At 38.1% G+C, this 72,089-nt stretch overlaps 1 protein-coding gene across 1 annotated transcript; it reads left to right on the plus strand.

Annotated features, from left to right (window-relative positions):
• Window positions 1-12,192: 12,192 nt before the first annotated feature.
• On the plus strand, window positions 12,193-59,538 carry PAPSS1 (3'-phosphoadenosine 5'-phosphosulfate synthase 1). Its single transcript, XM_086747420.1, has 12 exons — window positions 12,193-12,464; window positions 19,421-19,535; window positions 24,472-24,707; window positions 26,019-26,157; window positions 28,265-28,383; window positions 36,207-36,320; window positions 38,306-38,417; window positions 40,941-41,146; window positions 43,324-43,459; window positions 44,929-45,197; window positions 48,827-49,056; window positions 58,712-59,538. The coding sequence occupies exons 1-12, from the start codon at window positions 12,405-12,407 to the stop codon at window positions 58,848-58,850; spliced, it is 1,875 nt and encodes a 624-aa protein (XP_086603546.1). The 5' UTR covers window positions 12,193-12,404; the 3' UTR covers window positions 58,851-59,538.
• Window positions 59,539-72,089: the final 12,551 nt, after the last annotated feature.

The raw sequence follows: 72,089 nt of genomic DNA on the forward strand, positions 1-72,089 counted from the left end.
TTTATCTCTACCAAACCAAAACAGAAAAAAAAAATCAGAAGAGAAGAGCCAGTAGCTAAAATCAGACTCAGAAACAAGAACTTCTGCTGATAAATCCTGTCTCTGCACACTGGGGACTGGTCATTATAACTCTGCAGAAAAGCTCTATGTATTGACAAATATTTAGAATGCAAGTAGATGGAGATGGTTCCAGGCACATGAGGCAAGGTGAATGTGAGTGGCAGAAAGAAATGAAGTAATTTTATGGTACAGGTCAGTTTAACCAGATCAAAGGGACTAAGCACAAAGGCTCAGGATCACATGAAGCTACCCCCACAGCAGGTAGGCAGCTGTTCCTCTGCAGCTTTGCAACCAAGTTCTGGATGAAGTCAAGTAACAACTTTACCAAGCTAAGGGACTGAAACCAATATGAGTTGAAACAAAGTCTAATGAGTTTGCTGGGAAGATACTATCCCTAAATAAAATAATTTTAATAAAGCAGTAAAGATGCCCTAAATGATAAAGAAAAACTTAATAAGCAAAATTAAAATTATTCAGTTAGAGGGAATTAATTTCCATCTCTATCTGAGCTATATTTTCAGTTAATTGGAGGAGTTTTAAATCATAAATAGTAACATAAACAAGAAATAACTGTATTTTCTGTCCCGACCCTTCCACTGATCATTGCAGGTTACCTTTCTATGACAAAATTCTACCTTCCCTCCCCTTTCCCCCTGCAAAAAAAGAGATTGTTGAAATATGGATAAAATAGTCCTTTGGCAGTATTCCATCTTGTTCTAGTAACAAGACCATGTTCTTCACTCTGATCCACTGCCCAGCTCCTACATAGAAGGAGTTTAAAGCTGCCTTACCTCAAGGTAGTCAATGTAATTATTTAGGTAAATTATTAAAGTCAGAGCTCTATGCAGAAGCATTTTGGCTGAAAACCCAGTTAACTAATTCTCATGCTTCTTCCCCTCTGTAATGTAGACTGAATTTAGGTAGCACTCTGTTGATTGACTGCCGATTGAAGTATATAGATTGTGTTTACATGTGGTAAGCTAAACCTAGATGTAACCATTTTACTAGTCAAAACAACCATGGTGTTTATTACCCTAAATCATCAGTGAATATGTAAACACTGGAAATGATGCAATGATGTTTATGGAGCACTGATGTTTGTCTCCAAAATCTACTTGGGAGGAACAATTCTCTTGAAAGGATGACTCTATATATAAATGCCTGCATTTCAAATAGTTTCATCTTGATCATCTGCTTTGATTTCCAGACTAACAGAAGATTGAAATGGAAGGCTTTGTATAAAGGAAAATTTGGATATGAATACGGTGATGATTCTGCCAGAGATACAACTCGCTTTACAAACTCAAAGCTTTCTTTGTTTCATACCTTATTTAACTTCTTCCTTTCTGCTTCTTTGTCTTTCCTATTCAGATGTTCTCTTTTTTTCAAATTACTGTGAGCTTTATTTTTCACTCTCTCATAACATCTTGAAAGACGATTCTGCAGCACTATTTTCTAGAGAACAAAAGCACACTGTTGAAACATTATTTTTCCTGCATGGCTGTATTTTATATCATTAGAATCCAACTCTGAGTAATAACATTAATACAAAAAATTATTCATCACAATAATACATCTCCTAAACTTTCTCTAATTACTATTAGGCATTCTGTTGAACATTACCGGAGTCCTTTGTGTGAATTATCGTGTAAGTGAATACATATTAAACCATGGATTTTAAAGACCATATACAGATGTAACCTGTATAAGGATTTAGAAATGCCAGACAAACTGCAACCATATCTGTTATGACCAAATGAAACACCATGTGATACATGAGTTAATGCTGTCACAAACCAGGTCAGTCTGCCCTTGGACACTTACCAGGTTCTGCTGTTTGCTCCCAGTCCACTGGGACCAAACAGCTCAGTGTTGTTTGCTGTGTATGTGTTAAGCTTCTGGAATCTGAAGAGACTCCAGGTGCTTCATTTGTGTTTGTATTGTGAGGTGCAAACCTTAATGCTCCTTTCTGAAACCAAACGTACAGTTTAACAAACTGACTTCTGTGCCTGTTGGCTCTTCAGGCTCCTTTCTTGTTTAAGTATGCTTTCAAGAAGAATTTGATTTGCATGGACATTTTGGGCTATGTTTTATTTCTTTGGGCATATATAGATGTGAAAGTGAAGACTTAGTGAGTTGCAAAAGAACTAAAATATAGTCTGTGTTTACTTATAAGGCAGCAGATTTGTTGGTTAGAAAACAGTACCTAAATTCAATGTGCTTTTTTCTTTCAGATCACTAGAAGTCTATCTGTTCAGTGTGACAGGACTCCTTGCATTTGCTCTACCTGCTTTGCATGAAAATGCCCAAGTAGATTAGTTCTTATTATTTTTTATGTTCTCAGCCCCACCTCCGTAAGACTTCTTTACCTTTATCATCACTTTCTGCAACCAGGTGATACGTAGTTTAAATGCCCCATTCTTTTCTCCCGCTGCAGACTAGAAAAGGGCATGTTGTAATACAAACATCTCCTTGTCAAAAAGATACTAGCCAAAGTGTTACGATCATATGCCAACTTCTCTTGGAATTCTGCTTCAAAATGTAGGTAAAGAAATGACATATGGGCTTACAATCAATATTTTAAGTCTGAAGTAAATGCAGATCATAATCAGACAGATTACCCAAATCCTTGGAATAGGTACGAGTACAAATGTGTTCTGCATAGACATAGTATATTCATAACAATGTTTAATCACAATCCTATTTATCTGATTGGGTTCTATATTAAATGAACCATTTGATATTAGGGAGAAAGCCTAATATCATTAGAACTGTTTATGGCAGAAAGATGTTACAACAAAGAAAGAGTCATGATAAGGACACATGCCTACAGTGCTTATGAAGTAATGATTCATTTTTACTTGAGACATCTTACAGGGTGTAATTTCAGGAAAACTTTCCCACCAAATATATAGTTTCTCTCCTAGTTTCTTTACCTCCTTTTCTCTCTCCAGTCTTCACGTGATGATGAAAGTAGCTCTTTTTATTCTTCTCCCACATCAATATGTCCTGTTCTGAAGGCTTCCAAGGCCTCAGTTTTGGGACTATGTTTTTCAGGATTTCTTCCCCCAATTCAAAATTGAAACTTTGCTGAACACACAGGTACCGACCTGGAAACATTATCTGCTGTCACTGAATGTAAAGTCAGATTCTGGATGCAATCCTGTATGGTCTGCTTACTGAAGAGTTTGCCCAGCAGATTGCACAGTCTTTTTCAGATAGTAACAACAATTCCACACCTTTTTCTTTTTTCACCCTTGTGATCTTGTTTAGCTCTATGGTTAGGGACCTCTAGTGACTCAAAAGATTACTGCAATGAGATTGCAAAGTTGAAAAGGTTTGAAAGGTCTGTGTTTCAGAGACTGTTATAAAACTATCCCTCCCTTTTTTTTTTTTTTAACATTGTTTATAGTCTTGAGACCTTTTCAGGAGACAGAGGAGAGTCAAGGTGACTAGACAAATGGATCTGACCAAAACTAACTGTGCCCTCAGGAAAGAACAGTTAAACTGCTGGCATATTTTGTTGTTTCCCCGTTTCAATTTTGCTAGTGTGTTTGTCAGCATAGCAAAGAGTTTTGTTGTCAGATATCAAAAGGAATAAAAGGAAATAAATGATTGCCATAGCATTTAGAGATTGTTACTGTTAGCTCCAGGGCTGAAAGCCTCTTAAAAAGGTCTAAAACCTTCAGCTCTTTTTGATTTGATTAAGTGCACTAATCATCTGTTCTAACTTAGGTCAAAGATCCAGGTACAAACACATCACAGGCTGTTCTCTGTATCACTCTGACCAAAGACACAGTAAAGGCAGGCCGAGACGAGCATCTGTCTGAGCCACTGAAGTGAGAGATTGCTACTTGGGAACCAAGTTATCTGCTAGCTAACTAACCAACCAACCGTTGCTGCTGCCACCTTTAACCAGAAGAGGGGCCACAGAGAGTGACCAATTCTGGGTGTGAAGTATCACCAAGACAGCTTGCGACAACAGCTCTGCTCATAACTCTGGTTGGCAATGCATCCCATTGCAGATTAAAACCATTATTATGGGAAAATATGAATTCTAAGTTCCTTAAAGATGTCTTGAAGAAAGTTTTTCAGTTATAGCTGCTTCAGACTTGCACATCTGGCAAATAATTCTGTATTTTGTTAGGAAAATGTCTGTAGATTGAATAAATATTTTAGATTAGAGAAGAGTTTTCCCTGTTCTTGAGTTGCTCGACTTAAGCACCTTACAAACTGAACTAGAAAAATGTTTTGAGTCTTTGTTAGCTTTGGCCCTCGGGTATTCTCCACCAAAATACATTTTATAATTCTATACTACTAAATGCCTCTATGGTAGAAAAACATTATTTAATGTATATGACAGTAATATTTAGGGTATACAAAAAATCTTCAGTTTCAAAGCATTTTCCTTAAATTAGGTAGCTACAGTGAAAAGAATGATTATTCTTATGTTACAGAATGGGAAATCGAAAGGCAGAATGACAAGCCAAAAATCTTTAGAGTCAAGTAGTAATTTTGCAGACCTATTTAAAGTACTGTTTTTTCAAGGATGGTTAGCATCTACGTGGCTTTAGTAGTTCTGGGTATTCCTCCAAAATTTATGTCAAAAGGTCTGATACTGAACAAGAAATAAGGGAGGTATAACGCATAAATGACTTTTTCCCTTCCAGTATCTCATGGTCCTTGTCCTGTTTTCTAACCAGCAGACCGTACTCTTCTGGAAGCCTTTAATGTACTTTTTGAGTGGTGATTCCTGTGAAGCTACCTTTCAAAGTTTAGTGATTCTGTGATAACTCATCAATATATTAGTATCCATGTGTTCAACACTTGTAGCTTGTAACACTTTCATATAGAATGTTTTTTTTCAATCTTTTAAAGTTGTTGTGGGCAACATTCTATTTATGAATTACCTTGGAACTTGCTATTTCCATTTAGGAAAAAACAGAGCTTGAAATTCTGTGTATTTGCCAAAACTACTACAGAAAACTAAAATAACTTTTCTTAAAATTTATTTTAAATAAATAATTCCTGGAGTAAACATCAGTTACATTCTCAAAATGTGCCACGGTTTTATTGGCAAATAGATAGTCAGGCTGCTACAGTTGTTTGCAACAAGTGAGTATGCTTATGATACAGCCCTCTATTTAGCAGTCCAAAAATCTTCTCAAGATGAGATAGATATTTTCATTCTAAATGTGTTATTCTTAGGATTTGCATGTTGAGAACAATAAATTATTGAAAAGCACTCTAAAGTCTCACTTTCCATTTGCAACAAATCAAATGACTGAAGAAGAAATTGCATGACAAATATTTCTGAGAAAGAGCTTTCCTCATTGAAGAAAATTTGTTTGTATTCTCATGACAAAAACTGTTATTAATCTAAATGATGTATGTAGTGAGTAGCAAACAACATGGTAGCTGGTGAGAAAGCAACTCAATAGCGCAGTGACGTTAGAAATTACTTTGCAAATCTTTATGTACGATATATTTACTTAGGCTGGAACCCATCTACTCTTGGAAGGAACTTCCCTTTCAACAGTTATGATTTGGCAAAAACAGTCCTAGGCATGTTATGTCCTGGGATTGTTGACAAGTGTGAAAGTCCTCTGTATGTCCTCATCCCTAAGAAAACAAAGTGTTAGTTCACATTCACTTTGTTCTCAGCTTGTCTGTCCTACTGGGATCAGAGCTAAGAAGTGCTGGTCATTGTTTGGCTTTAGGGTAAGAACTGTTGCATATCTCTTATTCATCTTTTGCTCAGCTAACCGGAGCTGTAACTGCTCATCCTTCTCCCAGTTTTCTTCTCTAAGAACCTTCCTGCCTTCCTGCCTGATAATCACTGGCTATTCCATTTCTAATCCCAGAGATCCCACCAAGTTTAGTTTATTTACAGGATTGCCACAAGATTTTTTTCCACATAATATCACATCCAGAGATGTGGAAAAAGAAATTTTTAAAAAAGTATTTTCTTCAAATGTTGAACAAAGACTTTAATAGGAATAGAGAAAACACCTTTAAAGTTTTGCTTCATTAGAGATCCCTCTCTCTAGATCTCAGTCTTGCTCCTGATGTTTAAATAAAATATACACCTGTCCTTGTGTCTGCCAAGGACTGATACAACAAGGTGAAATTATATAGTACCTAAATTTTTAAAATACAAAGTTATGTGGAAAATAAACATCTGTCATATAGATAAATATTTTTGAAGTTCTGAACATTGGAATTTGGGCCAGATTTTAAAGGGTGTTAATTACCTAAGGACACAATGAAGCGCACAGCAAAGTATTCAGGTTTCTAGGTGTATGTCTAGTTCCCAATCAAATTACCTACCACTCCTGAAAATGTCAACAGTCACCTAGGGTCCTCTTACAGTCACTGGGTATCTACAGAGTACACAGATGGTCAATTATATTCAGAAATCCAGCTCACTTGTAAAATTAACTTTTTATGTTGTTAATGACAAAGAATAAAATAGAACAAATAAAGCCCAAACCAGATTGTCATCAAACTGAAAGGCAATAGTCTGAATTATTTCTTATTCATTGCATGACCTCTAGTGGTCATCACAGCTTTTACAGCAGTTGAAATGCCAGCACACGCATTCTGGAGGAGACAGGCATTTTTTTGCAAAATACGGAGCATGAAGATCAACGTTTTCAAAACTACGCACTGTGCGCTTTTGCTTTACATGTGGAAGGCCTCCTTGTTTCACTATTAAAATAATGTTTTATTTTACTTTACAAAATGAGCACCCTGTGAACTCCAGTTTTAAGCCAGAGTTCCAGTAAATGCACTGTCCCTTGCTCTCTCTTTTTGCTGGCCAGTACCTCTCTCAGTCTAATTCTCTTGCACTTTGTCAGAGGCAGCCTTCCATTGGACAACACAGCGTTGCTGTGCATCCTGTTACCTTTTATGACATCTGTCCAGCTTCTCATAACATCATTGTATGACCTGGAACTGGCCACCAACCATCATCTCTCACTGCTGGCCAAAATAGATCACTTCATTGTGAACCCTGATGGTAAATGGAGTGAGTTTATCTGTCTGAAGAGCAAACTCAGCAGATGGCATCCTGGCAACATAATTGGGAAGAGAGCTCTAATCCTCAGTATTGTGGAACATGAAAAGAAATTTGAGTTGAACATTCAGCAGTATGTCAGAAAACAAATGGTATTCTCATCACCCAGGGTTTTTATTAGCATTTCTGCTGATCTTTCTGTGTCTTCTTTAAACAGCTGGGCCAGATTATTCTTCTGCTGAACATACATATCAGTCCAAATAGTAAATAATTTATTCAAAGTTTTTGCTAAAGACAGAGAATACATTCCCAGAAATACCTCCTCTATTACCATCTTTCTCAAATATAGCAGTCATGCAGGACTTCCTTGCATTTGTGTATTTTGTGTGTAAATGAGCATATCTTGTCTGCAGACCCAAGCTGCATCACAGATGGAGTATTCACACGTTAATTTCATTAATCTCAGGTAGGAATTTAAAATTGCTTTTGGCGGTCATTTTTTCCACTACACAAACCTGGTGAGAGAAGCAAAATAGCACCTCCAACAGGAGACTGACAGATAAGGAATTTATGCTTAAGAGCCATTAGAGTTTGCTCCTACTTCCAGAGAACAAAAGCTTGAACAAAACACTTAGTCTGTTTAAACAGTATTCTGGAGTTCTCACTTACCAGAATAGTGTCAAAAAAAGAATGATTTATGTGAGAAAAAAAGTTTGGAAACAATCCTGACAGAACTGTGATGAGCCTTTTCTATGTAGGCAGCATCCTCTACATTGAAGATGATCTCTTTCTTAAAGAAAAAAAAGGCAAAACTGCAGACAGCCTGCATGACTACCTGAGTTACACTGCTGTGGGTATTTTTCAAGGAAAAAAAAATTTAATAGATGCATCTTTACATGACCATGACATGTCATCTGACTTTGTTCAGAATGCTTACTAGAGGAGCAATTCCAGTATTAAAGGAATTTCTACCCTACTGTCTCATTTTATTGAAAGTGACTACAGTAGGTGGAATCTAGTGAATGCTTCATTAATTCGTTTTTCTTCCTAGAAATAAGAGAACATGCATCTTAAAGATAATATTTATAGGTAAGGCATTTCTATATCAGTTTCTAGTTTGTGTATCAGTCATATACAAGTAGATGGTCAGTCTTTAACAACAGAATGCTTTGACTTTAGTCTGTAGTGAAGTCTAATTCAGACACTCCCTTTATGCTATAGCTGATGTCTGGAAGCTATTCAAAATAATCTTGTCTATTTTTGAACATCCTAAAGCTTGATCTAGCTCTGTTGTTTCAATTGACATCTTGGGACAGATTGCTTGGTGAAACACTATATTAAAAAGTAAATTATCAAACATCATATTTTTTAATATTATGATTAAGTAACTTTTCTTTAAAAAGTTAATTTGTCCCCTGCAAATTTGTCAATTTATTTGGAGTATAACCTAAGATGAAATCTTCTCATCTTTTTATTAAGGTGGTCAGTAGCTCAGTTTTTACTGGAGATCAATACTGTATGGTACCATGCATCTGTCTGTTTGATAATGTTAAATAATGCACACTGAGAATCTTACTACATATTTGGGATTGATTGGTATTAGATAGTATAACTGGCTATGCAGAAGTTAGCCCAGTAGAGAATTATTTTCTATGGCATTGTCCCTATGTAGAATTGAAAGGATTTCCCTATGAGTTGGTTTGGTCAGCATTTCCATATGTAGAATTTGCTCTGGGCTGTCAATCTTTCTTCAGTGGTATTATGCAGTTGGAGGCTGCTTTGTCTAAACTTCATCTGTGCTCAAAGCCTGTTTTTCTCAACCTTCACATCAGAATCCAGCACAGTTTCTTTAACTAGTCCCCGTGCTGCCTATAAAGATTCTAGTAATTTCTTTTTAACAAGTACCTCACTTTTAATGTAATTTCCCTTTTTGAAATTAAGCACAACAGTAGTAGATGTTTTGTTTTTATTGCTCCTGCAAGACTGTTAAATCCAAATTTATTATGGTCATTTTACAGAGTAGCTCTTCAACAGAGCATCAGCATCATTCAGCACGACAATCAGCTCCAGAATACTAAATCCTGGTGGTTCCTACAGAGGTAGAGCGGGTCTTCTTTTTGGAGGCTCAGACTAGCCAAATATGTAGCTCAAAATATAATTTCTGCTGTCACTCTCTTACCAGACTTTAACATTTAGTAATACCACAGGCATACAGCACATTAGCTCCATAGAGAAGGGCTGCAAGAGCACCTGCTGTCATGAGAACAGTTTTTGATCTCAGGTTGGAAGCAGATTAAGAAATAACAGCAATTAATCAGAGATTGTTTATTGATTTGAATTTCACTAGGGGCTGCCACAGAAATTTGCTTTTGAAGTTCAGAAAACACCTGGATTGGATATCTAAATCAATCCATCATGAAAGATTTCAGCAAACTGGAACTGGAACTTACCCCTTAATAGTCATGCAGAACTCACACATAAGCTTACAAAGAATTCATAGGCTGTTCATTTTCCCTAAATCTTTGTATAAATTAACCTATCTTTGCTTCCAACATTTCAAGAATGCTCTTGTCATCTCCCTCTTTAATACTTGAAGGAGATTAAGGTGTTAGAGAGGCAAATGCATGGGCAGAACTGGATGAACTTGTATGTCCAACTTCTGTACACCAGAAATATATTTACATTTTCACTGAAACAGCACTGACAAGAACTGATGAAATATGACCTATGCTTGTGATATTAGCCTCTGTAAAATACGTAAATGCTGGTTATTGCCTGATATACCTCATCTACACATGTGGCTTTATATATAGTATTTTACTACACTATATACACATATGTATGTATACATTATTTCAGAATGTTAGTGTAATCACAAAAAGTGATCTGTTTTAGGAATTGCTGTTCAGAAATGTTTTTTTCATATGTCTAAGATTACATCTGTCTGACCACCAGTCATATTAGCAGATTTCACTAGTACATATTCAGATTTCACTAGTATATATAAAACCACTCATCGGGTTTTTTGCAGTATTTTGTGGAAGTAATCATGCAGCTCCCTGCCTTCAGCCCGTTTGGGCATTATTATGCATACATCTTGATTAATACAACTGCCTTTTCTTCTCTTGTGATTTTCCATACTGCAAATACCATTGCCTAAAACTTCCCCTGTGCGCACAGCCTCATTTTCTCAACCTTCAAATCAGAGTCTAATATAGTTTCTTTAGAAACTAGGTGGCAAAAAAAAACCTCGCGATAGGGTGGAACTCCTTGCTGGTAAACCACTGACCAAGGCAAAACTCCTGTGCAGACCATTTAAAAAAATCCCATGTGTCTTGCTCCCAGTCAATGTGTGAGTATTACAGGAGAGCCAAATGTACCTGTTAAGAAGTCACTTGCATAGGTACGTGGACTGCCTGTGGTTTTTGACTCAATTTACAGCTCTTGGAAACTACCATCTTCCCACTATTGTCTCAGACTGCAGAATGAACAGTACTAATCCATATCAAGTTAGAATAAAGTAACAGTAGAATTTTAAAATGAATGTGATTGCAAACAACATTTAGAATTACTCTTAATCCCTGTAAAACAAATGCTGTGCAAAGCATAGTTAACCAAACCTGGCCTGGGTAGTCAATAGGAGGAAGCCTGTTCTCAGGTTCTCAGGTTCTCTTTCTGTACTTGGGAGAGGACTGTGTGAGAGATTTTGCTACTGAAAATCCAGGCCCTGCCTCTGTCACTGCTTGTCATGCTCAGAATGTCTGTACACAGCCAGGGACCATCTGTTGAACAGTTACTTGCAGGGCAGCATGCTGTGTAGCCTTGTCATTCAAGTAAAGCCTAAAGATATAACGGCAATTGTTGTATTTCTTAGTTACATTGTATTAATTCTATCTGACTTTCAAATTGTCTGAGAGCATTTCTAATTACTTCTGATTTCAGAGAGGTCATCTACCTTGCATAAGAATTTTAAGCTTTTAATCTGAATTTCAAAATATGCTCTAAACCCAACACCTTAGTATATTTGAAAGGATGTCTTTCTGATATAGCAAGAGTAAACATTCACCCACAAAGAGGGCGTTTTCATTTCATGTTTAAACTGTCAGAGAACAAACAGTCTACAGGTTGTAAATGGGCTAATTATTTTAACAGTAAATGCAATTTATGTTAGTACAGCACCACTTCCACCTTAAGATTAGCACTTAAATGCTAAAGCAATTCCTTTCTTCAAGTAATATATGTGGACTAATATTTATACAGCAAATGGAATGCCTGTTAGTATGGCATCATCTCCACCTTAAGATTAGCACCCAAGTATAAAGCTGTTCCTTTCTGGAAGCAAGAATTCAGAACTTTTGGTTCTAAATTCACCATAAAAGACATTTCCTAGGACACAGCACAGCATTAGCTTTATTTGTTGGGGAAATCCTTGCAAGGTGGGAGATTAAATTGAAACATTCCTTGCCTTCCAAGTCACTCACATCACCACCGGTGCACACTGCTGCTTCTCCGGGTGTCAGCACCTCCAATCTAAAGCTTTGCAGCAAAGCCCTCTCTTTCTTCAAAGACAGAGGAAACAAGTGTTCTGCTTTGGCTTTAGCTTGCCCTCATCACAGAAAAATGAGGCAGCCACCTTGCCCCCTCACCTCCCCAACTTTTCCTGCTGGCCCGAGGGGCATAACAGCCTCTCCTCCACCTGTGTGTGGTAATCGGAGGAGGTGTACAGCTGCTTGGCTACTGGCACCAGCTGAGCGATGCTGGCAGTCGGAGCAGGCCGCGGCCTGCTGCTGTCTTGCTTTCCAAACGAGCGGGACCGACCCTGCAATCCCAAGCATCACACAGCAAGAGAGAATACCAACATAACGCCGCACAGGCTTAACGTTACAGCACAGAGCGGGCGGGAATATCGCCAGCTACCTCGGGAGGCGAAGCGAAGCGCCGGACACGGGTCACGGCGGGCACGGGCCGCGCCCACCGCCCACCAGGGGCAGCAGCGGGAGGGCCGGAGCGGGGCAGTCTCGGCGGAAGTCACCGCCTCCGGCGGCCACCGCCCACCCTGGCGAGCGTCACGGCGCTGCGCAGGCGCGCAGCTGGGCCCCTGTCCCCACCCCCAATCGCCCCCGCCACCTCCCTCTCTCCCTCGCTCCCTCCCGCCGGGCCGCGGCTCCTCCCTGCACCACCTTTGGCCAAGCCGCGGGCGGGGACGGGCAGTCGGCACGGCTCGCCGGCGGCAGCGCCTTCATCCGCGTCAAGCATCAGTGGGGAAGGCGCCTTCTCTTTCTCCTCCTCTCCTCCCTTCCTTCTTCCTCTCGCTGCCCCCGCGGCCATGGAGCTGCCTGAGAGCCAGTGCAAGAAAGTCAAGCTGAGCAACAGGGTGCCGAGCTGGGTGAGCGGGCGGGGAGCGGGACGCCTGCAGGCAGAGGGGCGTGCGATGCTGTCGGGGGAGAGGAGAGGGAAGGGAGGGAGGGAGGGAGGGAGGGAGGAAGGAAGGAAGGAAGGAAGAAAGAAAGAAAGAAGCGGCCGAGCCCCGTGGTGATGTGGCAGTGGACGGCAGCGGGACCCGGGGCAGGGGGCTTCGCGCACCGCTCCCTGCCGCCCGCCCGGAGCGGGTAGGGATGCGGCGCCGTTGCTGCGCGCGGGGCTCCGCAAGCCGGGGCCGTTAACGCAGCGGGCTCGCGGGCTCCCTGAGGGGAGCGTTGCCATGGAGCCCGGCGGGGGGGGCGGCTGTGCCCTGTTCCCGGTATTTCGGAGGGGGCCGGGGGTCTGGGGGTTCATCCCTGCCTCTTCCGTCGTGAGCCCTCAGCTTCCAGCGTTTTGGTAGAGCGGCGAGTTGAGAATGCGGTGTACAATGTGGCCATTCATAAACCTGGCTTGGCCAAAGACTGAGGTTCTTTGTATGGCGGGTGTTATGTGGAAAACTGTCGAGACAGGGCTTTAAAAGAATCTAACCAAAGCCTTCATTCTTGTTCATAAAGATGGGGGACGATCAGTTTACAGCGAAGACAAAAATGCAGCTGTTTAGAAGATACATTGCAGGCTTTTGCTGAGAACATTTGATACTTTTGATGATGCAAGATAAGTGAAAGAAAAAAAAAGTATAATTTCTTTCAAACAACGCTGATCTGAAGCAGTCAAGAGATAAGATCCAGAAAAAATTTGATATGAAAGTAATTGCGTAAAACAGCCTTTGAAGTCTTGCTGTGAGTAAGTAGTACAGGCCACAACTTTCTTATTAAAGTGACAGATCTATTAAAGAAGAAAAGAGTCTCACGGTTGCCTGAAAAATTGAGATGTTGGTATTGTACTAAAAAGCATTCAGTAGATGTTGTGCCTGTCCAAGCCTCTTCCACTGTATGCAAGTTCAAACTTGGTTATGTAAGAGAGTAATTGGTAAGTTACGTTCTTTCAATTTCCTTGAGGAAAAGGCAAAATCAGATGTTATGAAGATAATGAAATAGACCATGTCTGGGTGGGGGTAACAAAGTGTATTAAAAAGTTACTCTGTATCATTTAATTTGTCAGAAGCAAAGCCAAGATTGGTTTGTCCAAATTAAGGAAATCATACAAGTGAACTGGTTCAGTTGAGGTTAGCAACCCCCTCTGTGCTACGTGGCAAGCAGAGGAAGTCTTCCGTTTCTCTCTTTTTCTTCAGAAGATCTCAGCTGAAACGCTCTTTATATAACCCAATAAGCTTCAGGAAAAAAAATGCTGCTGATTCACAGACTCCACAGACAAATGTTCTGGCACTTCTGATTCCGTGTCTGTTCAGCTGAGAGCAAAGTCAAAGCAACCCATTATACCCCGATGGAATTGGCAGCCCCTAGGAGAGTAGACAGAGCCTCATCTTCCAAAGTTTCTCTGGGCATCCAGCACTATTCAAAATACACTTCTGTCTGTGGAAATTCCCTTGCCAAACCCACCTCTGAGCACAGCAAACTGCAAGTTACAGAGCAGCACACAACATAGCCACAAATACTGCCGTTACAGTACCTAAATATGAAGACTTGTGGAATACTTCCTTTAGCATAGCTTGAACTCCTAACATGACTGGGGTATTGCATCATTTTGCAGGTAACTCCGAATGAGAACTTGCTCCAGTTCTGGTTTCTGAAACCATATTCAGCACAGGCATTTCTGGCTTTGTTTTTGTCCATTCCCTCTGATGCCATCCATGACTCCACTCTAGTACTGGTGAATAAGCTGTCTCTGCTTTTGGTAATGCTGTCATTGCAGCAGGTGGCAAGTGAAGATATACTCCATATAGTACGGTCATCACCAAGCTACTTGTATCCACAGATTCTGGCTGCTTTCTGCTGCTGTGATTTTTGAAACTGTCCCAGCTTTAGAACATCTGGCAAAGATGGGCTTTTCTGTGTAAGTGGCAGGAGAGCATACATTTGGCAAACTGGGCAGCGCTACACGCGAAGGTGTTTAAATGCCTTATTGTATCAGTGCCACGGTGGCAAACTGCATTCTGGAGGGCAGTTGTGAGGATAAAAGAAAGTTTTTTTTTGTTGTAAGTGAGGAAAAAATGTAATGCTGTAGGCTATGGCAGAGTTTGTATTGGTGAATTGTTGTTTTCTAATAACTGTAAAACATCTTGTTGTTCAGATATAATTTCTGAGCTTATCCTTTTTTTCCCAAGCACAATTGTCCAAATCTAGCACAAATTTTCAAACCAAAATTTGAGAAAGTAGTTATTGGAAGGCATTCCTGGCAGATCTTTTGGTGAACAGGTCCTGAAATCTCATCTAAATATGTGAACAAACAGACTCTCACATGAAGTGCTGTTGTTTTAGCATCCGTGGTAGCAGAATTTTTATGTTGGAGTTATGTCTATTCTCATTGCTTGTGTTCGCATGTCGACAAAGACAACGCACAATGCTCAGTCTGCCTGAGTTGCTGATTGGCTGTTGAGAAGAGCCATTTGGAGGGAAAAAGAAACCTTTCATTTGGTTATCAGTGCTGAAGAATAAACGTCATAAAAATGTATTGTTATCAGGGTATCCCTGGCTTATGGTGAGGCACGTGGTGAGCAAGTTAGCAAATGGCCTAGAAAGTATCTGGGGTGATTGGGAAATGGGAAAGGCATTAAAGATAAGGCTGCATTTGAGAGGCGATGCCGGATATGTTGCTCTTGTTAGCTTGGGGAATCAACATCTTAGGGCAGAAGAATATGGAATTAGCTGCAGCTTCTTGAATATATATGGTTTGTATAGAAACCATGCCTGTTCTTTACACAGTTCTTTCCCAGTGCTGCCAGCCTCAAAGCTGTCTCAAGTTGATGCTGTCTGTAGCTTGGGAAGTCTCTGCTTCCTACCCCAGAGGTCTTGCTTTGTGAAAAATTAAAATTTAATGTAAAGTGACTGTAGAAGCACAACGTTTCATTGTTGTTCTGAAGTAATGAAGAATAAATTCAGTTTATGCCAGTGTAGTGATCTGTCTGTTAACTATGAAATAAGCAGTATTTTTTTTCTTTCTGGTGTCTTTAGTTCTTGGTGTTGTAATTTGGTTTTGCTTTTCTTCATCTGGATGTCTGATCTGAATTCCAAGTTCTTACATTGAAAGTGTTTGGCACTGATAAATTTGGCCTTGGCAAAAAAAAAAAAAAAAAGATAGTTGCAACTAGATAAAACATAAAGAATAAGATAAGGAAAAAATATAGGTCAAGTTTGTCTCTGCAAATGTTTACATAGAGAAATTGACAGAGTTAGTATTTTCTTTTGGTCCCTATCTTTTTTTCTGTTTTCTGTTCCCATAGTTCTTAAATGTCTGTATTCATTTCCTCAGTCAACTACTGGCAAAGCTAAAAGGTTACCTTTATGCCAAAAAAAGCAAGCTGCAGAGTCATCCTTCCTTGCTGTCTTATTATTACAGCTTTTCAGTGCACATCTGTGAAAGGCTTGTTACTTTAATACTCTGTGTTTTTTTTTTTGTCTGTAGTACAAAGATATTAGCCTATTATGGCAGTTCAGATCTCATGTGAGAAACAAACTAGCATAGTGGGGGAGAAGAAAGGAAGGACATGTCAGTCTTCTCAGCTGACATTACCATTATAATGAATCACAGTGGACTGAAGCATTATTTCTATTTAACCTGGTGAGTAGGAGAGAAAATGTTAAAATGCAGTATTTGTATAAGTAGCTATAAGTAGAAGCACTTAATGCGTAACATGAGGTAGAAAAAATATTTTTGTGGGCAAGTCAGAGAGGAAATTTCAGATGGTTTTAAAAAAAGCAGATAAATAGGCCGTGGAGATTAATGCTTTTTTTTTTTTTCATTAGCCTCTTTACAAAAATCTAGAGTGTCCTTTCAGTAGTGACTATTGTAGTGAATTATAGTGTAATTAGGCTAAGAAGTGTAAAATAGTTTTTTAAAAGAGTACTTAATCATCACGTCGAGTTATTCTGTTACTCATTTTCTTATCTTTCATTTCTTTTAACACTGATAATTTGAATCTCCAAGGTGAGCAATGCTTTGATAAAGTGTAAAAAGAAATGACTGTTCTTTATTTCTGCTATAATTTTGGATGACCATTTAATGTCATAAATTCATACGCATCAAAGTTTACGTACAGGAATTTGAAGACTGGCTACATAAATTAAGAGCACAACCAGTGTGAGCCACTGATTTCTGCTCCTGACTGTTTTTCTGGGCCACATCAATGTTTGTAGTGAGTGTATGTATCAGGGATAGTAATTAAAAACTTTTGTTGTTGAGGATCCAATGTTCAGCTTTTGTTGCTCAATGGTGGTAGTGAATCACCTAGTAGCAAATTGGACATGATTAGGAAACATTACTACGTTGGGTTTTTTTGTTTTTTTTGTTGTTTTTTTTTTTGGTTTGTTTGTTTGTTTTCAGCAAGAGAGAATGACTTGCTAAATTCTTAACTCTTTAGAGCATCAATAGTAAACAGCTTTTGATAGAAGGAGGACTTTGCTACTACTTCGCCCAGTACTGAGCTGTCTTGTTTGTGTGCATGCACACATAAACAAAAGGTGGGGCTGCTGGTGATAAGTGTGTTTTTGAATGTATGCAGACTATTTGAGCACTTTAACCATTAGGCTTAGACACCTGCTTCTGAAGTACAGATGGATTATTGTCCCACCACTGAGCTTGCTGGCTGCTCTGTTGCACTTGTGTGCCTTGTAGTCTGGCAATCTGTTGGCCTGCTCATTGATGTAATTTGTTGTCTCTGCTAATTTGTTACCTGATACTTTTTTGTTTTTTTCTCTTTTAAGGTTGTGTCTTTTTCATAATTTTAAGAATCCCGGTTGCCTGCTTCCTTCTTTAGGGTTTCATGTGTTTCGTAAGCATAGTGCAATGCCCTGGTCAGTGTCATTACCACTTTTCTTGTTCTGGAGAACAAAGCTGATACAACTTACTGAATACGGACTGGAAGAAGTCTCCTTGGATAAGATGTTTGACCTCCGAAGTATTTGATTCTGATAACAGACTCCTTGCTAGGAGTCAAAAGCAGAGCTTGTGTGTTTTTATATTTCAATGTCAAATAGCTTACTGAGACAGTGGCATGGGACCTGTGCTTTGAGACTGTTTTCTGTTTATCCAGTGCCTGGTACAATACAGTATGACTGGAATTAATGAGAAAGAATATTGCTATCAATATATTAGTTTGAATTAGTGTATATGTTCATTATGCACAGTATATTTTTCTTTTAATTGAAGACTAAGTACTTACATTTTTCTTGTTTTTAATTCCACAATTTATACATTTGCTCACTGAGATCTCCGATTTTGTTATGCATAATTGTTTCTACTGTAAGAAGAAAGAGTTTTTGATTTTTTTTTTACTCTTTTTAAACTCTCTACAGTTTTAGTTAGCTGTATTGCACTGACTTCATGTGCAAAACAGTTTTGTTTTAGGAGAAAAATTATTTGAAAACACGATCAGCAAGTATAACTTCATTTTGTATGGTGATAACCTGTTTGCAGGTGGTGGTTTCTTATGGGTTGGTATTCCATCTTCATCTAATTTTAGATGCCAGGCTGTCACTGTTGAATTACAGAGTTATATTTAAAGACTTGAACATCTGTTCCTACCTTGAGTTTCTGTTTGTATTAACTATGAGCCCAGCTGTGTATAGGAGTGGGGACATACAATCACACAAATTCGTAACTTTCAATTAAGTTATAGATAAACTTTTTGAAGTGTTTTTCTACAGAGGAATGATGTAGTAGCATTTCATGAAGCCACAAGTAGATACCATTTTTCTATTAACCTTACTTCAAGGTGTCTCTAAGACTGTGAATAGCACTCTGCTAGTACTCCGTGGATGAATATCCTCCCTGCTTTCTTTTTTATTAAATGTCGTAAGTGCTTTATTTTCCAGCTGGCACTGATACAATGATGAAAGAGAAGATAGCACAAATATCTTGCAAATTGTTTGTAAGGAAGAGAAGTCAAAGCAGCATTATATATACCACTAATCTGTCTTGCACCCCCCCCTTTTTTTTTTTTTTTTTTTAAACCTTCTCTTCTGTTTAATTGTTCATGCTCTGTTTGGTTTTCTAAGGTTTTGATCTTCTATGAACAAAGTTCATATAGCTAGATACCATTAAAGCTCAAGGGAATGCTGAGGGCTGAGGTCTTATGGGTTCCCTCACCTTAAATTGTGAAATGAGTTTGGCAGGAGTGTCATCTTACTTAAGGTACTCATACAGCAGCTTATTATGATGAATAAATAGTTTTAAGAAAGTCTGTAACCAGCTTTGTTTTAATTAAAATTGTATTACAGAAATCTCATCTTTTAAAGTAAATTCTTAGAAATAGTACTTTTTTTAAACATTCAGAATATATGATAACTGTCTAATTTCTGGAGACTGATGATATTGTAAGTAAAGGCAGAGTGGTTTGGAGGTGTGTCTGCTGAAATGCAAGGTGGACCAGACATGCATAGTTTGCAATGAAAAGACTTCTTAAGAGTTAAAAATGAGCCAATGTTTGATTGTTTTATGACAGAAACCTTTAGCTCGGAGAGAGATAGAATCCATTGGATCTTAGATTTAAGTGATCTGAATAGAAGTAAAGTCTAGCACGTTGTTTCTATAGCTGATTTTTCTTAAACAAGTTGTGTTTGAAAGTAGTAGTTGACTAACCTGCCAATCTCAAGTTTCACAGAAGGGCCACAAGGGATAAGGTTTGCTATGGGTGGCTTTTCTAATTTTCATTTATGTCCTTTGATCTATGCTGCAGCTAATGAATTGGGTATTGTTTTTACTTGGTCTGTCTCCAAGTTTTTCTTTGTGCCTGTGAATAAGTTTTAGTATGCTTTGCCAGCTCACCTTTTCAGAAATTAAAGATGTAATCACCTTCTTTTACAGGGAACACAGAGGGCAACCAATGTTACCTACCAAGCTCATCATGTCAGCAGAAATAAGAGAGGCCAAGTGGTAGGAACAAGAAGTGGTTTTCGTGGATGCACAGTCTGGTTAACAGGTACAGTCATGAATTTCTGAGGATCCGTTTCTTTTAGTTACTCTTCTGAAAAGCTACTTGCCTGTAGCTCCTTTTTTTCATGCAAGTTTGAATGTTTGTGGAATCTAAGACCTTGATGCAATTTTATTACTGTTTTTAGGTAGACTAGCAAGAAATTGCTCTGGGACAGGTAATAACTTGAGAATGTATTTTGTTCAGTGCTGTAGGAGGGTTCTTTATTTGACACTGTCCACTGCTTAATTCCAGTTAAATTTTGGAGCATATGGAGGGTTTTTTTTTGTGTTTTAACCAAATCTGTCTCTTCTCACTGTCCATTTTACCTATTAACAAATGAAACCTAACCTTTTTTGAGTCTGTGTTTCCGAAACTTTTCTGTAAAGATCTCTTCTCCTTGGAATGTGATTGTCTCCTTGGGTTGAAATAACATTTCAACATAAACCTATGCCTTTTGGACAGCAATTGCATGTTTAGGCAATGCATAAATTTATTTTTGAAATCAGGATTGTGGTGTTTTTCTTTGAATTGTTTTGATTGTAAAAAGAGGGGGTAAGTAAATCCTGGAAGACAGTTTTGTTTCATAACTAGGAGGGGTTGTTTTTGTTCTGTCTTTCAAAGTTCCTGGAAGTTTTAACGTATTTTCGTTGGAGGTTTTCTTCAGTTAAAACTGAAAATAAAAAATATAACAAAATGTGTTACTTAATTAGTTTGTAAACCATTTAGAGCACTATTGTATTGCGATACAAAAGATCATAGAATCATAGAATGGTTAGGGTTGGAAGGAATCTTCAAAAGGTTGCTTTCCCTGCAAGGAGCAGGAGCATCTTCGACTAGATCAGGTTGCTCAGAGCCTTATCCAACCTGGCCTTGAACATTTCCAGGGATGGGGCATCCACCACCTTTCTGGGCAAACCTGTTCCAGTGTTTCAGCACCCTCATTGTAAAAATTTTTTTCCTAATATCTAATCTAAATCTACCTCCCTCTAACCATTACCCCAAGTCCTGTCACAACAAGCCCTACTGAACAGTCTCACCCTGTCTTTCTTGTAGGCCCCCTTGAGGTACTGGAAGACCGCTGTCAGGTCTCCCTGGAGCCTCCTCTTCTCCAGGCCCCAACTCTCTCAGCCTGACCTCACCGGAGAGGTGCTCCAGCCCTCTTAGCATCTTCATAGCCCTCCTGTGGACCCTCTCCAACTGGTCCATGTCCTTCCTATCTTGGGGGCTCCAGAACCGGACACAGTACTCTAGGTGGGGTCTCACCAGGGCAGGGTAGAGGGGGAGAATCGCCTCCCTCGACCTGCTGGCCGCGCTCCTCTTGATACAGCCCAGATGCAGTTGGCCTTCTGGGCCGCAAGGCCGCATTGCCTGCTTATGTTGAGCTTCTCATCCACCATCACTCCCAAGTCCCTCTCTTCAGGGCTGGTTTCGATCTGTTCTCCGCCCAGCGGAGACTGCCACAACCCACGTGCAGGACCTTGCACTTGGCTTGGTTGAACTTCATGAGGTTTGCATTGGCCCACCTCTCCAGTCTGTCAAGGTCCCTCTGGATGGCATCCCTCCCCTCCAGCGTGTTGACGGCACCACACAGTTTGATGCTGTCGGTGATCTTGCTGAGGATGCACTCTATCCCACTGTCCATGTTGCCGACAAAGATGTTGAACAGGGCCAGTCCCAATTCTGACCCCTGAGGAACACCACTTGTCACTAGTCTCCACATGGACATTGAGCTATTGACCACCACTGCGGCCATCGAGCCAACTCTTTATCCACCAAGTGGTCCGCCCGTCAAACCCATGTCTCCAGTTTAGAGAGAAGGGTGTCGTGTGGGACAGTGTGAAATGCCTTGCACAAGTCCAGGTAGATGATATCCTTTGCTCGTCCCTTGTCCACTGATGCTGTAACCCTGTCATAGAAGGCCACCAAATTGGTCAGGCACGATCTGCCCTTAGTGAAGCCATGTTGGCTGTCGTGAACCACCTCCTTGCTCTCCATGTGCCTTAGCATGGTTTCCAGGAGAATCTGCTCCATGACCTTGCCAGGCACGGAGGTAAGGCTGACTGGCCTGTAGTTGCCTGGGTCTTCCTTATTCCCCTTTTTAAAAATGGGGGTTAAGTTCCCTCTCTTCCAGTTATCACGGACCTCTGTCTTCATAGAGTGTTAGAGAAAATTACTACACTAATTAAAATTTATTTCCATTAGTGTTAATGAACATGTGTGATAGGTAAAGCAGCAGTTGATACCAAATTGCTGAGAGCCATTTCAAACAGATTTGATACAGTAGCTTGCTGACATGTATTTCTTTAGCAAAAAAATTGACACCTTTCTCTCCCTGTTTCTGTCACGTAGCTCCAGTCTGTATCTCAGTGCTCAAATGATCTGGTAGGCTGCCTGTCTGTTTCTCCTGGTAATTCATTAATATCCTTTTGAGAAAGGTAATGATAAAAATATTTTCTCAGTTATCTACATGGCAATATTTTCCAGTCATCATTCTTTTTAAGCAAACATTATCTCAATGCCCGATTTCCTTTTTTTTTTCAGGAGGAAGAAGGGTGATGGTAGAATACAGAAAAGTAGGAAGGCTGAAAGGTATTAAGAAGAGTGTTTTGGGGAAGCTAGATTATTAAAGATGTTTGAGCACTGATGTTAGGGGTGAAATGGACTGTAGGTATTGAAGAAAGCATTACTACCCATTCCAGAACTGTGCAAACATAAGTCTTCAAAACTCTGCCAGATTTTAGAATAAAAGGTGAAATGATGGTACACTCCCTTCAAGAGTCTCTCACCTCATCAGCAGTCATGGAGTGGGAGTGTATGGAAAGTTAATTCAGAGATAGCTTTTCATTTTTAAGCTCAGATTTAATTGAGAGCTGAATTCTAATAAATGTCTTGTGCTGTTGAGTCAGAGGGCCCTAGCAAAAAACCGAGGAGTGTCAAAAATATATTAAAAAGCATTACTTTTATAAATAAAATAATATGCAATTTTGTGACTGAAAGTTATTTTAAAGACCTGTCAGCTCAAAAGCTGTTTTAAAAATTCATTATTATATAACTTTAACTTTTGCAGTTCATTACATGTTGGAGACCAAACAATGTGTGAAAAGCTAGAGCATTTGAGGGAACAGCAAGCTACATGTGGGGACAAAAATTGCAAATCAAGGACTGCATCAATGAGAAGTAAATGATGAACTTGCTGAAATCTTAATTGGACTGCCGTGGTTATTTTGTAGGATGGGAGTGTACTTAATTGCTGCCAAAAGAAGACTATTCTATTTCTAGCCTTACTTTCCTTCTCGCAATCTGTAGTGCTTGCCTAGCCCAACCTTGAGCTGGTTGAACTTGCTAAATCATCAGTGAACTTAATACAGCCTACACCCACACACAAAAAAAGGGAGTGAAAAAAGGAAAAAAGAAAAAGATCAGCAAACTGAGTTGGCTAATGGGCACCAGACGTGGTGGAATAATAAGAGGTAGGATGTTGTGAGTGGAGAGAATGGAGGGCAAGAGAGCAAGAGGTCTCCTTTTGGAAGCTTTTTCAAGCTGACTGTTATGACTTAGGCCAGATCATGTATAGCTGTTGCTCTTTTCAAAGTAGATAGGTAAGCATTGACATAGGAAACTTGAGTTGTCCAAGAAAGTATATGTAATTTTTATAAACATTGTTACATCATTATTCACAACTCTGCAATTTGTTGAGAGTTTTGAGTATGAGCCAAACCATACTGAAATCTGTGACATGGATGTGGGGGCTTTTCTTGAGGAGGGGATGTTGGTTCTTTTTTTTAGGACTTGTCCTGGGATACACATATTCTTATGTTTTCAGTAGATCGCTCTGCATCTTGTGGATATTAAATTGAGTGAAGGAGCAACCAATACAATGACTCCTCTTCTTTAAATTACCCAAAACTATTGCAGGTGTCAAGGTTTCCTTTGCACTTTCTGTTTTCTTAGAACCTGTTTGTTAGCATGATTGTCATTCTTTGCTGTAAAGGTCTTAGAAGTAATAACAAACTGCTGTTTTGTGTGATTTTTTGCTTCTTTCTCTAAAAGCTAGACTAATTCTTAACCACCACTAATAAAGATAAAAACATTTTTCTTCAGCCACTAATGCTATTTTTTTTTTTACTACCGTTACCCTTAATTTTTTTCTTACTCAAAGGATTAATGTCATCTTATGAAGATTCAAGTTTGTGTTCCGTTAATTACTCTGTATAAGCTGAAGAATGCGCTCAAGATTAAACTCCTGAATTCTAGTCTAGAAAATTATTCAAACACATTTCCAACTTAAAGTAGACTTTTGAGTGCCAACAAGACTTCTCAATTGTTTAAAGTTTTATTGCCAAAGATTCTGAAGTGGACCAAAGTTTAATATTAAAATTGTCTTTGCTTGTTGTTGACATGCTCTGGTTATTGGAGCATGACTGCTGTGTGTGAGCCTTGAATGAGTGAGTTTTGTTGTGTCTGTCGTGTCTAATTCAGTGCTGTTATTCTGTAAGGTGTAAAAACCGTGTGTGGTTTGGTCTGAGCCCATTTCTTTTGTTGACTGAAGTTCACTTCAGTGTGAGGTCTTCCTCTTGTGATGTAAATGTAACATCTTAACTCTGTGTTGGGTTTCTGAATTTAGTTTACTCAGGTAGTAACAACTGCCAGCAGCAGCACTGGGGAATGTGCACCACCTCTATAAGTGACAGCACCTCTCAAGGCCAAACTCTTTTATCTGCTTCTAATTGCACACTTAACTTTGTGTCTTACTCTCCCTATACTTATTGTCTGTGTAAAAGGCATTTGGCTTATATTGCAGGTAAGCATCTCCGAGAGGCATAGCTGCTGATGGCTGTCACTTTGGGTTTTTCATGCTAGCAATGGTACATGTACTACAATCTGCCCTAGCTTGTTTCTATGCCTATAATATATATATTTGTGTTATGATTTAATATTCTAGGTCTGTCTGGTGCTGGAAAGACTACAGTGAGCATGGCACTGGAGGAGTATTTAGTATGCCATGGCATTCCATGCTACACATTGGATGGTGATAATATTCGCCAAGGCCTTAATAAGAATCTGGGTTTCACACCAGAAGATAGAGAAGAAAATGTCCGTCGTATTGCTGAGGTTGCTAAACTGTTTGCAGATGCTGGTTTGGTGTGCATTACCAGTTTCATCTCTCCTTATACGCAGGTAAATGTGAAAACTCTCTAGAGAAAGTGTAGGGAAAATAACAAATGCAGAATGTCACTCAGAATTTTAGCTATAGGAACCCCTCACTGAACTTAGCCAGAATGAAATGCTTGCTTGTTTTTTATGACATTTGTGCTTTCTAGGGATGATGACACAAATTTCAGAAACATTAATCTTAAATATATTATTAATTTAATATTAGGAACAAACCCAAATGATACTCCATGAAAGAGTCTTAAAATTACAATATCTTGTTTGATCCATGTAGATTCCAGTACTTTATAAACATAAAGACTACATACATACTCAATCTGAAGACTTAGTTAAATCATTTTTCAGAGCAACGTTTCCTTCAGTGAATGAATGGCATGAGCTGTATTTTCCCAAGTGGCTTAAGGGAAAAATGTTTAATTGCCCATAGTTCTTTTTACTTTTTGTGCTCTGTATACAACATGACATTAGATAATACTGAAAATTAACCTACATCCATGTTAACGTTGTTTTATGAAGACTATATTTGTCTGTGTATGAGAACATGAATGGGAGAGACAAAAAGGATGTGTGAACACCAGGTAACTTGAAGAATGACCCAAGGGCTGTAGCTCAGGCATTTCACAGCATGAACAGGTGTTATTTCTTTGGTTATAGTGGTATAAACAGTTATTCTGATAATAATTTGAGGAACTCAAGATCCTGCAGTAAAGCAGAAGTCTTTAGATCTGAGGAAAAATAACCGTATTTAGTAAGAGATGGTTTTAGTGGATTTTTTGGAAGTTTTTTGTTCTCTAAATGAAATTCACCAACTGTTTCAATGCTTGGCAAGCCATACAAGTAAAAAATATTTGGAGTATACAAGTCTTGTCAGATTAATGAATGTAGAGAAATCTGGTGCTCTGGAGAGAAGGGTGGTCATATCAGGAGCAGCAGGTAATACCTCCTCTGACTTTAGTCTTTAGTGAGTGAGGCAGATATAACTGTTGGGATTGTAATTCCTAAGATAGGGGCAGGTATAGAAAATTCTTCACTCTATGCCTGGGTTTCTGTGTGGTTTTTTTTTTGTTTTTTTTTTTTTTTTTTAATAAATTAGGTTAATGTAAAATATCTCAGATCTTAATATCAGCTTTTACCATGTGATGAACTGTATCCAAATTAACGCAGGGCATCTATTGATCAAATCATGTTTCTTTTTTCAAATTTTGAAAGCTTGTTTACATTTTACTGTCAGCTTCTTTAAAATGAATTTTGAAAGCAGAAAGACAATAACAATATGTGAGTGCAATCTTTTAGAATTTCTTTTCTGTTGTCTTTCAGGATCGTAATAATGCGAGACGAATTCATGAAGGGGCAAGTTTACCTTTTTTTGAAGTATTTGTGGATGCTCCATTGCACGTCTGTGAGCAGAGAGATGTTAAAGGACTCTATAAGAAAGCCAGGGCTGGAGAAATTAAAGGTGATCCTAGATATAGTCACATCCTTTCTACATAAGTGAAACATCAGTGTAATTTGACTCCACATAAGTGGCTGTGCTCAAGTCTTTGAGTGTACCACCCTTAAAAGCAGCATGGACTGGGGACAGGACTGAGCAGAAGCTTGTGATTGCATAGTTGCATCTAGCTGATGCAACTGACTATATAAATGCATAGAACAGTAAAAGGGCAAAACTGGCAGTCCTTACATCGAAAAAACCTTGAGCGGATTACATGGTTTCTATTGCAAGCTCTTATGATTGAGGAGTAGTCTATATCCTTTGTGTGTCCATTTACTAGTTAAAAAAGAGCCTGATTCTCTCTGAAGTCTATAAAGAATTGCATTAATAAGAGTTACTAACTTCTTCCAAAAGGTAAAGCATGGTCACCATCTTTCTGTAAAGACCATTAACACTTCTGAAGATACTAACTTTTATTTTGAAATTAGGGTTCTGTGCTAGTGTCCATGAAAATTATTTCCTGTCCCCAGTCTCAGATCAAGATTTAAGTACAGCTTGCAATAAAAAAAAAGCTTAGGTGTGTGATCACTCATGACACATATTGTTTCTTCTTTGCTCCGTGTTATATTATAGTTTGCAGAGGTTGATGGTAGCACTTTTTACCTGTGTTAAGAAGCAAAGCAATTTTTAAAACTATCACTTTCAGCGGCAGAGTTTGCAGATGCTGCAGTGATCAACTCACCATTAATCAAAAGTAATAAAAAGTTCAAGAAATCAAAGACAATTTCACATGACTGGCTGCTTGATACTTCTAGTACTACCAAATAGTTCATGTGAAGACTGGGAATAAATAAGGTTGAACTAAGGTTTGCTCAGAATCAAAGCAAGATGACTTGAGATAGCACAATATGAAGATACAGTTCTGTACAGAATCTTTATTTGTGCCATAGAACTTTCTTAATATTTTGTTAATTTTACAGGCTTCATAATGGAATTGTGTTACTTTAGAAGTGGTAGTGAGATATACGTTGCCTGACTAAGCTACAAGTGGGTCTAGCAGTGGCTATATCTTTGGACCTATTTGATATATGAAGGATGAAAATGAAATGAACTTACCTGTTCAAAAGGAATGTCAACAACTGTTATCTTCTTTGGCAATGGTAGTCGGACACTTTCTTTGCCCCCTCTTTTCACTCCTCCAGTAATCAGATACTTATGAAGTATACAGTTTTTGGAACAGATACCGGCCTTTATCACGTGGGATACTGCAGCAATTGATCTTTTTCTTAGATGGGGAATTAAGCTACTAATTCTGAGAATATTTAAGTCTGAAGTGAAAAACTCAAGTTTTAATGTTTGCAATTGTAGAGGATGCAGATGTTCAGTTGCTGTAGCCCAGCTGATACTTCTGCTACAGGTCTGACTTGTAGTGCTTAGATGCTTTGCCTTTGGGCTTGATTTTTTCCTTCTTGTTTAGGCATGGTTAGTCAGAATCTCCTCTGTTTCAAAGCAGATTACTAGCTAAGTAGGCCAGAACAAGTGTCACTGGTAGCTTGTACAGTCTGTGATGATTGTTATAATAAACTATAATTAACACATGCATCTACCTTACATTAACAGCTGTCTTAAGAAGCATATATTAGCTAAACTAAAGTAATAGGTGTTGGAATCCCTTGCTCTTCAGAGTACTGCTTGGTGGTGTGACTGTAAGTTTACATATATACTGGTTGTTCAACATCAGGCTTTGTGTTAAAAAAAAACAAAACAAACCCAACAATCACAGCTAATAATGAAGGAAGGCTGATGCATGACTAACTCTGGGTTGATGTGTACAGTTCTTCTGCCAGTGCTCCTTTCTTTACTCACAGTATAAATCAAATAACTTCACCAACAAAAATGTGCTATGTATGTGCTGCAGAATGCTGAAGTTTGATGCAGTAATGTAGTAGGATTAGCAGATGGTCTAATAAAGAAAAAACTTGTTGATTTCCCTAAGAAATCCTGTATTAAGGAAACTAAAACAAGGTACTTCTGACTATTGTGTTGGTTTGTATTTAGAAAACTGAACAATGTTAAAATGGAGTAATCTTTTGGAAAAAGTCACTTAAGATTTTTGTCTTATGTTCTATAGGTTTTACTGGGATTGACTCTGAGTATGAAAAACCGGAAGCCCCAGAGCTTGTGCTCAAAACTGATTCCTGTGATGTGAATGATTGTATACAACAAGTTGTGGAACTTCTTCAAGAGAGGGTGAGCAGAAATGCAGATATATCTTAGTAACCTTTTTTTCAAAGCACAAATGTGCTTGCAATCTGAATGTATGTGCTAGGAAAAGCAGAGACAGTTTTTGAGAGTTAAAGGCTTATAGATCCTTACATTCTAGCTTTAAACTTGTCCTATTGTGTGTTTCCTTTTTAAATGTAAACATTACAACATTGAACTCTAAGTCAAATAAGATTTGCAGAAGTGGAAAATTAATTTATATTATCATAACTGGTAACTGGAAGGGAGAGAAGGCTGTCTCCATTGTTACAGAACCAATGATGAATATCGACTTTAAAATTGGTTGCTACCATTTGTAAGAGTTTTGGGTTTTTTTTTTTTTTTTTTTTTACTTTGTCTCTGTAGTGTACAAATTAATATATACTGCAGATGTGAAGAAGCAGAGATACACTAAATCATTTGAGCTAGTTTAAACAGGGGCCGCTGTGGTTGTGTCTGGTTTCCCTTGTTTCCACTGTTTTTCTTGCACTAGTAAATGTGGTCCTGCAATTGTGTAATGACCAGTTCAGGAAACTGATCTTCTTGACACAACTGAGTTGAGTTAGTGGTTCATAGCTTCTGAAAAGGTATGTCTCTTTCCTTGTTCATGCCTGCCATCTACACCATCCCATTTGAAGCTTCTGGGCCTTCTCCTGTTGTCTGATAAGTGAATTCAGCTTATTACCCAACCTAAAAAAAAAACCAACCAAAAAAAAAAACCTCACAAAGAAACAAACAGGAAAAAAAACCCAACAAACATCGTGTAGCCAGTATGGAATTAATTTTAACCCTCTGTGCCAGTACAGCTCTGGAGAGATTTAGTCTTTTGTATGTAAACTTTCAAGAAAAACTCTGTTAGTAGATCACTGTTTGCTCAAGGTTGCTCAGGAAATAAGACAGGGCAGAAAAGCACAGCAGAATTCTAGATTTTTACCCTAATGCTCATCCAAATATTTTTTGGGAGAAAAAAGGAGAGTGCTGTATAGGACTCCTGCCGATGGGAGATGGCAGTTCCTGACTGTGGGAGGTCCTGTTCCTCCCTCTCAGAAGAACAATTCAGTATGTTTCATAATCGTAGAAACCAATGTCATGTGTGCCAACACAGTGATCCTCAAAGTCTTGCATTAGTACACTTGGTACACAGTGCTGAATGCTGGCTCCTGGCCCAGTCACTTTGCTCTATCCTTTGCTTAAGGCACACTTTAGCACTTTTTTTTTCTTTCTTTGTAGACAACAGTATCATGAATGCCGAGGTATCTTAGGGGTTGCTTACTTTAATGTGAAACAATGAAACCAAGGCATAGCTGAACAGGCATGTCTTGTTCTCAGGCCATGTTAGTACAGTGATATCTTGAGAATATAATTTCTGTAGATTTTCTTTATTGCAACAAGCTGTGTCTATGTTTTTTAATAATCTGTTGTGATTACTAAAGAAAAAGTCCATAGACCAGGCACATTAAAAATAATTAGGGATGTTTGTTTTGTTTCAATAGCTGTGAAAAACTTTGGGAAGAAGAACACTCAAAGTATTGGTAATCCTTGAATGTCAAGAACTGGTTTTTGTGCTAGTTCAGAAAATAATGGCAGTAAAGAGAAGACAGCTGGAACTGTATGTGTGTGTTGAGGTAGAGATGGACAGATATACACATATATAGTTGTTAAACAAAAATTTGAAACATTGTTCTTTTATGTAGGTAGTGGAATTATTTGGTTCTTAGAATTTTTCATAATATTTGAAAAGAATTCTGAAACCAGTTTATCAGGTCTTTCCCAAAAACATGTTCAATCCTTTATGGAATAAAAAGGGAGATAACCACATAAAAATGGGAGTAATAAGCAGCTGTTGGATCTGGAAAATTCTTGTGTGGCGTAACTTGGTTTTGAGGGTCACGTAGTATTGTTTCTTTGTTTGTAAATGTGGAAGATACTTCAAAGTTCTTTTTAGGGACCTAGAATGCAAGGCACTGATGAATATCTCCTAAAGCTACCAAGTCTGAGTCATATGAAAAGTTCCTTTTCCCCTCCCTGGACTGCTTTCAGTACTATACAAATCAGTGCTTGCACACCTTTTTTTCTTGCAGTCAGGCAGACTTGTGTGGCATTTGAACTTGATAAATTTGGCTTTCAATCTGCTGATACTTTCCAATGGAGTCAGAGAAGCCTAGTGCGAGTCTTTGGCTGTAAATATTTCATTGTTTTTGTTCTTGTTCTTCCTGTCAACAAATATAGCTGATCTAGCCCATTGCACAAAATTTGTATTTCCTTACTATGGAGCAAGTTCAATATTTAGCCCGGAAAATATTTTCTGAAGACATGCTCAGGAATGCCACGTTTATTGTTAAGGAAGTGCAAAAGTACAAGGAAAGAGTTGCATTTCCAGTAGGTAACTTTAGACTTTAAACTGTTAACTACCTTTGTATGAAAGTCCCATTCTTAGGGACATCAACTTACTGTGGCTCTGAATACCACTCCCCAAACTGGAATCTGATGATGCACTTCTACTACTATTTAGATCAATCCACTGAGTACATGGTTCAGTATTCTTTACTGAAAGTAAAGAAGGAAGTGGGGACAGGTGGCCTGGGAGGATTACAGAGAGGCTGTGCGAGTGGCCAGGGATCAGGTGAGGCAGGCTAAAGCCCTGACGGAACTGAATCTGGCCGGGGATGTCAAAAATAACAAGAAAGGCTTCTATGGGTATGTAGGGGACAAAAGAAGGTCCAAGGAGAATGTAGGCCCCCTCCGGAAGGAAGCCGGTGTCCTGGTTACCCAGAACATGGAGAAGGCTGAGGTGCTCCATGACATTTTTGCCTCAGTCTTCACCGATAAGGGCTCTTGTCTCGCCATCCAAGCTGTGGAAGGCACAAGCAGGGACTGTGAGGATGAAGAACTGCCCGCTGTACTGGAAGAGCAGGTTCGGGAATATCTGAGGAACCTGAAGGTGCACAAGTCCATGGGACCTGATGAAGTGCACCCGCGGGTCCTGAGGGAAGTGGCGGATGAAGTTGCCAAGCCACTGGCCATCATATTTGAGAAGTCGTGGTGGTCTGGTGAGGTCCCCGATGACTGGAAGAGAGGGAACATAACACCCATTTTTAAAAAGGGGAACAAGGAGGACCCGGGCAACTACAGCCCGGTCAGCCTTACCTCTGTGCCTGGCAAGGTCATGGAGCAGATTCTCCTGGAAACCATGCTAAGGCACATGGAGAGCAAGGAGGTGGTTCATGACAGCCAACATGGCTTCACCAAGGGCAGATCGTGCCTGACCAATTTGGTGGCCTTCTATGACAGGGTTACAGCATCAGTGGACAAAGGCTGGGCGGAGAATGGATCGAGACCAGCTCTGAGGAGAGGGACTTGGGGGTGATGGTGGATGAGAAGCTCAACATGAGCAGGCAATGTGCCCTTGCGTCCCAGAAGGCCAACCGCATCCTGGGCTGCATCAAGAGGAGCGTGGCCAGCAGGTCGAGGGAGGTGATTCTCCCCCTCTACTCTGCCCTGGTGAGACCCCACCTAGAGTACTGTGTCCAATTCTGGAGCCCCCAAGATAGGAAGGACATGGACCAGTTGGAGAGGGTCCAGAAGGAGGGCCACGAAGATGCTAAGAGGGCTGGAGCACCTCTCTGGTGAGGACAGGCTGAAAGAGTTGGGGCTGTTCAGCCTGGAGAAGAGGAGGCTCCGGGGAGACCTGATAGTGGTCTTCCAGTACCTGAAGGGGGCCTACAAGAAAGATGGGGAGAGGCTGTTCAGTAGGGCCTGTTGTGACAGGACTAGGGCTAATGGTTTTAAAATAGAGGGAGGTAGATTTAGATTGGATATTAGAAAAAAAATTTTACCATGAGTACTGGAACAGGTTGCCCAGAGAGATGGTGGAAACCCCATCCCTGGAAACGTTCAAGGCCAGGCTGGATGAGGCTCTGAGCAACCTGATCTAGTCGGGGATGTCCCTGCTCCTTGCAGGGAGGTTGGACTAGATGGCCTTTGAAGGTCCCTTCCAGCTCTAACCATTCTATGGTTCTGTGATTCTGTATGTATAAACTTCCTGTCCCCTCTTCCATCTCCCACCCATCCCCCAACAGTGACATCCAAGTTCTTTTGTAAGCTTAGCATTGTACCTATGTTTGGAAAAGTGATCCTCATGGTATCTTAGAATACTGATTTCCTAGATATATTCACAGAATTTCCAGCAATTATATTAAAATTCTGTATTTTGGAGCAGTGAGGCTTTCAAGCGGAGTAGAAGTTAAGGGTTGTTTTTCATTGTTGTGGTTTATAAGATCAGTGTCCTTTTTTTTTTTTTTTTTTTTTTTTTTCCCTAAGATGTGAACCTTGATGCTGATAGTTCCTGGAAAATATGTGGAAAAGGATTCTGCTAGAATCAAACTATACCTAGTGGGTGGGGGAAAAAAAAAGATGATAAAATAGTAGAAGTTACCCCGAGAGTTTGTGGATGCTCCATCCTTGGAGATATTCAACACCTGATTGGCCACGTTCCTGAGCAGCTTGCTGTACTGGGAGCAGTTTTGAGTAGGAGGCTGAACTAGATGACTTCCAGAGGCTCCTCTGTGACTCTGTGATAAGGCTAATAATTATTTTGTGTGAGAGGCTGGGGAAAAAAACCACACACCATATGTAAAGGATATGCAAGATTATACTATTAGTTTTATACTGTTACAGTGAAGATTTAAACACACAGCAGTAAAGATGTAAGCCAGAGTGAGCAGAAACCAGTATAAACTTTTAAGAACAACTTAAAAAAAACCCACCTCAGTATTCAACTTCTGTAATTCCCAAATCAATAAAACATTGATTTCTTCTCATACTTAGGAAAGTAAGCAGAACTTTCTGTATTTTAAGTTACGGATTTCTTACTACTGAATGTTAAAGGAATAGATTTCAGTCGCTCAAATGGGTAAAAAGCATGTATAATTTTGGAGTTATTATTAAAGAACACGGTTCAGTTACATTGAATTGTGTAATCAGTAAATACTGTGATGGTGTCATTTTTGTTAATTATTTTTTTCTGCTTTCTTCTCTTGTTTTTAACTTCTGTATTCTGGGAAAAGGCACAGACAAGGTGACTTATTTTGACCAAAACAGATGTGTAAATGGCATCTTTACACATTTGAGAGAAACAACAGTGAGTGACTGGGGTCAGAAATTCCTCTTGTTGGCACAAGAGGAGGCGTGTTTCTATGGATCAATTGAGTTTAAAACATGCCAGAACACAACTCACGGGCAGAGAAGAGACCCTCAGTCCAGAAAATTGTACCTTTCTGTTAAGATCATGGCTGTCGTTGCACTTTTCAGTTTTCCCTGTACTTAAAAGTACTGACAAACTTCCCTGCAAGCTGGAGGTACCAGAGCTTCAGTGATTATTACAGTTAAGCAAATACTTCTGATTGTGTTTTCCCATATAAATAATTCAGTGGCTTCACACCTCAATTAATATGAACTTATAAGACTAGTCATTCAGTAATGTAAATTGGATGTTATTGTGAATGCCCACCTATGGGAATCTTGCCTGAAGGTCCTTTCTTCACAGACTGTTAAGGATGTTAGACTGTATCAGCAAAGAACCTACCACCACAGTCTGAGGAGGCACATTCCCATAAAGCATCTGGTTTACTTTTTTATTATTTTGTAGTTACTTATATGAATGCATTGTGAAATAATAAATGCTGAGGAATATTATGTAACTTGTCCTTTGGTAGAACGAACCTTTGAGTAAGGTTACTACCTTAAAGCGGTCACTAGATGGCTTGCTAGCCTAACATTTTCCTAAAATTCATACAGTTTAAAGACCTGTGGATTCCTTTTGCTGCTTTTGGTTTATTAGATTTTTTTGTTTTATTCGATTTTTTTTAAATCGAAGATGTTGTTTTAAATGCCATTGTTATGTCTGCAAAAGAGTCTACGTTTACTAATCCTAAAAATTCTCTAAATGTCTGACTCAGTGTTGCTGCAACTGTCTTTAAGCTGTTTACATCCTTATAATGAGGTATGTTGTTGACAGAAACTGCATTGTGAAACCCTTATTTTCTCCATTGTTTTGCCCATTAGTGGGACACTAAAACCAGAATAGCATTTGAAGAGACCTTTTAATAGGCACATTTATTTTAAGCTTTTGATGGTTTGTAAAATTAGGACATTCTAGCATGGTAATGAACTAGGGTCCAGAGGGACATCTTCTGTGAAGCAGCATAATGTGTACTCTGTCATACTTTGCTTGTAAGGTCTACTGTTCTTTACCGGAGGCAATACCTTTATTTGATTCTGTGCTTATTGCTGTGGCAGGAATCTGCTGCAGGTCTCCTGGTCTGAAATGCTGCTGATTAGGCAGAGAAAATAGAAGGCAGTTAGATTTTGCCTAAATAACTGTCTAATAAAATCAACTTCAAAATGATGTCTGATATGTGATGGACTGAGCTTTTCCTTATAAAATTGAAGTGCTAGTTTAATTTATTTTCCTTTTCTTTGTCTTTGGAGATATGAATTATGTAACAGCCAGTGAGACTCGCCATGCCTTTTTATTCCTTCAGTCATTTTATCTCCCACTTACTTTCATCATCCCACTCTGTTTGTTTTACTTTCCATGGAGGTAGTGCCTAATGTCTAGTAAATGCTTGGATAAGTGATTTAAAATGCTTGGGCAAACTTTTGTTTCTTACAGGTATACCTGTTTACTCTGGGCTGCATATACTGGAAAAATAAAGATAATTTCTTTATTCTTGTTGTGGGTCTGAATATGCTTTGCTGTAGGAGTGAGCTTTTTTTTCTCAAAAAGTAAAACATTACTTTACAATAGTTTCCAAAACTCTGAAAAACCTGTTTTAAAAAGAACTATCAGCTACTTTTCACTGATTTTTTTTTTTTTTTTTTTTTTTTTTTTTTTTTTTTTGCTACTGAATATCACCAGAACATTTGACTGGATTTTGACATTTTATACCATCCTTTGCCAGAGGAGACACTTCAAAGTTTTATTATGATGTCATGATGGCCTTCTCCCTTCTCTTTTTTTTTTCTTCTTGTTTTTTTTTAATTATGTTTTTATCCTTATATTCATATGTTATGAGAAGCCTAAGGTCTTGAGCATTGTGAAGTGGAAATGTCTTGTTTAAAATGCATGGAGGAAAACGCAATTTTTTTCAAATAAAATATTGATATTCTGGGGTGTTCTGGTTATAAAACTAGATTTCAGTTCACTGCATGTATATATATACAGAGATAACCTCATTTAAGTGTTCTAAGTGTTCGTATACAGATTAGAACACTGGTGTTATGTCAGTTGCCATAGGCAATACATTTAATTTGTACTTCTGTATTAAATCACTTTCAGTTGAGATAGAATTTTTTTTTTTCCTCCATGTTACCACTTCTAATGTATGTTGCATAGTGAATGATTTAAGCTTATAAATACTCATTCTCCAAAACTTTCTTTTACTTCTTTTGCAAGTATAAAAGCATAGTCTTCCTTTTGCTGTAGGTCATGTAGGCATTAATAAGTCATAAAACTAGCACTTACCTAGTAAATAATTAACCATTTAATTAAGTGTTTTATGGGGTACTTAAAGTTTAGGAAAAAAATCTCTTGTCAGAATGTTTCACTTCAGTTACTCAAGCCAGCAGCTTGGCTAGCAATGTATCATAATCTTGGAGCAGGGCTGATTTTTAAATGAGTGAAAATTGCTTAACGAATAAACTCTTGCTACGAAGTAGTGCAACATTAGAATTTTACTTCTTGACCATGTGTTCAGTGTCAAGAAGCACTCTGAGCAAATATTAAGTTCTGTTTATTTCTGTTTGTATAGGACATTGTACCAGTGGATGCCTCTTACGAGGTGAAGGAGCTTTATGTGCCAGAAAACAAGCTACAGTTGGCCAAAACTGATGCTGAGTCTCTGTTAACCTTGGAAATAAATAAGGTATTGTGTGTTCAGTTATCTCATTGCTGAAGTTGAAAGACTATTGCTCAGTGGAAGTAGATAGAGTTGAAATACCTGTACTGGTAACAGAATGCATCTCGATATACTTTTTCCCTCTTTTCTTGAGAGAAATCACATCTGTGTTTTCTTTTATTGGTTACAGAGATAACAATTTATAATAATTGTTCTCTATCTCTGTAACAATGTTATAGAGGTAACAATTGAATTTCATAATTTCATAAATAATATCTGGTGTAGTATTACTTAGTTTATCCCAAGCCTGATGATGAAATTTACAGTGACTTCCTCCCATGCCTTCTCCACTCCCCACCGAGTCAATGGACTAAACCGCGCCTGGCATGTCTTGTATGAGTAGTTGTTTCTAGAAGAATTACTTTTTTTTTTTTTTTTTTTTTTGAGTTTACTTACCCAACCATTTTATTTTGAAGGAAATCAGTTATTGCTGCTTGATTCTCCTTGCTGATAACCTTCAGCTGAACGATAGTAACCTTATATACCAGGCTCAAACAGTTGCAAACTTAAGTCCACAGAGAGGTGATGAGATCTACTTTATGGTTTGGGTTGGCTTTTTTTTTTTTTTTTCCTGGTTAGAACATATTCATGCTACTTTTCTGGCTTCCAGCAGAGAAAATGTGGAAGAGCGTGGATCAACTTGATTGACTGTTATTATTTTGGTTAAACGTATTCTTTTCCAACTCATAAATTAGACAAAGCTACTGTGTGTCTATTCTACCTCATCTTCTTTTTCTGAAGAACTAGGCCTAAACACAGATACAATGTGTGATTTCCCCCCCCCACCCCCACCGGCTTTTTGACAGTACTGCTAGAACTTAAAGCTGAGAATTTGATCTAGCAGTTGACTAAGCTCAGAGTTGAGCATCTGCAGTGAGTAATTTGACTTTGAAGGATTGAGATGACATACTAAGCTCTGAATTAAATAGTTTCAAAATTTGCCTAGTCTTCTACTACTAATAAATTTTAATACTTCCTTTCACTGTGTCTTACTACATTCCTCACAACTACGTGTCCGTAAAACTATTTATTGCTTTGATGAGGAATAAATAAAAATTTAAGGTCACCATTATTAAATTTCTGTAGTGTCCCATTCTAAATTGCTCCCTATCTAGAAAAACGAATCCTTTTCCCCTCCACCCCCAACCAAGTGGTTTGGGGTTAAAGATCAAGCAAGTATATAATGCAAGCTTGGGAAGAAAATGTGTGTTGTGCTTGCCTCAGCATAAATTAACAGTGTAATAAAATTAGTCATGCTCTTTGCAAAAGAGACTTGCAAGACTTGACCAAGGCTCAGTAATGCACATGCAGAAATAAGAGGCCACACACTAAGTCATAGTGTGACTGTTTAAGTGCTAAGGAAGGAAATTCTCTGGAAGTTGATACCTCTTAAACTAAAATAAGTACTAGTCCTGAGAGAATTTTACTTCTGGTTTGTCTCACTAGTTCCTGCAGTAAAAATTGTCTTTCTAATCTGTTTAAAGATTAGACCTCTTAATATTCACCCTCATAATTCTGATATTTTTGTGGTAATTATAGGCATTATTTTTCTTCTTACCTCTTTATTATCTTGCTTTGTAAAAAAATAATTCCAAATGAGACTCTAGTTCTTTCAAGTTGAACTTTATAAAAGATTTACAAATAAGATTTGTTGTTGTGGGGTTTTTTTCTTTTGTTTGTTGGTTTGTTTTTTAACACATGGAAATTTGATCTAGTCTAAGTACTGGAAAATAGCCAAAAAATATGAACATTGAGGAAAAAGTTGTTCCTTTTTTCTTAATTGTAGAAACTTTGAATTCTTTGTGATTAAAAACTGTAATACTGAGACATCTTCCATTTATACTGTCCTGCATTATATGGGTAAATAATGATCTATTATGATTAATACTTGATGTCAATCATTAAGCAACAACTTTTATCTGTGATAAGTCTATTTCTCCATTTTTTACAAGGTGGATATGCAATGGGTGCAAGTGCTAGCAGAAGGTTGGGCAACACCCTTGAATGGCTTTATGAGAGAGAGAGAATACCTACAGTGCCTTCACTTTGACTGTCTACTCGATGGTAGGGTGAAACTTACATTTTTTCATTTATTCCTCTTTGAAGGCTCTGTTTTACTCCAGCTTTTTAGGGTTTTTTTTTAGTTTTTTTTTGCACTCTATATCAAAGAGGGATAGTAAAAATTCCTGTCTGCTCACTTCCTTCTACATTACTCTTCTCTTGCTGGAGACCAAATAGCAGGGGAAATTAAAAAAAATGTCACTTGTCTTTCAATTGTATGATCTGGGCATCTATTATCCCTCTTAGATTTTTCTTGTTCCCTTTTCTGTAAGTCTCTGGGATACTATGCTAGGCAACATAATGCCACTCTGTTATTTTGGAGTATCTAAAGTCTGCAGTATCATTTTGGACTGCTAGGTTTTTTTTTTTCATTCCATTTGCCTTCTGTGTGTCCATCCAGGTGAAACCTTCTCTGCAGATGGCATGCTATGCATTCAACTGTTAAAATAGCTTGTAGCTCCTTATTCTGCCCTTGTAGTCTTCTGTAAATCAGGATTTTTATAAGGCTTTTTATAAGACCTTGTATAGGTGAGTGTTTCAGATGTGGCAATATTACAAGTTTTTAAACCTCTCTTGCAATTGTTTTTAGTACCTCACGTATGCTGCAAAAAATATGAGTAACAAAAAATAATGAAAAACTTGTTGATGGGAACAATTTTCTGTCCTAAGTTTAAATAGAACCGTCATATTCCTCTAGATGCTACCATACTTACTCTTCTTAGTTATCTACTGCAACATTTATGTATGACAACCCTTTTAGAAAAAATGTGATTGCCTTAAAGCTGCTTCGCTACATGAAGCAGTGGCAACAGTTAAGTCAAAACAGCATCCTGAAAGTTTCCACCCTGCTTGGTATGTTAGGTCTTGGAGTCTCACAGCAGCAGTCATTTTCCAGGGTTTTGATTTTGAAGAGAGGAAAACTGTATAATACCTGCAATGCATCTCATCCTTTGGGCTCTAAATGCAATGTTCATACTGACTGACTTCTATATTATGGAGATAAGTGCATTAAGTTTAACTTACCTGAAATAGTCTCAAGCTGACACTGTGCTCACCTGTGACTTAACAAATCACTCCGCTAGCTTGCCTCAGTTTCTGGTTTGTACAGTGCCTGAAGACAGATATCAAAGATATTATATATTTATTATTGATCACTGACAAAATTTTAATAATTGACAGATTTGAGATCTCTTCCCAGTTTGCAATATTCATTTACTTGTTTGAAAGGCAAAAGGATTTTTTTTAATTATCAAGTTAGGGGGTGGCAAATCACCTTCTCTGTGACTGTCTCTTAGCTCAATTTAGTGACCTAGTTCTTTTGAAAATAACTCTGAGCACTAAGACTGAACTTAGGAGAAGATGGACAGCATTCTTTCTATTTTGCATTATGAATGAAGGAGGGACCTATTTTTCTCTTAAACTTTTCATCCAGCTTCATAATTTTTAACTTCTTACCACATTTAAGGTAAAATTGAGAGAAGGTTATAAAAAATGTATTGCTCAAATAACATGGAAATCAGCCTTATTTAGAGTCTTGGCCTCACTAAAGCCAATAGCAAAACCCCAATTAACTTCAAGGAGCCCATGACTTTTCTCTTGGAGACCACCCAAAAGTTTTGCACTCTTTCAGCAAGTGTATGCTCTTTAGAATTCAAACCTTTGTATGAGACTTGCAGTATTTACTCCACTGGGTTTCTCAAAGCTCACTCTTGTAGTCAAGAAAAACAAGACTTCCAGCATCTAGCAGTGAAGTAAATGCTTAAAAATGAGGAGCACACATAACCTTAAAATTCAGATACATTGATTTAGTTTTAGAAGTAAAGTAACTGGTAAGCTTTCAGCTGAATGAACTATGCAAAATGTCTGCCTGACTCAATAGTTGTTTCTGAAATATATATGCTTGAATCTGAATACAGTTATAAGTAAACAGCAAAAGTCACCTTTTGAAATAGTTGAATTATGTATGCTAACTACTTGGGTACATTTGACTGGTTCTATCACATTGGACTTTCCTTATTGGGTCTATTGAGAATGCTATTTCTTTTTCACTCAATATGCACTTCAGAAGCAATCTTGCCTAATATTTTGGATTATCTATTTTAAAATGTCAGTTGTGTGTTTCTGCTTACTATATAGCTTCTTGAACAAGATATTGATTTGAGATCTCAAAAAAGTAGTATGCTCACAATCTAAATACTTGTGTGGAGCTATAAGTACTTGCTATTTTCAGTACTGTCTTTGCTCTTTCTCAAACCCCAGTGCTTGCACATTTTTTAGCACATGTATCTTGTGCAAGAGTACATTCAAAAAGTTACTTTTAACCTCTGTTAAAATAAGTACTTGAACTACCTGTTATGTCATACACTTATGGCCTGAAATGTAACTTGTTAGGAGGGTAGATTTTCATATAATTGATGACCATATTGATGACCATTACTATGGAAAAAGTTTTTTTCTTTTTTTTTTTTCCTTTTTCTTTCTTTGTTTTTTTCTTTTTTTTTTCTTTTTTTCCCTTTCACTTTCCAGGCGGAGTTATTAACCTCTCAGTGCCTATAGTGCTAACGGCTACACAAGAAGACAAAGAAAGACTGGATGGGTGTACAGCAATTGCATTGGTGTATGGAGGTCGCCGCGTGGCCATTCTCCGTAATCCCGAATTCTACGAGCACAGGAAAGAGGAACGCTGTGCTAGGCAATGGGGAACAACATGCAAGGAACATCCCTATATCAAGGTGTGTGTTTAAAAGTTGAAAATCTAATCCTATTAGCTGTACTGTTTGTGGAGCTGCAAATTAAATGAAGCTGATGTTTGTGACTGATGTATTTTGACAGTAAAACTACTTTGAGAAGTAATTAAAACATTTGAGCAGAAACAGGTGATTTTTTTTTTTTTTTAAAATTTCCTATGTAGATGTTGAGTAGTCTGGCCTTACTGTGAAAATCTAATGTCAGTATGTACACATGAAATGAATTTAGAATGTACTCTAGAATCTGTGCTACAGAAGAGGGAACTTTGCCCTCTAGTGTGCCAAGGAAACACATCCCTCTGTGTAGCCAGATGGATTATCAAAGTTCCCTAATCAGCAGATATATGCATTGTGAAGGCAAGAAAACGTCAGTTCTGCCTGCATGTGGAGCATGCCTGGTTTAGATGCTTTTGAAATAGGCTCCGTTCCTGGTGAGTTCACCATTTAACTCTCTGGGGAGTTATTTCCAATCCATTGTGTTCAATATGACCTTATGTATATGTCATACTGAAGTGTTCCAGTTGTAACATACACATTGCAACGATGTAAATATTGCATCTTAGCTCTGCTGAGCCCAAATATGTTTCTTTCCCCTTTTGTCTCTCTAGTATCTTTTTGTTTACAGCTATGACTTGAAATCAGATTAAAAAAAAATCAAGCAAGCCTCAAATTATGAGCTTGTTCTTAAGAAGGGAAACTATTTGATGTGTTCTGAAAGTGTTTATCTGACTGATAGTTATACATATGTGCCAACTATGGATTTTTGTACTACTTTATTAATGTATAATCAATTTTTTTATTAGTATATAATGACAGTCTTTTACTGCCTGGAATATTTTTCAAAGCCCTTTGTGTTCTGTGCTGATGAACATAAGATTACATGTTTATTGAAAACTTAACACAAATTTAAGAAATTCTAAAAAAATCTCATTCAGACAAGATCTGAGCGATTTAGTATAATGCATTAGCCGTTACAGAGTGACATGGCTGAAACTAACGTAGAAGATGAGGAACTATGTTCTTATGTTTGTACTAGGGTGTAGTATCATGACAGTAGATGAATGTGTGCATAGACCCTTCTGAATTAATCAGAAATCTTTGAGTGCCTGAGAGATACCGAGTTTTCTGATCTTCATATCTTTAACACACCTTGCTCCCACCTTGATAAGATGTCAAACTCTGGCATTTTCTTTGGGAAGGGGGTGGTGACTGTAGTGTCATTTAATTCCATCAGGTCCTCTGTCTCAGAGCGAAAATGAATTGAAAAATACACACTTAATTTTGACATCTTGGCTTGTGGGTTTAGCGTGTAATATGTTATGTTATATCCACATTTATTGTCATCTTTAAATTATGTAAGGCTAAAAAAATATCAGAAATGTGTACGAAACTTGGAAGATTTTTGTGGTCCCATCTTCAAAAGCAAATACATTCTCAGAAATTAATGATTTCCAAGTGATTTCCGTGCCCGTTGCTAGAGTACATTAAGCAGCTTGCTGTAATTATTTGCTTATAAAGAATGAGGTGATATTTGAAGATATCAAAAGAATTCTAGTGAGTGTACAATATATGTTGCCTTGCTAAAGTGCTACCTTGAAACAAATCCAGAAGTTATCCTACTTCAAAGATTCTGGTTTTATTTGTCAATTAAAGTGGATGAGTAGTTAATCAGAACTGTTTTATTTGTAACTTTATTGCTGACCAGGATCTTGTAAGCTACAGGGTGATACTGGAATTGCATTTGCTTTGACCAATGACTGTAAAGTGTGCAACTTCATTGTACTTAATATATTAGACTTTCCAGCTGCTATCTCTTTTTATCATGTAATAATGTTGGTTAAGAGTACTGGCTACTTGCATTTCTGTATATTAAAAAAAATCCTCTATTTTTGAAAGGAAGACATATGCCTACTGAAGATTTGTGCATCTCTCTTGCAGCTTGGTATAACATGTCTGGACTATGGTCCAGTGATTTTTTTTTTTAATTTTTTTTTTAATTTTTATTTTTATTTTTTTAAAACATTGATGTTTGACTTGAGACTGTCAAATAAAAGTAACCTGGAACTCTTCCCTTGGTAAAGATGTGCCCCCATTGCAATGCTCTAGATGCTCAGGAGAAGGTAACAACCAATCCTGACAAAGATTTAATTTTATTTTCTTAGATGGTCATGGAGCAAGGGAACTGGCTTGTAGGTGGAGATCTACAGGTCCTTGATCGTATTTATTGGAATGATGGACTTGATCAATACCGTCTCACTCCAAGTGAACTAAGGCAGAAATTCAAGGAAATGAATGCCGGTGAGTACACGTTTCTTATGTTTCTTGTTCTGTTTCTTTCTGCAAAGATTTATCCAAATGACTGCTGCCTTAATACTATGGGGATTAATATTGTTTCAAGGATAAAAATTTTGAATGCTTTCTTAGGTGGCATTCTTTGCCTTTACTGTATTAATTTTTATGATCTTGGGCACTGTGTTGCCTAAATAGACAAGAGAAGCTGGTAATGCTTCAGGTTCAGAATTTTATCTTTCCATGCACACTAGACATATTACTAATGCAAGAAAAGATAACGTTAAAATGTGGTAGAGTGTGATTTAAAAATTATCAGGTTCGGCTAAAACTGTAGAGGTGTGGTTGAGTGTTCAGCTTTCATGCTTTTCTATTTTTAAGTCTGTTTCATGCTGCTTCTGGGGAGCAAAGCTTATGACAGTAATGCAAGCAGACTGGTGCAAAGTGTAATGTATCACAGTTAAAAAATTTGACCTAACTGGTGGCTTTATATTGCAGAAGAAACAAAACAGTTTTTCTCTCTAAAGCAGTTGTGTTAGGCAGATAAATAAGAGGCTGAGTAAAGTCATAAAGCAGAGAACCATCAAACATATTTCCTTCATTGTGGCAGCAACTGGCAGGCAGCTGCTAAGCTCTTCTAAGTGTGAGTGATGAGACTAACATCAAGAATGCAAGCCGAGGTTGGTCCTGAGCTCCTGTCTTTTTTCAGTGTGGTCAGTATTTCCAGGATCTGTGGGTTTGAGATACCAGTCTTTGTTTTAGCTAGCTCCTAAATAAATATATTTGATACCCCAAAAAAAACCCTGTTCTCTAGATTTTGTTGGTCCCTTATTGGGAAGCCTCTCAGTTACGGTGATTTTGCTGTCTTGTAGGGTACCTTAGTTCATCTTAATTTGCAGAAGGGAGAAATCCTGGTTGTGTAAGGGTTTTTCATCGAAGGGCTTGCAATACTTTGGAATAGCAGTTAGCCTTGCTTTATTCTTACTGTGTGTAAAGTATACTAAGCTGTTCAGATGAAGGAAACTTTTTAAGGCACGTTAAATCATCTTTTATTTGTTTTATTGCAAACATGTCCATTTGTTTTCCTGATGATACACTGAGCCTTTAAGAGAGGTAGCATAGTTTGATTTCCTCTTAGAATTTAACTTTATATTATATGGTCATGCAAGTGAAAAATCCAAAGAGAAGATCATAGCTATTGGAGAAACTAGAGTAATTCTGCGGAAATCTCAAAAATTAAGGAAGATGATTTCTGTTTTTTTTTTTTAGTGTGGTTATTTTTTATTAGTTTTGCTTATTGAGTATACTGATTTTATAATAATTCGTAATCCTTTAATGACCTGTAACGACTGCTGTTATACTTGTTTAATAAAGTTCAGAGGAAAGATTGTACTGTTTGAAGATTTTTCTATGGTTGTAGAACTCCTGATAAAATAACTTGCTTTCCTTAGATCTTTTGTCTGCTTTTTCCTCCGTAGATGCTGTCTTTGCATTCCAGTTACGCAACCCAGTGCACAATGGGCATGCTCTTTTAATGCAGGATACTCATAAGCAGCTTTTGGAACGTGGCTACAGGCGCCCAGTTTTACTCTTGCATCCACTTGGAGGCTGGACAAAGGAGGATGATGTTCCTCTCATGTGGCGCATGAAGCAACATGCTGCAGTTCTGGAGGAGGGAATCTTGAATCCAGAAACAACAGTGGTGGCTATATTCCCTTCCCCCATGATGTATGCTGGACCAACTGAGGTAAATACATCAAGATTTTAAAACAAAACAAACCTCCTTTGATAGTGCACTAAAGTACTTCGTGCTAGGCCTGATGCTTGTGCATTGTGGTTTTTTTTTAAATGGAGAGAGGAGACTAATTTTCCTTGGGAAACCAAACTGTAAAGGCTCCCTCTGTCATCAACCAAAACATTCTTCTATGAAGAAACTTCTACATTGGAGGATTTTGCTAGAAATTATGGAAGACAATATTTGGTTTATGTGCTTCTTTCTTTATGGTTATAAGGGCATGATAATGAGTTAATCTTTCCTCCTTTTTTATAGTCTCTTTCAGAAGGAATTGTAAGATTTGTTAACATACCAAATAGTTGTCTGAATGTTAGGATACTTAAGTTTTATGACTGTTAAGCAACAAGTTTGTATATTGGAGAGCTATACACAAATTAGAAGGAAAAAAAAAGGCCGTGTTTATTTTTTGGCATTCTTAATTCAGAGAAAATTATTTCAAGGCTTTTATATTAAATAATTCTTTGGCAACACTTTATTTAGAAGTCAGATCTTGGATTGGAATCCCTAGAGATTTGTGGCAAGCAGCAGAGAGAATAAATGCTCTCATGCCCTACCTCACCCCTTTGCCATGAGTCACAGGAATTCAAATTCTGACCAAGGTCAAGAAGTTAACTCTGGTAGCTTTTTGATAGATAGGAGATCTGACCAGTGGAATTAAATTAGACAGGTGTTGCTTACTTTCTGCTAGCCAGTGGACTGATCAAACAGAGCTTGCACTACTTTTCAGTCCAGAGAAAAAGCTGTAGTCCAGATCTAGCTGAGGCATGTGAGTGAGTTACTGTAGGGAATCTTATACTGTTCCCCATAGAACTTTTATGAGAATTAACAGAAATCTTCCATTTCGGTCTGGTATTCATGAGCATATGAGGAGTAACATAATCCAGAATCCTTATTCTGAGCAGAAGAAGAGTTTTCTCCTAATTTGTATGGCATTTCCAGTGACCTCAGAGTACAGCCTGACAATAATGTTTGTAGCCAAGTAATAAAAGAGAGTCTTCTAATCATTTTTCCATAGATCCTTTAAAAGACATTGGTACCAGATTTGTTTCTGTAGCACAACTGCTTTACAGAACAACAAGCAACTGTTTGTATGGTTATCTACAGGATGGCTATGGCCTTCCAGTCTGTAAAGTTTTTAATGGACATGTTTCATAAACATCAGTTTAGCATTTTTGGTTTTTAACATTCCTGATAGTTACCTTGGAAGAAAATAAACAGTTCTATAAGGGAAAATTCTGTATCAAAATGCAATAAATTAATCTGCTTAGGAAAATCAATATGTTCTGAAGTAGCATGGATGTATAAAAATGGGAAAAGAGCTGCTAGTTTCATGTCTCAAACGTGGTTTACAATGTTCTAAATTGTCTTAGTCAAATAGTTTCACTTTTTCAAAATTGAGTTCTTGCTGTTAAGTTTCTTAACTATGCTAGAATAGTTTCAGAAAATACGCTGCTAGCTTCTGTGGTATGCTGGAATTTCATGTGTATGGCCCACTCTGTGCTTGTAACATAAATATTAAAATTATTAGCATAGCTGTCAGCATCCAGATACTTCCACAGCACCCTATATGCTTGAATAGCAGTGGAATCCATCATGTATAATGTCTGGCTGTGATCAAGGTGAGAACTGATACCCTCGTAACTCCTAACTGGTTCCTAATTTCATTATCTGACTACTGATTTACAGAACTGTCCATATTGACTGGAAGATTTCCTCCTTGAATAGTTTCTGTAGCCATTAGTTATAGAACTAATATAGAACTAGTAGTTACTACTCTGAGAAATCACTTTTGAGCTTCTTGCTTAAAGCTTATTAACATAGAACAGCATGCAGAGTGACTAAAATATGAAACACTGATTGTTTTATGTAAAGACTTGCAGTACACAGATGCAGATTTTTTTTTGTTTTATTTTGTGATGGAAGGGAAATTTATCCATCACATTGTCCGTTTACTACAAGGTAGTGGCAGCAATTTTTGTCCTAAGATTTGTGTGTTTTTTCCCTCCCACCTCCCATTTTTTTCCCCCTTTAGTGCTTGACAGATGTTTATTACTGTTCGACTTGTGAAGCTATTTTGCACTATGTAGTTACTGGGTAGGCTCTTCAGTTTTGTGTGAAGGTAAGGCTACACATAAACGCAGAAACTACTGTTATATACTTACTAGTTTTTTAAACTCTTGTCTGAATATCCTTTGGCAGATACTAAGCTATATAGATGGTATGACAATTCCTTTAGGGGAATACTTCCCAGGAAGAGAACATACTGACATTTCGTTAAGTGGTGTGTCTAGTTATTTTACTTTTCCTGTACTGTACAGTTAAATTTTCTATTGAAAATATTACATATCAAAAGGAATTAAGAAAATTCACCAACAGTCCTGTAACATAGTAAGTCTAAAAACTTTTTTCCTCTGTAGTAACTAAGCTATAAGGAAAAATAAAAATGAAGTTGTTAGTTATGAAACCACTCATTTTGAAATGTGCAGGGAAGAAATGTTGGAAAGCTATTTGTCAGTATTTACAATACTTCAAATATCAGATGGAAGGGAGCTGGTACATCCAAGCAAAATTTCAGTAAAGCTAAAGTTTCTGATTTTGACATTGGTTCCTCACTAGTTCATACAGATGTGTTAGAATAAAATTACTTCAGAATGATCAGTGAAAAATGGCGAAGTATTTACCAAAGCTAGAGTTGCTTTTTCAGGTTTTGTCTTGAAAGCTTGTGGTATAAATAGGCAGTTCTAGTGCTCTGAAAGTCTATTCTAAGCATTCATGTGCAGTATGTACCTAGTTTATATGTCCTTTGGGTCTTAATATTCATGCAGACTAAGTGTTAAAGTCCTTCCTTGAATAACATTCTTGTCACACACACTGGGTGAAAATGCTGAGCATTTTTCTTTTTTAATGTGTAGATAAGTTGATTAGATCTGGATGAGTCTCTGAGCAACCTGATCTAGTCGGGGATGTCCCTGCTCCTTGCAGGGGGGTTGGACTAGATGACCTTTGAAGGTCCCTTCCAACCCTAACCATTCTATGATTCTATGAATGCTGTGTTTAAGTAGCCTATCTTGTCTTTCTTCCAGTGAGATCTTTGGCAGCTATCTATTGGTCAGGATGTCTTCTTAGAGAAATTACTGTCATTAAAATGGAGCAATATATGGCTAGATCCCACTAAGCTTCCCAAAGCAACTGCTTTTGCGTTAATCTTTTTATATAAAAGAAAAAGGATGCAGAGTGACAACATCAGGAAGAACTGAGTGTAGAAATGGATGAGCTCCATCTTTCTTACCCTGACTATACTGTTCCAAACCCTGTGCTAAAGTAACGTTTAAAGTATCATAATGTGCATATGAAACGGGAATAGTATGCCTTAGCTGTAAGTTTGATGGTGATTCACATAATTGATTTTTGGGGTTTTTTTTGTGACTCTAGATAAAAATCATGTCTGATTAGGGAAGAAGTGGTAATTATACAATGCACGTACATTTTAAAGGTCATATTTTGACTGTTTTCTTCTGTTGGCTGTTTTCTTCTGTTGGCTGTTTTCTTCTGTTGGCTGTTTTCCTCTGTCTTCATTCTAGGTTCAGTGGCATTGTAGATCACGGATGGTTGCAGGAGCTAACTTCTACATTGTAGGGCGAGATCCAGCAGGAATGCCACACCCTGACACTGGGAAAGATCTGTATGAACCAACCCATGGTGCCAAAGTGTTGACAATGGCTCCAGGCCTCCGAGCACTGGAAATTGTACCCTTCAGAGTTGCAGCTTATAATAAGAAAAAGAAGTGCATGGATTATTATGACTCTGATCAGTAAGTAGTATTTTTGTTTTAAGACTTTTGGAGCAATAGCTGCCTTTTACCCCCTGCCCACATTAAAAAAATGGTTTTTACTAAATTCATATTGCTCAAAGATGGCAATATTTAGATGTGGTTTTAAATCATGAATGCAACTTGACTTTAGCATGATTTGGGTGCGGTTTCACAGCGTAACTAACCCAATCCAACTTTAGCTGCCACTGGAAGCTCCCCTTTTCCTCCCAGGTACTGGAGTTTCTCTATTTCTGGAACATGTTGGCACAGATGCTAAATCCACAGAAAAATGTTACTATTTATTATAATGGTAAGATTAGCTTTCTGCTGATTTATCTTTCTAAATATGCTTCTCAGATGTCAGGTATACATCAGATGTGATGGAAGAGAAATGATGAGAGAGTGCAGCAAGGACAAGATAGTGAACAAGAGAGGGTGACAAATAGCTATTTACTCTGTTTAACATTAATGTAAAATGATACCCTAAGTCCAGGTTGCTTTGGTGCCAATGAGTGGAACTGGGAAGATGGCTTGTCCTTTCAGTTTAAACCTCTTTATTCAGATTAATGAACTGTACTTTTGTTTTACATCACAGTACAATTGAAGTTAGTACTGAAATACAAACTGTCAAGCAAGATGTTTTTCTAAAAATCCTTGTAGTTTTTATATTCTATTTCCTACTGCTTCTAATTGAAGTAGTGTGTCTGTACAATACAGTTCATCTTTGAAAGCATGAAATCGGCATGGGATGGATTAATCTGTAAAAATGAACCTGTCTCTTATCCCTTGTTCTTCAGCTGCTTATACTGCAGTTACACTGAGTATAAAAGTCCCCAAGGATGTCACTGTGGCTTGTGACAGTCAACCAACAAGTTTTATTCAGCAGCTTGTGTCTTTCTTACCATGAATTATGTTTATTACTAGATAGTGTGCTGGCTTAACCTTAATTGTAAGTTATGTAACTGCTTTGTATTTCAGCAGTAAGTTCCAAACACCTGAATTAGTCTGCTTTTACTTTTAAAAGCTGCAAAGTGTCATTGTCTCTTACATAACTAAATATAAATTTATGGTATGTTCTTATGTTGTTTGGAAATCATGAGCAACATAATAAAGGCAAAACTGTTGAAACCTGACAAGAATTAAAATAGTTTCACTGTGTATTACTTGACAATGTCCATATGTGTTTATAAAACTGATTATTTTCTACATTGCAGATGTTTTAAAATTTAAGATAATCAGGGAGGCTTGTAGTTTGCTGATGTTGTTCTTCCTTTCTCCTCCCTCCCATATAGGCAACATTCCAGCTGACATTGCAGCATTGTATGGACAGGAGCATCATATCAAACTTATGCCCTGTTTACATATGGTATTTTCATTAGGAGGAATAAAATCAGAGGGAAGGATCCTTCTAGTGTATATGACGTGAAAGTATTTTCCTAAACTTTCCTAAACTGTTGAATACTTTACTACCTTTGTGCCTTTCATTATTTGAGATGCATCTAGAAGTCTTCATTACTGGGCACAGTAACTAGATTGTGATGTAAATATTGCTAGTTTTATGCAAAGCTGTGTACATTATAACATAATGTTCAAAAGGCTGTTGTAGTAGATACTATGGATACTTGTCCTGTTTCTTGACCAAATAATTTGGCAAGCTTTAGAAGACAAATACACTAAGATTAAAGTGAAGTAGTTATACTGATGTGTCACTTCTTAAAAATTTGGAATAGAAGGGGTGTAGCAATGTGAGAGGCCAGAATTCCCATTGCATGGAACAGAAAACCTTTGTAGGAGAATATTAGTTCTGTGACCAGAACAGAGTTGATTTGGATCAAGTGGACTAAAATTGTACCTCTGTCATTAGCCAGAGAAAATGATAAAAAAAAAAAATCTCAGCGATAACAGGTTTTGCCTTTTGTCACAGATTGCATTATGCGCACCCTATTATCCTTTCATCATGCCTGTGGGCACCCTTTGGTTTGAGGCATTTTTTTTTTCTGTTACTGTCACTGTCTTGGAAAAAAGACTATGCTGCTATTAGTGTGCAGTTTTATCATCCTGCTGTCAGAATAGAAGATGATTTGTCCTGTCCTTCTGCAGATACTGTTTGTAAACTATGGGGTGGACTGGCATGTGGCAGCAGTCCTCTAGATGGCAATGCGGACACATGCAGACTCCTTGAAGAGAGGGTCATCATTGCTCCTGCTTGCCATAGACAGAACACTGTGGTAGGCTGCAGACAGAGTTAGAGCATGGGTGGGTGCAGCTGGCTGCATTTCAGGGTAGTCTGTGTAATACTGAAAATGTGGCAGACTCGTGGACCATGTGGTCTTTGACTCTGTAAGGAGGATGGCAGGGAACAGATGATTGTCTGGACATTTAAGAGGATCAGTATTGGTGGAAGACCCTTAGATGTGAAAAAGTGATATTTGTGGAAATCTCTCCTGAGCTCACCACTTACCTGGTGAAAAACACAGCATGAAAATATGGGGAAGAGGATTGTATGCATAGAAGCATTGCTCTGACTTGTTTTGGAAATCAATTAGACCTTTCTCAGTCCTTTGAGGCTTGGGGACTTGACAGCTAAGTAGGCAATTCAAGAATTTACATCACTAATGGATGCATGGAAGGTTATGACAAGTGAGTTTCCTCACTTGAAACTCACTGAACTGAGCTATACGTGAGCAGTGTGTCTTAGCTGCTGGAAGTAGTTATTCTTTCCCTGAGTGCTCCTCTCTTCTATTCTTTCAGGCCTTCTAGACTCCTCTATGTGGGAAGGTGCTTGTGAGAAGCCATAACAGACACTGTCTGCTATCCTGAGTGTGTTTCTAATTCAGCAGAGTTGGACCCACACTTGGCTTGGCAGCAAAGACATGCCAAAGTTGTTGCAGTTGGGGTCTTTGCTGATGTTAGTGAATCATCTCTCTGCTTCTGAAGGCAATCCCAAGCCATGGGGACAAAGGGAGGTGAATCTTTGGCTAGTGGTGAGAGGTTACCAAAAGCTTGATCTGACTGCCAGGAGGATGTCTGACAAGTTGGTGCTGCAGCATTAGCAGTGGCAGAGTTGCTTTGCTCATGACATCTCGAAACATTCATGCTCAGCTTTTATAAAAAATACGTAACACTTGCTGATAGCAAGTGGTCCGTGTATGCCTGCTGGGGTAGGTTTTGACATGCTGGGTTGGTACTGGTCAGCTATGTACCATAAGATACTGGGCGACTGTGTGATACCTTACTGTGGCTAAGCTGCTCATGATCTCGTGGCAAGCCTGGGAAGTGTCAAAAAGCTTATCGCTGGCCCTGCCTCCAAATTAGTAACAAAGGCCCTTACTCCTCAAATGTGCTGCCTGAGATTCTAAGATAGCATTGTTCTTAAGGCCTTCAGCTCCCAAAAATGTCCATGCAAGTGCAGTTTTGTGGAGTTGATATCGAAGGTAAGTTTGTTTCTCACGTCTATTAGTATCCCCCAGGATGCATCCTGCCCTTGGAGTTTCAGTAGACCTGGTATCTCTGCTTGGGAACAGTCTTGAGAAATGACTGTTAACTTTGAGCATCAGGGCCTCACGCTGCTAGTTGATAATGTTGAGCTGCTGTGCTGCTGTGTGGAGCTGAAGTCACTTGGCAGCAGGTGTATCTACATGTACCCCTGCTTATAAGGAAAGGCAGAGATCCTGGTTGTCTTCGGGGATAATCATGGAGCATTGTGAGGAAAGAGAGTAAGAAAAGTCTGATGTAAAAGCCTTTATACTAGCTGTACAGCAACTGTAGTTGCAGAGTGGTGCACAAAGTTTAACTTACGTAAATTGTTTGACTAAAGTTACCCTTTAAAATATGAAGACCTGTGAAAACCAATGACTCGAGAGTGTACTTGTATTTTACTTCACGAATCCACCACAATTTTTAGTTTGTTTCTTGGACATCTTAGAACTAGGTTTAGTACCTCATGGAATCACAGTCTTAAAACATATTTTTGAAAAAGATGTGTCTAAAACTAAGATTTAGGAAAGGGATTTGAGGAATGCATTTGAAGCGATATATAGCAGCACAGGTAGTGCTAACTTCATTTTATTTTACTATTGGTCAAAATGAGGATAATAAAAAAAATAAATCCCTTTTTATTGTTGCTGAAGTCAGATAGCAAGCCTAATACAAGTTTCTGTGGGAAGCTTGGGTATTTCTGCTTGCAACAGAATTCTGAAGAAAGAATACATATAGAAACCAGTATGAATATTGGTACAATCTTTTGCTTGTCATGGTTTTTACCATTTTAGGTTTAATAGAATTTCAGATCAATAATTGAATATATCCAAACATATTTCAAAAGAATTTATAAGAAGAATTCTAGTTATAATGGAGAAATTCCAAATGAGTGTCTGATCTGTGAAGCACTATTAGACTGAAGTGTAAAGAAAAAACAACCAAAGAACCAACTAGGCAACAAAAACCATTACCACCCTGCAAAAATCCCTACCCAATGCTGAAATCCCTTCAGAAAAACAGTTAGTATTTTTCTTCAGCCAAAAAGGCCTCTCAAACAGTTACCACAGACAAGTGTCATTTGGGATTGGTGGCTTAATAATAGTAGTTCGGGTGAGCAGAGATTCCCAGTTCTTTATAGAAGATCAGTCCTATAAAATGCAGCCACAGACTGCTGCTGAGGAAAAAAAAAACTCAATTAAGAAAGAAAATTAATCTGGCAATTAAAAAAGCCACAGCAGTGTCTGGAAAAATTGATTCCCCCCCCAACCCCGAAAAGCTGATGAGGTCATTTTTTTTTAAAAAAAAAAACCCCATGAGTAAGGTTACTAGAGCAGAGTGTTCATGCTTTCTGTAAAATGTGAATGAAGCACGGGTGTCTGTGAAGAGGATAGATTTTAACTTTATATAGTTTATTGCCAGGACCTTTAACATGGTTGTCATGACTGCTTTAATACTTTCAAGTCATATTTACAAGACAGCTGTTCCAACTAAGTACATGCTGTTCCCAAATTTGTTTGGTGTCATACCTGATTTTTAAAGTGATAGTAAGAGGCTGAGATGAGCACATTTGACTGTCCTCCTTAATTTAGCTATGTGAAATATGGTTTCTCAATCAACATTAGTACCTAATTTAGGATACATTGAAACACTACAGCAGCTCAGAAGACTTAACTCTGCTGCCGTTCAGACAGGAATTTCATTCACAGCAGATAAGGGATTTGTTTTGCCTATGTTGATATTAATCACATTATTATATTCTACTTTCATGGAGAGTTTGTTCATGGCTAGTTAGATTTTGAACCTAGCTGATACTAGCTAGTTCATTCAGCATCATGGGGCATTTCCAAGGCATAAGATAGGCTGACATAACAAAGATTTGACACTGTAAGGGGTAACGTTCTGTTCCTGTAGGAGTTACGATGTAAGTCACGACTTGATGCTGCAAAGGCAGATTTAAATTCAGTGAAAATCCTTCTGAAAAGGGTTGTAAGGTTAGATTTCACCTCAAGACAGATCCAGTTCAGGAAGTGTGAAGTTGAAGAAGGAGAATTGTTAAAGGACTGAACCCCAGATAAGCAGGCAGTGAATTGTCCTAGGAATTAATCTAATCTCATGTTTACTAGCTGTGTAGAAGATGGCAGTCATTTTAAAGCCACGCTAAGGTGAATAAGTCGTGTTATTGTTTTATTTCCATACATTTGTTTCTAAAAACCATATTTTTTGTGAGTAGCCAAAACTATGAATGAATGGTCTGTACTTTTATCATAAGTCTTGAATTTAAGAGTAATTTCTTAAGACCTTGAGAGCACCAGACATTGCCCTCCACAGAGAATGGGAATTCCAAGAAGTTAATTTGCTCTGTGCCAGATCCCTAACAGAAGATCAAGTTTCCCAAGATTATGACTAATCTTTAGTGCACCCAAGGGAAAATCAATTATGTAATATATTTTATACTTAGATTAAACTTGTTGGAAATAATTGTTGAAGTGGAAAAAATATTCTCCTCAGTCACTGTCTTAAGGTACTGTATTGACACCTCAGAAATATGGCAGAGGTTTCCTGTGGGACTGCAGGAATCTTCACGGTCATTTCCCACTTGCAAACTGGTGATAACTTCTTTGTTTTGTCACAAGAACTGTAAGGTCTTTTGAAATCTTAGTCTCACACACTGCTCTTAGAGTGTTTGGGCTCATCACAAAGCAGGAAGAGCTGTCATTGTTGCTGGGGTCACTTGTGGTATTATAGTAAAAGTAACTACTGAATGCATAAAAAAAAAGGGAAGTCCATTCAATGGATTAAAGCATTAGTCTTTGTAAATGAAAGAAAGGAAAGAACTGGGGTATGAATTCTGTGCATGGTTTGTAGTGTCCTTTGAGTCTGATGCTCAGTTACTGTGAATAGTTTGAAGATTAATTAATAGCAAAAATTTATTCCTATGTTATTCTGAATAAATCACTACTTTCCAAATATAAAATATTATCTTGTGCACCTGTGGGTGTCTCTGTATACATATAGCTTTGTGTGTGGAAGGAGGGCACAATCTGAAATGTAAGAAAAGATTACTTTTTTCCTTTTGCTAGATGTATGAGAACACAGCAAAGTTATGTATTTTCTGTCTGCCTCACCCTGTCTCCCATAAGTAAGGAGATCTCATGGTGTGTATGTGTAAGCCTTTTTCCACACTGTGAGTGTAATAGGGTTTCTAGGATGCTGTGCCATGGAACAAATACCAGTCTCAATGTAATACGTTTCAAGACTGGTTTTCTGCTGACAAGTTTTTGTTGTGCGTTTATTTCTGCTTTTTCCCCCCCCCCTTTCTTTTGGAGAATGCTTTTAATTGCTCTGGCACCAAATATTGCATCAATACTAGTCAAACTCAATTGGTAGTAAAAGGTCAAATCAATATTACAAGCGTTTACTAACATACATCATGGCTCAAAGAAAGCTAATTCCAGCAGCCACTGAATAAAAATTTTCTGAAGATACTTAAATCCCATGCTCAGAAAAGGCCTGGGTTAAGTTTCATTGAAAGTCATTCCAAATCTCACTTGAGAATAGAATTTGGATGACTTTGGCATTTATATTTCATAGCAGCTTTAATAGTCAAATGTTTCCCCCCTCATGTTATACTTAAATCCATTTTATGTAGAGTAACTCCTAGTATCCTCAAAGTTCACTATGAACAAAATTACTTAACTCTTCTTTCTGGTTTCTTTTTCCACAAAAGCAAATTACTCATATGTTTTATTTCAAAATGCTTGTGGTTCACATCACAGCACAGTGCCAGTACTCATAAGGTGTTTCTACTTAATGAAAATCTCTTGATATTCAAGAGACTTGATTTTGACCATTAGTGAAGATAATGAGTATTGAGTAGTTATTCAAATACTCTGTTTTAGGTATGAAAGTGGAACTATGTTTTAGGTATTAAACTGGAAGCAATAAAAATGCAAATGCGTTTTTTTTTTTTTAAATGCCAAAATTACTGTGTTATTTCAACATACAATATATATTGCCAAAGCTCCATTTGAGTCACTTTAGTGATTACTAATTAAGATAAATGTTTGTTATTTTTTTAAGATAAAAACCCATTCAAAAGTGAAGTCTGGAATAATGAGAGAGCATCATTAGTACTTTCTACTTTTTAATAGTATTTTTGAAACATTTGTAGAAAGGTTATGAGATGCTGAATGTAGTGTGTTTCTTAAATGATCCTCACTCATGTTTTTTTTCTGTTTCTTGTCTTTTCTATAGATGTCCTTAGCTTCTTTTTGTGTTTTTCTCTTTCTTGGTATCTCCAATTCCTAGAGCTCATTTTTATGCAACTAGGGATAAGAAGAAGCTAAAGGAATTAGGGGTCTTATTGATGGGAATGTATATGGCATACCTAAAGTTATTGTCTTAGTACCTTTATTTAACTTGTAGGGCACAGGAGGGAGTTGAGTGTTTTTCTGAAAACTTAACAGGCAAGGAGGGGATGAAGCAGCTAACTTTTTTTTTTTTTAAATGCTTCAACTTTGGCATTGCTACCGCACTGTGGAGAAAACCACACGTAGAGAAATTTTATAGCATTTGCTTTGCTCTTTCCTTCCTGATCACCTGAAGACTTAGTATTTTTTTCACTAGAATTAACCAAACTTATCACTTCCCACATGTATTTTATAGAAATAATTCTTTGCAAAGAACAGAGGTTACCTTCAAGCAGTGTTAGTGAACAGTAGGCATCTCTCTGCCAAGAAACAAAATTTTCAGCCTTTATAAATAGCAGTGACATAACTTTTTCACCCATAGGCTTACATCAGCTTTAAGTTTTCATTTTTATGTAATTTATATTTCGTAGAAGTGAAGCACAGTAGGTTTTTTTTGCCTTCTTGTGACACTTCAGGAATCCACAGTCCTGAATTGAGAGAAATAAGAAAAGAGCATGTATGGCAGTGCTGCCATGTAAATGTATACAGTCTGAATAAAAATGTTATGGGGCTACTGGTTTTGTGAAAAGGAACTGTGGAATGCTTGCTGCATCTTGCTAACTTCCATACCCTACTGAGCATAGCTTAGCATTTAGAGCTAAGTTCTGCCCTCTGATGCACACCCTTAGCAGTTGTTTCTATCTAAGTCATATGCATCTGAGATCAATACTTGGCTTTTATTTCAGATAGACAAATAAAGAATGAGTAATGCATACATGTTGCAAATTGAGCAAATATCCTAAGTAAAAATGCATATTTAATTTAATAATAATTTTTTTTTTCTTTTGGAGCATTTGGTGCAACTCTAACATTCTTGTGTTGTTTTTACTGTTTGTCCTGTGAGGAGTAAGAGTTAAACTTATGGAGCCTTTGCTGCTTATGACTACATACCTGAGAAGTTAATATTAATTTAGATTGTCATGTTAACAATGATAAACAGTACGAATCTCGGTTCAGTTGTGCATTTGTCCAACTGAATTCTGTTTTTCAGGGAAAACCATCTTTAGGGGAAGGTTTTTTTTTATTATTCCCCTGCTTTTTTCTTTATTTTCAACCGGATATGCCATATTACTGATACGCATATAAAGGTATATGTGTGCTCAGTGACTTGTACTGGCCCAGCTGTGGAAGCTGTGAAGCTTGCTTCTAGACTCTGAGGCTTTTTTCTGTTCTGCAAACTGTCCTTCACTAAGATTTCATGCAAAGTTGTTTTTTCACATCCTGTAGTGACACTGAAATGACCCTCTTCAACCAGCACATAGTCTGGTGCCATGACAGGGTGAGGTGCAAAATAGAATAGGATGGCTACTGTTGCTTGGCAGAGGGTTGAGACAGGACATGAAGGACATGGTTCTCTCTCAACAGCAGTTCCCTGTTTCCTCATAGAGAGCAAGCCAGTCTAGATGGAAGCACAGACTCAATACAGTCCGCAGGAGATCAGTTGGACCATGCCACTAAACCTCAGGAGTTACCCAAGCTAAATATTGTAGAGGGTGCATATTCTAGAGATTTACTGGCATTGCTGGCCAAATGTCTGGAAGTAACAGTTGCTATACAGCATTATACTCCCAAGAAGAAATTGATAAAGTATCAAGAAAGCAGAAGAAATATGAGCAACTTTGCCTGCTTTTAAAATATGTTATTTTTTTCCTTCCTCCTTGCTCCTCTCTCTCTCTCCCCTCTTATCCCCATTCCTACTCTCTCAGCCATGAAGACTTTGAATTTATATCGGGGACCCGCATGCGCAAGCTGGCTCGAGAAGGACAAAACCCACCGGAAGGCTTCATGGCTCCTAAGGCTTGGACTGTGCTGACAGAATACTACAAATCCTTGGAGAAGGCTTAGGCCTCTTATTAACTGCAGATCAACCTTTGACGCCTGATTTATTTACGAGAAGGGGACTACACAGTCACCGTTCATGTTGCTTTGTTGTGGTGTCTGTCAGGAAGTTCTTCTCTGAAAACAGACTCTTTCTCCCTAACTTAGCATCATTCTTTGCCTGTCCTTATGGGTTCTATTATGTCCTGGCACCTAACTAGCTGCTGGTTTTAATGTCTTCTCTTTTATTACAGTTAATATTCTTGCAGTAGGATTTTTTAACTCTTGTCTTTTTTTATATTTTATTGCCTCTGTCCTATGAGTTCTGCAGCTGTTAAATAGATGCAGCTTTTTTCATATGCTATTTAAACTGCTGGGTAGTGTCTGGTTTTAGTAGTTTGTAGGAGAAAATGTAACGGTTAGACCCTTGACTATGGATAGATTATCTATAAATCGAAAAAGTAAATATGTTTTGAAACATCTGTAAAGTGTCCTCATCTTTATCTCATCATCATCTCCAGAAGTACTTAGCATTATTTTCTCACTATATGTAATGAAAAAGCAGAGGGTTTTTTATGTAGCATAATTAAACTTTTTTTTGCTTTCTTTGTTTAATTTCGGAATTCATTGAGTTGTCCGATGATTCTCTTCTGCTGTAGACCTGTAAAGATGACCAAGTAATGAATAAAAGAAAATATCTAGTTTTCACTTTGAATTGATTTTTTTTTTTTTTCTTATATGGGCTTATTGCAATAGGTGTCAGCAGGGAATGTTTTATTTAATTTGATATAACTTGTCAGTTTTTTGTTCCAGATATACTTGTTTAGCCTACTGCCATTTTAAAAAAGAGTATGGCAGACCAACCCTGAATTCATATTTAATTACTGCAAGAAAAATAAAAATAATCCTTAAAGCTTGTCATTACCAGTGGTACAAATGCTTAGTCCTGAGGTTAATTTTCTGGTTATTTCTCAAGGGCTCCAAAGAGTAACCTTTTTCTCTTGGTTCAGCTTTGCTTGCTTGAAAGACAAAGCATGTGTTCTCCTTCTAGGATTCTTAAAAAATCCTGAAGTTGTCTAATTTAATATGTGAAACATTAACAGCTAAAGGAAAATATAAAAAATTTGAAGTAAAACACTGTTGTAGTTCAGCCCCGATCGGGACCAGACTACGCAGTCTCTCTCTCATTCCCCCCCACCCTCTGAGAGAATAGGGAGAGATAATATAAGAAAAATGGCTCGAAGTTTGAGATAAGAACGGGGAGAAAATCCTTAAAGTTACCGTTACGGGCAAAACAGACTTGACTTGGGGAAAACTATTCATTTATTATTAAAAACAGCAGGAGAATGAGACAGGGAACAAGATAACCTCCCCCACCCCTCCCTCTTCCCGGGCTTAACATTATCTCTACTACCTTCTCCCCCCACCAAGCAGCACAGAGGGGAAGAGGGAATGGGGGTTGCGGTCAGTTCATCATACGTTGTTTTACGCTGCTACTTCGTCATCGGGGCAAGAACTCCTCACGTTCCTCCTCTGCTCGATCGTGGGGTCCCTCCCATGGGCCACAGTCCTTCATGAAACTGCTCCGGCGTGGGTCATCTCTTCCACGGGGCGCAGTCCCTCCAGAACAGCTGCCCCAGCGGGCCCTCCATGGGCCACAGCCTCCTTCGGGCATCCACCTGCCCGGTGTGGGGTCCTCCACAGGCTGCAGGTGGATCGCTGCTCCTCCATGGGCTGCAGGGGGACAACCTGCTCCACCATGGTCATCACCACAGGCTGCTGGGAATCTTGGCCAGGAGCTGCGTTACTCCTCCCCCTCCTTCTTCACTGACCTTGGCGTCTGCAGCTGTTCCTCTCAGAAGAAAAATTCTTCACAACAGGCTGGCAGACGCCTCTCAGGATCCTTTTTACATCTTATTCACTTCTCATCTCCTCTCCACTTCTTGCAGCCGGGTTGGGCTGAGTTGGGCCCAGTCAGCTGCCCGGCGGGAGGCCAGAGGGTGAGGCCTGCAAGGCCCATGAGGCTCGCGCCTCCCCCTCTCTGCCCCCACTCAGCTGCTTCACATCTTCTCTACTTTTTTTTTTTTCTGTTTTCCCCTTCTAAAATACTTTATCGCAGAGGCGTTATCAGGGAACATTCTTCTACCAATTGGCTCGCGCTTGGCCAGCAGCAGGTCCGCCCTAGGCCCAGCCGAGTCCACTGAACAAAGGGGAGCAACTTCTAGCAGTTTCCTACAGAAGCAACCACCTTAGGCCCCCCCCCCCCCTCACTAAACAAAACCAGAACAAACACTTCTTTAAATGTAAAGGAACACTGACCTATTGGGATCTTCTCAAGCATTTGCTGGTTTTCAGTGGAACAGTCATAACCTCTCTTAGCCTATTAGCTAGAAACGATCTCATATCCTTCTCACAGAAACTTACTTTTCTGTTGTCAAACAGCGTATATAGGAGGAACCAGCTCAAAATTGTTTTTAGAATGTTGATACTGGCCTGCTGCTGAGCCTGAATGAAGCATATGTTTGTGTAATGAATTGGATGAATGCTATTTGCAATCTTTGTTTACTTGTTCACAGTAGTGTTTAAGAGAAATGCTTTGAGAATTACTTCTCTCTTCTTTCTCTGTCTCTTTGAAGAGATGCAGAAAGTATTTTTCAATGGGATTCTTACCTTGGATAGAAAGTAAGGCAGAATTGGGAAGAGACAAGAGGCATGTTTATTAGCTAACCACAACAATTACTTGAGACTGTGTTTTGGTAGTGTAAAGCTTATTTCTTCAGAATTGCTGAACAGATTTTCTTCAAACTTGGCTTTCTTTTTAGATTGTATCAATATGTAGGATGTGCAAAATCCAGAAGAAAGAGTCAGTTCAGCTGTGTGCAGCTGTTCATGCAAAACTTGGAGTTTAACTATGAAGGTGAACAAGAGTTATCAGCTGCTAAAATGTGATTTGCTATTGGAAGTTGAAGCTTGGACTCTTTGCTGTCAGGTTTGATTATTCTGCTAGCTATGATGAAAGATAATAAAATATTTTGGCAGAATAGCAGACACAGGTGAAAGTCTACAGAAGTTAATGTTTTTAAAATTTTGTGTGCTATATGAAGTCCAGAAAATAAGTGGGAGTGGTAAGCATGAATGTGAATCATCCTGTAAAGTTAATTTAGAAGCAGGAATGCCTTCAAGCAAATTAATATAGTGATAACAAGCAGATCTAGTTTTCATACTTAGCTGGTTTGATACTGAGGCCCTGTTGTTATAGTGCTTCTGGAAAGCATTCCTTCCAAGGCTCTGTATTAAAGGAGCTTTCAGGTTTATTCTAACTTTAAGCCAACAGCCATGGCATTCCCAGCATAATGCTGATTAAGAACAGGAACATCTGGTTGATTCGTGGTCAGGACTTGCTCTATACAATAGTATTTTCCTGTATCATATGAGTTTTCACTGTAGAGTTCAAGTTTTTCCTCTTGTCTGCAACTGCCTTATTTAAGGAAGCTGTACTTACAGGAAAGAGCTACCCCAGAAATTATTCTTTTGCCAGTGCCTGTCTTTCTTTAGTTTTTCTCTGCCTTATCTCAGCTGGCCAGTCCTAACATTCTGTTTTTAAGATTAGGTTCAACTTCATTAAGGGTGCTATGACATTTGAGGCTCTTGTGAGACAGCAGTGGAGTGTCTTCCAGAAGGCAGCAACAGGACTAATGAGGTAATGGTTGTTGCACCCAACACCTGTCTTCCCACACCTGCTCTGTCACCGAAGAGCAATGGCCTCAGGAACATGCCGTATAAAAGTAGTAATACTCTTGAACCATGTGAGGGATATGAGGACAAGGAGGACCTAACTTTCCATCTGGGATAATAAAAAGCTCCATTGTCTCATTTCTTCAATTCCTAAACCAACTCTTTTTTTTAATGGCAAAAATACTGATATGTACATGAATCTAAGCAATTATGTAGGTGTGTTCTTTTCTTACGAAGAACATCAAAATCAAACTTCCAAGTACATCCTTTTTTCTAAAGGTCATTTTGCTTTAACAATCAAGAGGGGTTTTACTCTGTTCATTAAGATGAAAAATGTCAAAAAGTGTTCCCCCTGCCTCCCACCTTCTGCCTCTATATTGATCTACCTTATAAATAGTTCTTTAGCTGCTACTCTTGGACAGGATAGTTTATGGCTATTACCCTGTGGTTTTTGTGTAGTCTCAGGATCATTATTCACTTCTAGCTGATCATTCTGATGTATTGGGGACATGATGTGTGAAAGTAGAAACACGCTCAATCTGTATGGCTGATACAAAGACAGTCTGGACCTAGCTTTCCAAAATACAAGGATTAATGAGGTAGGTGGAGATTACCAAACCCTAAATCCTTGGGGTTAAATAAATGGTACAAAATTACTACCTTTCCTAGGTGAAATGATTAATTCCAGATGACTTTGATTCCTACAGTACCTATGAGCAACTTAAGAAAAAGGCAAGGTTTCTTTTTGTAAAGAACCTCATGCCCAAGAATTCTGTTTTCCTATGTGAGGTCCTGTATGCCTATTTTTGACTAACATGAATATTCAGGGTAACTTTTCAAGTAAGGATCTACAGGTTGTGATGGAAAAATAGTAGATGAATGCTGAGGATGCTGATTTCTGTCTGATTTTTTTCTTTCAATAGGGGATCTGAGCACTAACAACTCAGTAATTCATCAGAAGTGTGAAATGGAAAATGTAGACTAGGTCCTAGGGTTTTTTTTAGATGCAGTTTGGAGCTAACCAAGCTTCTACATCTGGAATAATTCAGTAGAAGCCAGGAGCAGGAGGAAATGAGTGGATGTCTTGATGTGGTGGTGGGTGGGAAATAGAACAGGGCTATCATAAGCTGTGTAGCCAACACTACAATTGCCTTGCATTTGGACCTCCCTTGCATGTCATATTTTCTTCATTTCAAAAAGTTCCAGAGGTGGGTCACATGAAAGGTTAAACTTATTGCCTTTTGGTGCTACAAAAAGAACAGAAGTTAGTTTGAGCATCCTGACCAAATACTAACAGAGTAGTCCAGATCCTTTTCCTTTCCTGACAGATTAAAGGTACTAATCAATATATTACTTCCCTTCCCTGTAAACTCTGACAGCTTCAAAAACAAGAATGTGTGTGTGCATGTCACTTTCAGTATGTACACACATGGCATTCCTTGTATCTCTCATCATGAACCTGTAAGCTTTCGTGCTAGGCACTGTAGCAACACAGAAAAAACCTCTCCTATCTGCTTCCCTGTGAGTCAAAAGATAAGTTTACTACGTTTATGACACCACCTCCAAAGACTTTACTTAATATAGGAGAATTCACAGGAAAAAATAAGATGGAAACTGAATCTTCATTTAACTTTGCATGCATGTCTGTTTATCTGTCTATAGGAATGGGATTTACTGTGGTGCTTGAACACTAGTAAGAAATTTGTAGGAATGGTAGTATACTCCTCAAATATAACACAGAATTCTTCATCATTACCTGTAAAATAATAGACTTCAGGCTGGAGTGAGCTGGCTGAATTAAATGCTAGAATGAAAGCAACTGAGAGCTCAGAATTATTTCATTGTTCTTTATGAACTGGTCTTGGAAACTTGCTTACCAAAACTCCTGGTTTAGATGCTGTTAAAGAGAAGAGTGACACTAGTTCCATTTTTTTAATATTTAGAGTTTTTTACAAGATGGAGCTGAGAAGCTAGATTGCCAGGGCTAAATGTAAAGCCTTCAATGTCCAATTCATTGGGTATGAGAGTTCCTCGCCGGCAGCCAAACAGGTGTTGGGTAAACACATGATTTAAAGGAAGACTGTGCTGAGGTTTTGCTCAGTTGTGTTGTTTTACCTTGAAGAAAGCCTGAGGGCTAGACTAGCAGGGCCTCTTTTAAGTTTGCTTTCTCATTTCACTAAAAAACTTTTTCATTAGGAATATAGCTGTTTTTTTACTAGGCTTCTGAAGTGTCCATTGAAGGGTTTTCTGCAAGCTCTGTGTCTCCTGCAAGCTCTGTGTCTGCTCTTGTGGTATTAGGATTTTTTTTACCTGTATCCCTTTTCATTATTTAGTCTTTATTAAAATCACTTTTTTTTCTTCTTTATGGGAGGATATATATGTGCATGAGCCAGAATCATGCCTTCAAGATTTCCAGAGCTGTTTGCCCTAGAAACGTCATCTTGATATCATTTTGAAGCTGAGAGGGGAAGGCAACTACACTGAATGCTAGAAAACACTGCTTTAAAGCCACATCTGGAATTCTTAGACAGTACATGGCTCCAACTTAAAACAGAGAATACAGAGATTTTATATGCCATAAAACTCAAGGAGCCTTGGATATCAGTATAAGGACTGTGACCCAAACTTCATGTGAAAATCCATCTACACAATGCTTTGAAGTATGATTGTAGTCAGAACCCTACCTGTCTATGTATAAAAAGAGAAAAAAACCCGAAGCATGTATCAGTTTCATTATAAACTTCAGTGAGGTGGAAACAGTGTCCAAATCTTGCCTTTATCCTCTGCAAACAAAGCTGTTTTGTCTGTGGAGTCCTACACTCATCACTCTAATTTGCATTGTATAAGAAGAATACAAACATTTTGGACATGTCCACTTATTTTCCTCTCATAACAGCCGTTGTGATGCAAGTAGAAGACTTATAGTTTAAGCTGTGAGTTTTCAGGTTTTTTTTTTTTTTGGCTGAGAACCTGCAGATCTTCAGGCTTTCCACCCAGATGACCTGTGTCTGAATTTTTGTGGTCTAAATCACTTATTTCTGTAATGATTTATAGTGAAGTTTGTTGCGATAATTGTGATGAGACAGATGAGAGGCACCAGTATCCATGTGTTCGTATTCCCTGTACATCATTGGTGAACATCATTTTCTTTGTTACAAAACGTGACATTTTGTTCCGGAGGACAAACGTACTCTTCTAAAATGGAAACATTTATCTGATTTCAGGAGTACTTCTCAGAGGAAGAGAAAACATTTAGGCTTTTGTACTATTAATCTGATTTCATCAGCAACTTTCTCAAAGGTTTTAGAGGAAGCAGAAGAGACTCCTTGACCCTTAAACATTGATTTCAAATGGGTTACTTGCTGTAGCATGGAAAACTGTGGCTGGATAGTCCATGGAAGCTTGTTTGCAGGACTGCTCATGTGTCCTTGAGTTCTGCCTTGCTTATAGTTCATCTACCACATATGAAAAACAATATTTTGATAATTTGATTCAGTTGGTTCCAGACAATGAAGACAATCATGAGACAAGATCATGTTTAAGCATAACTTTCCACTAGGAAAAAGTTTAGCACTATTATAGTTTATATTTAAACTAGGATACAGTCTGAAAGATCCAGTGTTATAATTATATGAGCAAAAATTTCCAATCATACTATGTGACAGCAGAGCAATAAACATAACACCAGAGCCAACATCAGAAGTACAGTGCAAAATGCTAAGTATTATTGACACTTCTTCCTTAGAGGTAGTTATTTATAACTCCGTTGTTCATTATTTCTTTAAGGAAAAATACTGCTTCTTTCTGAAAACTGAAAATATGTTTGCCTTACTTGGTAGTTAGAAACACTCAGAATGGCAGTGATTCTTCATAGTTTTTACTGTTTTGCAGTGAGTATTTTTAAATACATGCACACTTCTGAGCTCCACAATGAAGTGGCTTTGCAAAGAATATGACAGTTTTAAAGTTTTTCTTTGTAAACATTCTTGGCTATTTTACTTAGAGTAGTTTGGTCATTTTTCCCTCTGTACAAAGAAAAAAAAAGTCTCGAAAAGGTCAATCTTATGTAGAGCTTGGGTACAGAATTTCCATCAACTATAAAACAACTATAGCTTTTCATAAAAGCTTTTGGTTCAGGGATGTTCTTCATTCATGTTGTGAGGATTTCTTGTCAAATACTTCATGTGCTGGAGAAAAGTGTATTTAAAGATGGTGAGTTGATGGTGGAGAATTCCTGGACAGCCTTATTCAAGCACTAGCAATAAAAAACCACATCTTGTAATATGTAGTTGTTTCAAAAGAATATTATGCCTTTTCTATAATCATAGTTGCGATATAACTGCAAATTCAAAGCAGCATGTTCTGTCTAAAAGATGTGCAGAAAGAAATGAGCATTCTGCAGTTGGTGGTTTTCTGGGGGAAAAAAAAAGCTTCCTTTTCACATTTTTAATGTACTTGAAAAAAAGGACATAAACGTCCTCATCTTTCCATTTCCATACTTGAAGATGTGTCCTGATGGGGGACATTATTTTCTCTCTTATTCAAACAGTTGCATTGTCCTCGGTTTGAGGATTTGGTGAATACTGGCAATGAACTGAAAATTGTGGTTTATCTAGACCAAACCTACACTAGACAGTTTCAAACAAGCAAACTTATCTTTTCACTTAGACATAATCAGTTGACTTTTTTAACCTGTATGTAACTTGCAACAACTCCATGTTTCAGATTTTTCTACATAACTGTGTAACTAATGAAATAAAATTCAGCCTCTTTACCCATTTTTTGTTTGATTATTATCCTACTTTTGTCTGTAGATCTTGAAACTAATGCTAAGGAAGTAGGTGCTTTTCTACACTGATTTTGTGATGTAAACTCTGGAAGGCATCATTGCTGTTCATCAACGTGAACCTGAAGAAAGATCTGGCTGCCTGTGGAGAAATGAATGATTGTATTGAGGGCCTGCAGAGTATGTGCTAACTCTCCTCTCTTTAAATCTGTGACTGAATGTTGGAATACATAGAACCTTTTATTTTGATAGAAAAGCGGTAAGTAATTGTTTTCTTAAATGTGACATCATGGGGATTTCCAAAGAAACAGACTTCTCATAACTAGCCAAATAAAGACAAAAATGTAAACTAGGAACTTTTTAGCCAGAGACTTACAAAAGGATCAGTACAAATTAAAGAAGGCATGCCCCCTGTATACATCCCCAGGGAGACTACCACTGATGTGAATTCCAGCATGGAAGAGGATTTTATGCAGTATGAATTTATTATGCATTTCGTGGTTCCTGTGGAATTGTCAGTGTCTGCTCGATCTCCATGTGCACTTTTAATTAAATATGTGCTCATAGTACATTCCGCTTTTGTCTTCTTCTTCCTTTTCTCATAAAATACTCTTGTTGTCTCAGGCTGAAAATTTTTTCGACTTGGATGTGCTGAGGGAAGCATCACAGTTTACAAGGGAACTTACGCACTTTACAGTTTCATTGGTCAGCCGTGAAAGCTACGAGAGAAGGGGCTGGAGACTGTTCCGTGACAATGGAGTTTCTGATTTTGGTCAGGGCCAGGAGCCTACAGTCTTTTTTTGGTTTGCAGACTACTACAGGTGTGTAGGGTTTTTTGTTTGGTTGTTTTTTTTTTCTGTTTTAGTAAGTTTTGGTCAGCCTGTAAACTTGTTATTGTTTAGTTATCTTCTGAGATTCCTTTCATGGTAGTCTGTGAGCATTTCCGGGAACTGCAGCTTACAAGTTTAAAATCATTGCTCTAGAACACAGTTAATAGGCTTTCATGAATTTTGTGTATATAAAATTACAAAGTACAGAAGCATTCAAAGAAACAAGAATAAAAATAAAAGAAAGAAGATTATAAATTGAATAGGCAGTTTTTGAGGGGTTAGTATGTTCCCATTTAGGCCAAATGTGATTTTACATCCACCATATACAAGGAAGTTGCTGGTATATATTGGCTCTCTGGCTTTGTATATTACCACAAAGGCAGGTAAGAATGCAGTGAAAGCTAAGACGACAGCTTCCAACCAACCAAGATTTAGAAGGCAAGCATCTGAAGAACAGACAACTCTTGCCCTCCAGTTAAAGAACTGGAGCAAAAGAGGAACTGGCAGCCTGAACTTTGGGACTGCATCTCTTCTACATTAGATATGGAGTTGAAACCAAGGCAAATACCACTACTTTATCTGGTGGAATGGTCATCTAGAATAGTCTCATGTACACAAAATGTTGAAACTTGTTGGTGTAAGAAGAAATCATGTCGAGGACTAATGTTCTTCCACTTGCTTTTCTCATTAGAAAAGCAAGCTTTGTCTGTCATGTGGTTGCTGTCTTAACCTTGGCTGCTTTGGGATTATTTGTCTTGGTCCTGATGGCCATGACCGTCCATACTTAGGGTTTACTTGGACTCTAATTGTCCTTTTGGGGCTCCAGGAGTTGATTCTCTTTGGACTCTCAGCTGCTTTCTCACTGTGGCAGATACTGGATCTCTTTCACAGCCAGATTTTTTAGATTACCTGAGTGTGCTTTTCAGTGAGCTTTGCTATTTCTACTATCTCTGAATCATGGGGTTTTTTTTGTCTATTGTTTTGGGGATGTGGGTGTTCTTTTTTTTTTTTCCTCCCCCCTCATATTTGTGGAGCTAAAAACAAGTTACTGTACTATGAACCAAACTGTCCTCGTTCACAATCTCTCTATGCTCCTGCTGCTGCTTTTCCTGTCACAGCTTCCAGCCAGCAGCCTCCTTGCTGAGAAACAGAGAAAGCCTTGATATTGTACAAGCACAGTCCAGCAACAGCCAAAACATCAGTGTGTTGCCAGTACTGTTTTACTCACAAACCCAAAATGCAGTGCCATATGGGCTACTGTAAAGAAAGTTACCTCCATCCCAACCAAATGCTGTAAAACTTTGCTTCTTAACTAGAGCTGAAGGCTGGAGCAGCTGCAGCTCCAGAAATCCTAAGATTTTTTTCATATTGGGCAGAAACTGCTCTTCTAATGTAGCCAGAGAGATGGTAAAGATAGCTGCAATTGCTTGTAAGTGCTCTACTTCCATATGCTTCTATTTCTACTTCTATATGCTTCTGTCTATGGAACACCAAGTGGCAATGTAAGTGTGAAACCTGCTGAAAGAATTTATGACAGATCTGGAAGTAGAGCACTGCAATTATTTGTAGGAGTTTTTTTTTTTTTATGATATATCACTTTGTTAGTAGAGCAATGAGAATGGTTTCTCCTCAAAAATAAGGAAAACCACTATAAGCTTAAGTGATATGGAAGCAACTGAATTTCTGAACTGAAATCAAGAAAGTGAGAAGTTCTGAATTACTTTTTTCTCTTAATGTCTGATAATAATACATAGTTTATCTTTTGACCTCATATCTCCATTGTTCTATATTTTGTTTTCTCTAATACTTCCATGATGAGCAGTAAGGATCAAAGAGATTAAACACTGTTTGCTACTAATCTAACATAAAGACTGTGATTCTTCAGTATTTCAAGGTAAAATGATAAATAATCATGGTAGCAAGGAAAGCCTCCTTGTTTGCAGTGTGACATAATTAAGCTGCTCCTAGTAGTGTTTCATTTGCAAAATGTTCACAGAACTGTTCTAACACCATCCATGATACGGATGCACAAACTGGGAAATAATCAAAAAGCCACATTTGCTACAGGCTTCATTGGGAACAAAGAGCAAAAGAGAAGCCCACTGTTCTCCAAGTAGAAACATACCAATCCTGCAGTGATTAGAGGGGATGGGGTAACACTAAAACTTTAAATCAGCACAGACAAAATACTAAAGAAATTCAGTGTTTTCACTAATATTAGTCTTAAGGAGCGTTCTTTACTAAAGAGCCGATTGCATAAAAGCTGCAAGATTAAGCTTGTTCAAAGAACTGAGTATCACCATGTCTTGTTTTTAAACTGACTGTCAATTATACAAGAGCCGCTAAATTTGTTTTAATCAATAGCACTTTAAAATGTAGAACAACAGAAAAGTGCACTTGCAAAGGGGTAAGTTTCCTGATGTTTTAGATTTTTTCCCTTGTCTCTGGTACCATGAGTGTTTTCTACCCAGCCTGAAAATATAAAGCTGAATCTGCAGATTGATGGTTATTGCACATGAGCATGTCTATGAGCTCTGCTGCAGCCTCTCTGTGGGCCTGCTGACCTTGCGCTAAATAGAAGATGTCGTTCCCAATGGGATAACACCAGATCTGTCCTTACTACTCATGCTCTGGGTTTAATTTAATGTGTGCAGTGCAAAATATTAACTAGAATTCTGTGAGAATAGACTGCTGTGGGAAGAGCTGGCTTAGTGCGTTCTTGCCTTGGTAGACTTTCAAGCCACTTGGACTTTCTTTCTGCAGCAGTAAGTGGTGGCAGATGCCGTCTTATGTTCAGAGGTGAATCTTGTCCCTGGAAAAGTAATTTCATAAGTGCAAAATACGTGTATAGAGATATGTAAAAAGAAAGTATCTTAACAGCAACATATGTTTCTACTGAGTTTCATCTGCTTTCTTCAGTGATGAAGCCACATGATTATCCCTGTTGGGATTGCAGGCTAATACAGATATAGAGGAATGAGCTGGATGCCATATTGTTTAATAAGCCAAGTGGTTGGTTAGTCTGGTTATTTTGTGCAGAGGACAAATGCATAGCCTCTGGCGTAAGAAATACAACATGATTTTTCAGGTCCTGTCATTCTTTCTCTGCTGGCAGTTGGGAAAAAGATGTATGCTATACAACCATGCTTTGCATGTGGCAAGTCAGTAGAATGAAAATCCGTGAGGAAGAGCAAACAGTATCTTTTCTAGTGTTGGAATGTTTCTTGAAGATTAAGGGAGTATACAGAATATTATTGTAAGCATTTTCAGGTTACTCCCTTCAGTTGTCAAAGTTACCTAGACAAACCTCCTAGGCCTCTTAATATTGTCATTAGAGAATGAAGTCAACATGTAACACATAAGGGAAACTTTTTAGAATTCAAGATGATGTCCTCCCTGCTCAGAGAAGCATGCTCAGTGTGGCTTTGCAATACCTTGTTTGAATGGTGCGTGTACAATGGCAAAGAAAGAATATTTAATATCACAGAGAAAAGTTTTCCTGTTAAGCCAAAGGTAGAGAGACTTTCACTGCTGTTAATTTTATTACTACTCAGGATTTCATAAGGGGCATTTTAGATTCAAGCAAAGCTCTTAATTTTTTTTTTCTCTTGTAATACATAGACTACAAAATTTGTGGCTTGAATTAGGCTGATATTCACAGAGAGTATAGTAAGGAGGAATTACACTGTTAACTTTCATTTAATCACTTGGTAAAATTCAGTTTGATGTAATTTTAAGAGATTAATTCTACTCTATAACACTGAGGAGTTCTGTGAGAATTAACTATCTAAGTACGTATAATTTTGTCCCATGCTTAGGATTTTTTTTTATATTTAAGCAAATGGGAAATCTTGAAGACATTGTGTCCCTGATAATATACGGATATTTTTCTCCATGTCCAGTTTTTTTAGTTAA

Source organism: Chlamydotis macqueenii, chromosome 4, assembly GCF_036417535.1.
Source record: "Chlamydotis macqueenii isolate bChlMac1 chromosome 4, bChlMac1.mat, whole genome shotgun sequence".
In the NCBI taxonomy this organism is placed as follows: Eukaryota; Metazoa; Chordata; class Aves; order Otidiformes; family Otididae; genus Chlamydotis; species Chlamydotis macqueenii.

Excerpts from the sequence above, each read along its gene's own strand:
- PAPSS1 (XM_086747420.1), top strand. The coding sequence starts at position 12,405 with ATGGAGCTGCCTGAGAGCCAGTGCAAGAAAGTCAAGCTGAGCAACAGG. Across the intron at positions 19,536-24,471 it reads ATGCACAGTCTGGTTAACAG|GTCTGTCTGGTGCTGGAAAG; the intron begins GTACAGTCATGA and ends TTAATATTCTAG. Across the intron at positions 49,057-58,711 it reads GATTATTATGACTCTGATCA|CCATGAAGACTTTGAATTTA; the intron begins GTAAGTAGTATT and ends CTACTCTCTCAG.